At 40.2% G+C, this 72,089-nt stretch overlaps 1 protein-coding gene across 1 annotated transcript; it reads right to left on the bottom strand.

Annotated features, from left to right (window-relative positions):
* Nucleotides 1-2,626: 2,626 nt before the first annotated feature.
* On the bottom strand, nucleotides 2,627-55,967 carry CCDC7 (coiled-coil domain containing 7). Its single transcript, XM_055117880.1, has 7 exons — nucleotides 55,835-55,967; nucleotides 55,144-55,252; nucleotides 14,351-14,675; nucleotides 13,094-13,186; nucleotides 9,687-9,770; nucleotides 3,904-4,001; nucleotides 2,627-2,831 (listed from the first exon to the last, which is right to left on the bottom strand). The coding sequence occupies exons 3-7, from the start codon at nucleotides 14,624-14,626 to the stop codon at nucleotides 2,627-2,629; spliced, it is 756 nt and encodes a 251-aa protein (XP_054973855.1). The 5' UTR covers nucleotides 14,627-14,675; nucleotides 55,144-55,252; nucleotides 55,835-55,967.
* Nucleotides 55,968-72,089: the final 16,122 nt, after the last annotated feature.

Consider the following 72,089-nt stretch of genomic DNA (forward strand, 5'->3'; position numbering starts at 1 on the left):
AAATACAAATACAAACAACTTCACCCAGTGACCCTTTGATGAAAAAGTTCCAGGAAGCAGGTGTGCTTGTTTTTACTCTTTATGAGTCTTTATGAGTCTTCTTTTTCTAAAAAACATCTCCTATTAGATGGGGGGGTCATCTACAAATTACTCATTTTTATATTGTGGGTAGCTGTCTTTCCTGCAGGAAATGCTTATATTTCCTTGTATTCTTTATTTCTTTCATTATTGCAAATACCATCTCCCATATTTTTAATGGTTCAAATAAAAATTATTTGTAAATAAAAAATAACTTTTCATCAGATCTAAGAGTTTCAGCACAGCTAACAAAACTATCGTTAAAATAAAAAGACATCTTATTAAATGGTAGAAAATAGTCATATCTCTGACTAAGGGCTAATATTCAGGAAAGATAAGGAACTTACAAAACTCTACAAGAAAATAACACCACCAAAATCTGGAGAGGAAGAAAAATACAGATGGCTAACAACCATCTGAAAATGTTCTCTTTATTACTTTTTGTGAGAGAAATGTGAATCAAAGCACCAACGAGCTCTCATCCTACACTGAGATAATGGCCCATGTAAAAAGAAAAAAAAAGATTAAAAAAAGCAATTTCTGACAATAATGAGGAAAAAAACAACTCTTACATACTGCTAATGGGAATGTAAATTGGTCCAGCCTTTACAGGAAACAGTATGAAGAATTCTCAAAATATTAAAAATAGAAGGGTGGTGGAGTCACCCCTATTTTACCAGAGGGACGGTAAAAAAGGAACAGTTTTATGAGTATCCCCATGACCTCAACACAAAGAACTGTCACTGTTACTGTCATCCCGTTGCTCATCTATTTGTTCGAGCGGGCACCAGTAACGTCTCTCACTGTGAGACTTATTGTTACTGCTTTTTGCATATCAAATACACCATGAGTAGCTTGCCAGGCTCTGCTGTGCAGGTTCGAGATACTCTCAGTAGTTGCCGGGCTCTCTGAGAGGGGCAGAGGAATTGAACACTGGTCGGCTGCATGAAAGGCGAATGTCCTACTGCTGTGCTATCACTCCAACACAAAGAACATATTTTAAAAAAGGGACAAAGCTGAGACTGTCGTGCAGGATCTCACTGGAGAAAACCTCCACCACGTAAGCAAGATTCAACTGCTAAAGTCAGAACTACGGACATTCACAGCTAAGGAGCACTTCCTCTGACGGCAGGAGTTAGAAAACAAGGTATGAAAGAGAAAAGGGACTGATAGAAAACGCCAACCTGGGCAGCAAGGACTGGCACAAGAGACTTTCAGAACATCTGCTTTAGACAGGCACGTACCAATTTAGTTGAACACAGACTTGGGTCCTGGCCACACAAAACTGTGGGCTGCTAAGCCTGCTGCGTGCAGGGCATCATTCCTGAGGGGAGCCTGGCCCCAGAGTTACAGCCTCAACCCTGCTCCAATAGGCTCATCACCTCAGCAGACACAGCCCCTACCCACCTCCTACCAGACAGATGCCTGCTGAGCAATTAGACTTCACAGAATTCATTTTTGGTTTCGGATCTTCTGGGGGCATCTTAAGCCTCACAGAGGGTGGTATGGCAATATCTGGTCCAGGCTGGGAGGAGCCATCCTGGAGGGGAGCACCACCTGGCAGGGGCCTAGCCACAGCCCTTCCTCTAGAGGTTCAGTCTGACATGTTCGTGGCCCCATCTCTGCCCCAACAGGCCCCACCCTTCATGTTCCAGCAGTCAGACTATCCCTCAGGCTTACAGCAGCACCCAGCAAAGAACCAAAGAACATGCCCCCTCCACCCCCAAATTGGCATAACCAGCCTTCATTTCCAGCCTCAGACAGAAAATGGCTGGTGCAAAACCAGAAAAGACATCTACACTCCTATGTTCACTGCAGCACTGTATACAGAAGCCAAAATTCGGAAACAATCCAAATGCCCACAAACAGATGTCTGGATAAAAAAATCTAGGGTATATGTACACAATGGAATACAACACAGTCTCAAGAAAAGATAAAGCCAGGCAATTTGCTGCAACATGGATGCACTGGAGACTATCATGTTGAGTGAAATCAGTCAGAGGGAGAGGAGCACTCTCAATGATCTCTCTCATATGTGGGATAAAAAGAAATTTCAGAGGAAAATTATCAAATGTCCAAAGGCAATAGAAATGAAGAGAACTGGTCTTCACTAGGGAGCATGGCATTGGAGCAGGAGTGAGGAGGCTGGGTAGAGCTAGAGAAGGGAATACTAGGAAAACAGGGAGGGAAAAAGTGCCTAACACAAAGGCCGGCTATGGGGACAGGAGGGAAACTGGGGACATTGGTGGAGGGTAATGGGCACTGGTGCAGGGATCTGTGTCGAAACAATAAACACCTGAAACTCAGCCATAAATATCTTTGCAACTTTGTAATTCACTATTATTCGATTTTTTTTAATACATATACATACCTGACCCAAAGGATCCCAAACGGTTTAGATACCAAAAGGCATGTACACATCATGTCACAGAGACCGGGAAGTGGCAGCATAGAGGTGTCCCCAGGCCACAGCTGGGAGCAGCCACTCCTAAGAAAGCAGCAGGAGGCTACGAACCCTGGGTATGAGCCCTAGGGTGAGCCCTGCCCCTCAGACCATGGACTGGAGCTGCCATTCCAAAGCTGGCACTGGCAAACACAGCCCTATCCTAGATCGGTGGAGATCAGCGTGCTGGCCAGCAGGGTCTGGGTATACATGACCACAGTCCACAGCCACTGCCCAAGCCAATGGGACTGTGATGCCACATTCACACTGGTGACTGTGACCGTCCTGCTCTAGCAGCTGTAGATCCATTCTGTCACGGAAGCACAAATGAATCAGAGCCCACAGGTACCAGATTGGGCCTGCAAGCATTTAAAAGTATCCTCACAAGGCATCCACGTCTGCCAAAAATCACCACAGGGACTAGTCTGGTATTGTATTGTGAGCAGAAGCATCATGTGAGTGCTCAGAATGCCTTGAACTCAGACTCCACGCTTAGTTCCCCATATGGTCCACCAAATCCCACCAGGACTGGTCCCTGTGTGCAGAACTAAAAGGAAGCCTGAGCACTGCTGGGTGTGGCCCCAAAACAAAAGAGAACAGGAAAAGTAGAGTAAAAAGATAATACTTCAATTTTCCTTAATAAAATTTTAATAGGACAGGAAAAAAAAGAAGTGGAAGTAACCAAAACTTAAAGGCAACAGATAAAATTAGTAGGAAAAAAAAGTGATCCAGGTAAAAAATAATCCTGTCTAAGCAATCTCAGAAATGTAGAATCAAGCAAAGGTGTTGATGTTGCAAAGATTCTCACATGAAGAAAGACATACAGATATGTATAGTTGATTTAAACAAAATAAACCAAGAGGTGAGATGCTGGAATTGACATACCTGAGAACTCCAATCACCTGAGTATGTCCAATCATGTGTGCAATGCATTTGCACTTATATGTAATCATGACTATTATGTGTAACATATATGTACACATAATGTATATGTGTGAAAACTCGCATCCACTTCCTATCTGCTTGAAGGCCATAGAATCAAAAGACATCCCAGAGTCAAAGAGTACAAGTAACTCAGACCTTTGTCTCTAATAAAATTTCTCAAAAATAATGCTCTATCAGCAAATGGGAAGCCTGCAAGCCTTCTTGCTTCACAAAGAGAAGAATTTAAAATCAAACAAACCAAAGACCTAGGAGAAACCCAAAACCCTAAACAAATATTCCTGAACCCTTGACATGGACCAAGACTGCCACATCAAAGCCCAGCAGGAAATTTTTGATAAAAGTTTCACATTAACTTGCCAGTTTTCTCCCAATTTTGCTTTATTGTGGTAAGGTCATACCGCATTTCCCTCAGGGATGTAAAGGTGCAGAACACATACCTGGCAATCTGACATTTAGTAGGGGACTGCCCAAGGGACACGTTTCTCTCATCTCTATCCAAGTACTGATAAGTGCAGTCTGTAACCAACGTTACAGTCTGCAATACCAGATTGGACACTAGATGGCACTCCAGTACCGTGATTGACAATAGCACCAGCACTACCCCATAATCAGGGAAACCACAGGGGCCTGAACAAAAAACCACAAACTAGATTCTAACAGATTACTTACACACAAACTTCTAACATATTATTTACATAGGCTGAGAGGAAAATACAAGTCAAATGCAACATGTTTTTATGTTTATTATATATACCTGCCACTTTTCTCTATGGGGTCACTGTTTCCCCTACCGTTTATTTTAATTGTATTTAATGGAGTCTTTAGAATTCTGTTAATACTAATAGTTTTACTTCCTTTACAGTTTGAATCTTTTTATTTTCTTGCCTTGTTCATCTAGCTAGAATTTATCTGAAACTTATCCAATACTGCACTGAATAATGGTGGTAAAAGTAGATATCCATTTTTTGTGCTTGAACTAAGAGGAAAAGTTCTCAGTATTACATAATTGAACATGATGTTAACTGTGGATTTGTTGTATATTACCTTTACTATGTTTAAGGTAAGTTCCTTCTTAAACCCCATTTTGTTGATATTTTTTTAATCATAAATGGGTGTTAAATATTACCACAGCTTTATCTGCATCTATTGTTATAACTTTCACCTTTCCTTTTGTTGATGTTTTGTATCACATTAATTGATTTGTATAGTTATATCATCCTTACATCTCTGGGATAAATTCCACTCAGAGGGGTAGAAAGGGAAAGAACATCAAATTCAAAAGAGATCTCTCATACAAAGCCATATAAGCAAGAAAACAATGAATAATATATTCAAAATATTGCAGGATAAAAATCTTCAACCTTGGGTCTTCTGCAAGGCTTTTATTCAGATTTGATAAGGAATACAAACATCCTCACACAAGCAAGAGGACATCTGCCATATCTGGTCCAGACTGGCAATGAACACTAAAATATTTCCCAAAAAAACTATACATCAAGGGGGGAAATACCAAAATTGCCATAGAAAAATTATGAGAAACTATTTTATAGTGAAATTTTTATGAACATCAATAGACTACTATCATAAAAAAAGGTATAGAGTGACTGAATGAATCAGGAAACAAAATCTATTTGCTGCTTATGGATAGCACTACTAAATTCACAGAATGCATAGAGATTCAAAGTAGCACTGTCGTCCCGTTGTTCAACGATTTGCTCAAGCGGGGCACCAGTAACGTCTCCATTGTGAGACTTGTTGTTATGTTTTTGGCATATCAAATACGCCACGGGTAGCTTGCCAGTCTCTGAGAAATTCAAAGTAAAAGGATAAAATTATAATCATAAAAACCAATGGCAGACAAAATTAAAAGTCAGGAGAGCAATACTTAGACCAAAGAAAGAGCTATCAAGCTAAAGTAATTAGAGATAGGGGGACCCTCTGCGCCTAAAGACTCTGATTCCAGAGATGTAACACATTCGGGCATCCAGCGCAGCATCCGATAGCGATGCACTGGGACACCGAACTGGGCTACAACTCTGTGCTGCCGGGGGTGGATTTTTTTCCTCCCTACCCTGTCTTCCTGCACGGAAAGCAGCGGGCTGCCGGCACCCACGTGGCAGGCACCATCTTCTGTGACTCCAAACCCACAGGTATTCGGTTTTTACTTTTGGGGCTCCCAGGAACTCATGGGAAGGGGGCGTAACCAGCACGCCCTCGGCCCAGATAAATCCGGAGCCGCTGAGCGCGAATCGGACCCTCTGCGCCTAAAGACTTTGAATTCAGAGACTTCTTACAGCAATGCACTGGGACTGTGAGCTGGGCTATGTAATTTCTGGCAGAATTTTCCCTGGACTTTATACGGAAATCCAAAACCGCGCGGACTTAACATTTATAATTGTCAGCAATGTGAAACGGTTCCATTTGAACAGGTCTGACTTGGGGGGGAAACTCCAAATAATAACAGTAAGTTTTTGTTGAAATATTGAAGGTTTTTAATGTAGCAGCCACCTCTGGACTGTGAACTAAGCAAAAGCCCCATGCTGGCCGACGCGGCGTGGCATACACCATACTATGAGGCGCAGGAAGGGGGATGAGGGGGAAAAAGAAAAAAAAATGGGAAAAGGAAAAAGGAAAAAAAAAAAGAGAGAGAGAGAGTTATGTACTTGTAGCAGTGGGGCTACATATCTCTTCATTTCCAGCAATGAAAAACTAATTATCAAATGTAGTAGGTCTGTCTCTCTTGGTTTTCCAACAACTATAGTGAGTTTTGTGTTGAATTATGGAATGTAATCAAGGTAAAGAAAAAATGAAGTGAAATTCATTAGTTATACAGTAGGGGGTAGGGGGTGGGGGCGGGGGGTATACTGGGGTTTCTGGTGGTGGAATATGGGCACTGGTGAAGGGATGGGTGTTTGAATATTGTATAACTGACATATAAACCTGAGAACTTTGTAACTTTCCACATGGTGATTTAATAAAAAGTTTAAAAATAAAAAAAATAAAGTAATTAGAGATAGGGATGAACACTACTTATTGGTTAAAGGAACAATACTAACTCTTGGTGTTGGAAAGATCTATGCATGAAAAGTATAATTAACAGAACTGTAAATATCTGTACAATAAAAATGTTTAATAATTTTAGAAAGAAATACTAAGCCTTATTAACACATGCGCACAAAGTGAAGGGTCAGAAAAGGTTATAAAGCTTCTGCTCACAAACCTAGTGAAACACATTGCCAGAAGCACAATAATAATGGGAGACCTCAATGGGAGACTTCTGAAAACAGACAGATCAACCAAATAGAACATTAGAACATTAGTAAAGACATTAGCGCCTACAGTGAGAAGTTAAAAGAACTAGGATTAATGAGCATATACAGAGTGCAGGACACCCAAACAACCCAGTACACATTCTTCTCTAGAATGTGAATGGAACATTCTAGAGACATTCTAGTCCCAGTATGCATGAGACATAAGAGATCAGACCAAACATACTCTCAGACTGCAGTGGCATGGAGGTAGAAATAAACCATAAAGAGAAGATGGGGGGAAACCCCAACACCTGGAAGCTGGATAAAATGCTGCTAAATAGCAACAAGATCAAAGAGGAAGTCAAGGAATGAATAACAAGATTTCTTAAAACTAATGAGAATGACGAAACTAGTAGAATCTATGGGACACAACATAAGCTGTAATAAGAGGGAAATTCATTACAGTATATGTCTCTATTCAGAAAAAGGAAAAGTCTACATCAGCAAGCTAAACATACACCTGAATCACCAGGAGAAAGAAAAATTAATCCCAAAACTAGTAGAAAGAAGGAAATAATAAACAACTAAATCAGAAATCAATGGTGTGGGAAAAAAACAACAGGAAAGTGATACAGAGAGACAATGAGGAGCCAGAGCTCCTCTGGTTGGGTGTGTGGTAGGGTGCTTGCACGTGGCTGATCTCTGGTATCCCATAAGTTCCCCAGTTCTGCCAGGAGTAATTCCTGAGTGCAGAGCCTGCAGTAACCCTGAGCATCATCGGGTGTGACCCAAAAAAAAAAAAAATTGATGAAACCAGGGACTGGTTCTTCAAAAGAATAAACAAGACAACCCATGGCTAAACTCATTAAACTCATAAGATTTAAATTTTTTAAAAAAGGAAAATTCCCAAAAAAATCAATGACAAAAGGGGATAAATTATAATAGTTTCCTCATAAACTCAAGATATTGTGAGAGGTTACTATGAACAATTTTATGCTGTCAAGCTGAAGAACCTCAGAGAAATGCAAGAAATGAAATGAGTCTTAAAATCGTGGAACTTCCCAAAACTGAATGAGGAGGAAACAGAAAATCTTAACTGGCCAAAAACAAGCCAGAAAATCGAAACAGTAATTTAAAATCTCCCCAGTGACAAAAGCCCTGCTCCAGAGAGGGTCACCGGTGAGTTATATCAAACATTCAAAGAGACTTAGTACCTCTACTCCTGAACGCTTCCAAATAGAAGAAACAGGAATCCTTCGTAACAGCTTCTACAGAGTCAATATTATACTACAACCCAAAGCAGATAGAGATACTTCTAGAAAGGAAATTCTCACACCAATTTCCCTGACAAAAACTGACACAAAATCCTCAACAAAATCTTAGTAAACTGAATCCAGCAACATATCAAAAAATATATGCCCAGGGATGCAAAGATGGTTCGACATATGCAAATCAATTAACGTATTATGCCATATATCAATAAAAGATAAAAATCATGATTATATCAATTGATGCAGAGAAAACTTTTGACAAGATCCATCATCAATTTATGTTAAAAGAGAGAGAGAGAGAGAGAGAGAGAGAGAAACCCTCAACAAAACAGGTTTGGGGCTTGCTTTTCAAGTTGTATTCTCCACTGAACACACATCTCACATGATTGTCTGTCTCTGCTCTTTCCACTCTAACGAAACCCTTGTTCTCCCTTGAACACATATGTCCTCTCTCTCTTCTCACAACTATCTAGGCGAGTTTTGTTCAATAAAAACTACATTGCTTCAAAATGAAACAAAACAAAAAGGAAAAGAAGAAAACAAAACTGGAAGGAAACTTGCTCAAGATAGCAATGGCAAATCCATAACCAGTACCACCACAACAGAGAAAAAAAACTGAAAAACACTGAAAGAATTCCCTCTGAGGTAAGGCACACAAAGCAAGGCTGTCTCTGTCTCTATTTGTATTCAATATAATATTAGAAGTCATAGCAATAGCAATATCAATCATGCAACAAAAATATATTAAAGAGATTCAAATTAGATGTCCATTTATCCCTACTTATAAACTAGTTATAAACTAGTTATAAACTACTTGCAAATAATAATATACGTGACAATATACATAGAAGACCCTAAAGAGTCCTAGAAAATCAATACAGCAAAGTCGACAACACGGTAAGCATGAGACCCAAACTACAATAACCAAATTTAAAAGCATGACTACTAATGGAACCAGACAGAAAATACAGCTGGCAGGGCACTTGCCAGGCAAAATGTCCAACCGGGTCCAGTCCCAAGACTCCACGTATGGTCTGAATCCTGCCAGGATTGATCCCCGAGTGCAGAGCCAGGAGTAAGGCCCCAGCACAGCTACATGTGGCCCAAGAACAAAACAAAAACTACCTGGTAAGGCAGTAGGCTGGGGGAAAACCTGGGGATATTGGTGGAGGGATGCTGGCACAGGTGGTGGATTGGTGTTGAAACATTGTATGTCTGAAACATACAAAACATTGTATGTCTTAAATGCCCATCAATTAAGAATTCTGAAAAAAAAAAAAAAAAAAAAGGAAATGGGAGATGGCTCAAAGGGAAGAAGTACTTAACACCCATGCAGGACCCTGGGCTCAATACTCAGTACTGTATGGAGTTGGGAATGCCCTCCCCTAGCACCTCACTGGGCGTAGCTCCCAAGCACTGCTGGTATGAGCCCCCCAAAAAACAAAGAACAAAGAAAACCATAAAATGTGTTCTAATGCTCTACATACACTATTAAGTCAATTTAAATTAATATTGCTGACTAGGTAGGAATAATTCAGGTTCAAACAACAACTACGTCTAAATATCTTACTAACTAGTTTTAATTATCAACATTTATTACTTATAAATAATTGCATAGCTGATATTTACTAGTATTATTACTAATTACTAAATTATAGAGTAATGCTTTATAATTGACAATTTGCACATAATACATACAACGTGTTCTTCTCTAACTGCTTCTTCTAACTGAACTGAAAATTGTGAACAACACTGCAAGAATGAAGCCAGATCATTCCCAACCTTTTAAAAAGAATAAAAAAAAAGTTACTTTTACTTCAGCTATAGATGCACGTTCATCTATATTTTAGTATATTTAACTATTTTTAAAATATTATGTGTATAATTTCTCTTTAAACATGATATTAAAAAAAACTATGTTCCAAATGCTATATTATTCAATTTTCCCAGAAATTAAACTGGAAAGTACATTTTAGGGAGTGACATACTAATGTGATATACCCAGCAATTTCTCTTCTCAAATTCTCTACACAATTGTAGAAAAACAAGCAAGCCAGCCTTAAATTCCTAATATTTATGGATGGAAGATCAACACACAAAACTCAATTATACTTCTGTATAACCATAATGGCAGAGTCTCTTGCCCCCACACCTTGCTGTCTTCACCGGGGCCCCTTGGAGGGGGCAGGTTGTTTCCCTCCCTGCCCCAAGCAGAGCCCTGGCAGCCAAAGAGCTCCAGAACCCAGCCACAGCCATGCTCAAAGCCACTCTCCACAAGCTTGGACAAGCCTCATGCATGAAGGAACCGGCTGAGGAACCCAGGTGTGCAGGACCTGGGGCTGAGATCTCCAAGCTTGCTCAGAACAGGACTAGGCCTCTTCCATCCAGATCCTCCATTTTCCAGTAGCTAGGCAGTTTCACCCAGAAACTTCCCCCGGTGTCATGTAATCCCATCAATGGCCAACATCCAGACTATAAAACCAAGCTCCCGGAAGCGCATGGCTGATTCGAGGCCCAGTGACATCTTATAGCCTAATTCTCCCTCTCGGAGAACCTGGCAAGCTACCAAGAGTTTCCTGCCCGCATGGGAGAGCCTGGCAAGCTCCCCGTGGCATATTCATATGCCAAAAACAGTAACAATGATGGGTCCATTCCCCTGTCCTGAAGAGTCTCTGAAGCGGCACCACTGGGAAGGACAAGTAAAGAGAGGGTGCTAAAATCTCAGGGCTAGGATGAATGGAGACATTACTGGGCATGCTTGAGCAAATCAACAATCACGGGATGACAGTGACAGTGATAACCACAACAAGCATGGTGGAAACTGAAATTTAAAACATCATGTCATACATTTTGTGGGTCCGTTGAGAAGGTATGAACTTTTGGCGCGAGAAAAAAAAAAAATGTGTGCTTTGAACTTGAAACACCCGCGGGATACAGGGCCAGCCCCCGCCGGGGCCGGTGCTCCGCTCCGGCCGGCCGGGTTTTCGGCCCGGGTGCCCATGCCTCTGCAGAGCTGGTGGATGTGGAACGAGCGGGAACCAGAGACAGCTTTAGGAATTGGGGTTCCAGCATCTGGCAGAATTTTCCCTGGACTTTATACAGAAATCCAAAACCAGACTTAACATTTATAATTGTCAGCAATGTGAAACGGTTCCTTTTGAACAGGTCTGACTTGGGGAGGAAACTCCAAATAATAACAGTAAGTTTTTGTTGAAATATTGAAGGTTTTTAATGTAGCAGCCACCTCTCTGGACTGTGAACTAAGCAAAAGCCCCATTCTGGCCGACGCGGCATGGCGTACACCATACTATGAGGCGCTGGAAGGAGGATGAGGGGGAAAAAGGAAAAAAAAAAAAGGGAAAAGGAAAAAGGGAAAAAAAGAGAGAGAGAGAGAGAGAGAGAGAGAGAGAGAGAGAGAGTTATGTACTTGTAGCAGTGGGGCTACATATCTCTTCATTTCCAGCAATGAAAAACTAATTATCTAAATGTAGTAGGTCTGTCTCTCTTGGTTGGAAACTCTAACAACTATAGTGAGTTTTGTGTTGAATTATGGAATGTAATCAAGGTAAAGAAAAAATGAAGTGAAATTCATTAGTTATACAGTAGGGGGTAGGGGTTGGGGGCGGGGGGTATACTGGGGTTTCTGGTGGTGGAATATGGGCACTGGTGAAGGGATGGGTGTTTGAATATTGTATAACTGACATATAAACCTGCGAACTTTGTAACTTTCCACATGGTGATTTAATAAAAAGTTAAAAAAAAAAACATCATGTCATAAAACTGAAATTTAAAGCATCACGTCATAAAAGTGCAGGGGTTGGAGAGAGTACAGTGAGTAGGGTGCTTGCCTTACCCACAGCTAACCCAGGTTCAACCCCTGGCACATATATGGTTCCCTGAGCACTGCCAGGAGTGATTTCTGAGTGCAGAGCCAAGCAAGAGTAAGCCCTGAGCACTGCCAGGTATAGACCCCCACAATTTTTTTTAAGTATTTAGAAAAGAAAAAAGATCGATGTGGAATTATAACCAACCTGTACATGAGCCATATGCTATGAATTATTAAATGCTAATAAAAAAATTAAATAATATCAGATAAAATGGAGATACATATCATGCTCATGGATTAAAAGACCCAAAAGAATTGCTTTATTACATGGAGCTAAACTCAATCCCTATTAAAAAAACTATTTATGAAACAGAATAATAATACATAATGAATAAAATGCATCAAGTCTACTGGATAGGGCTGCAGAGAGAACTCAATAAGATGAGTGCATGCATTGTATACGAAAGGCTTAGGTTCTGATACCAGCACAGCTAGTAGGGCACTTCTGAGGACAGAGCTGGGAGTAGCCCCTGAATACTGCCAGGTCAAGTCACATCGCCCAAAAGAAATAAAGCACAGCTGAATATTAAGAAATATGAAAAATAATATTATCAATGTACTGAGGTGAAATGTGGTCAGATTAAATAGATCAGGGCTTTGGGTCACTGTCACTGTCATCCTGTTGCTCATCGATTTGTTCGAGCGGGCACCAGTAACGTCTCTCATTGAGAGACTTATTGTTACTGTTTTTGGCATATCCAATACGCCACGGGTAGCTTGCCAGGCTCTGCCGTGTGGGCTCCATACTCTCAGCAGCTTGCCGGGCTCTCCGAGAGGGGAGGAGGAATCGAACTAGGGTTGGCCGCGTGAAAGGCGAACGCCCAACCGCTGTGCTATCACTCCAGCATATATGTTGAAGGATAAAATTGTGTAATCACATTAATAATTATATTATTTCAATATACAACAAATGTCCATTAAAATTCATAAAATATTAAATAAGTTATGAGAAATTACCTTAACATAATAAATAACATACATCTCAAACCAAGAACCAACCACGTGCTTTAGATGGGACAATAGCATTATGTGTAGAGTCAAGATATAAATATATCTTAAAATTTATAGGCAGAAGATGCAAAAATTAGTCATTCCTGTCAAGTTTTCTAAAAAGATAATTTTCTTTGGCAGGTAACTGAGGACATATAGACTTCAAAAGAAATAAAATCATAAGTCTTAATAGTCTTAAAGTCTCTACAATAAGGCTATCTATACTTACAGAAAAACTTAATTCTTCCTGTCCAGGCTTTAAAACTTGTCTGCCATCCATTTTACTGGCAGATCCATAAGTTTCTTCTAAACTAGAAACAATCTATGAAAAAATAAAATTATTTTCATAATTTAAACTTAAGTGCAAAATATATATAATCAACTTTTTATCAGAAAAAAACTATTTCTTCCTAATATTCTTATTTAATAATCTTAAGCTTTCCACCTCCTATCTCCTTTCATGTCATCCATCACAAAGAAGTGATAGGCAATAGTCCTTGACCATATCTGTGATGTGAGTGAACTGAAAGCAAGTTTCTGCCTATGAATAGTTGAAGCTTCAACTCTACTTTCCCCCAAGTATTCCTTGATTCAACTTTGTTCTTTGAAAAAATAATATAAAGACATGGAGGCTTAAAAAAACAGTTTTAAAGATACCACTGAGCTAACCCCAACAAAGTAATTCCTTGTGTATTTCTGTTATCCCTGGTTGTTTTTATTTGGCATTGTGTACATTTTCTAATGAACTGGAGATCTCTATGCAAATACAGGTAAAGAAAGCTTCAGCCCCCACTCCTCACCCTCAATACGAAGCAAAAGTCTCTAAAATGCACTGACAAATTTAGATGAGACAGAAAGACCTAACCTTAGAAAAGATTACATTCACAATTGGTTTGTCACAGAACTTAAGATTTTGGGAAGGTTCCCATCATTCACCACTAACAGGGGTGCATTATCCCTAAATGGAACAACGTGATTCTGACTGAATACCTGTTACCTTTCAGATAGTCTGAATTCCTAAACATTTTAGACCAAGTATCTAGGAAATTAACTCCCTGCCACCACCACCACACCAGGGGGGAAAAACAACAATAGGGAAACAGGGCACTGAGTCTCTAATAAACTGTTCAGGTATTTCACATGAATTTGTTACTAGAAGAATTAAATTTGTCCTTTGTCCTTTGTGAATCTAGGAGAATAATATGGAAAGCCTGGACCTGCTATCTTGCAGACTTCATCCCATATGCCTTTTCTTTTTGCTTAATTTGCTTTATATACTTTCACTGTAATAATCTTCACATGTTGAGTTCAGTAAGTACTCCTGGAAAATCATTAAACCCAAGATATTCTCTCTCCTCTCTCCTCTCTCTCTCTCTCTCTCTCTCTCTCTCTCTCTCTCTCTCTCTCTCTCTCTCTCTCTCTCTCTCTCTCTCCCCCCCCCCCTTTCTTTGTCAAACACACACACAGAGACCAACACCTTCCTTACCATCTGCAGACGTTGGGTAATTCTCTTAATCGATTCACCTTCAGCAATTAGCTCCTTTGTCTTACTTGATGGAATTGGCAGAGCATATCTCACTATGGATTCCCCAGTTGGTGGAGATCTTAAGACCATTGATTCAGGTTTTTCAAGTGCTGCTTTTGCAGAAGGCTTTTCCTTTGGTTTAGATGATATCACTAAGTTGGGCTTTTTGTTGTATGGTGATGGTGGTACATTTTGAAACTTATTGGTAGAAGGCAACTGACGTTTTGATGGCTTCATATTGGTATTTACTTAGCTTCCAAATTATTCATTAAAACTTTATTCCTTCCTGTGAACAAAACATGAAGATTTCAGATTTAAATCACGGCAGTATTAACATTTTCCATAAAGATGGAAAGTTCACCAAGACTAGGTGCTAGAAGGACATAAAGTGACATGCCTAATACTTTATCAATAATAGTCACTGTCACTGTCACTGTCATCCCATTTTTCATCGATTTGCTCGAGCAGGTGCCAGTACCATCTCCATTCATCCCAGCCCTGAGATTTTTAGAGCCTCTCCTTACTTTCGTCTTTCCCAACGATTGGACGCTCTTCCAGGGTTAGGGGAATGAGACTTAACATTACTGTTTTTGGCATATTGAATACACCACGGGGAGCTTGCCAGGTTCTTCCAGGGATTTAATCAGTAATAGTATTGCTGATAAATACTATTGACATGACATGTTATAAATATGTGATATGACATGCCACAAATATGACATCATTTGAAAACACCATCTTCACAAGTGTACTAAATATGAGATTATTCTGTATTATGATGGATCTTGTATCCAGTGACAGTGTTGTTATTTAGAAAGCCAAATAAAAACACAGATACATAGGAAGACCACGCAATAAAGGCTGGGTGATACAGACAGAAGCCAAAATTAAGGACTGCCTGCATCCTCCAAAAGCTAGCATATAACCAGAGGGAAGTAATCTAGTCAAAAGAAATTTTTTTTCTGATGGAGATAAAGAGCATGGGTTAATGCAAGTATATGTTGGATTGTGCCCCCTCCCAATCACCATATTCAAGCCCCATAAACTGGGAAATAAGACCTTTGTAGGGGCTGGAGCAAGAGCACAGCGGGTAGGGCATTTGCCTTGCATGAGACCTACCCAGGTTCAATTCCCAGCATCCCATACAGTCCCCTGAACATCGCCAGGGGTAATTCCTGAGTGCAGAGCACAGTAACCCCTGTACATCGCCAGGTGTGACCCAAGAAGCAAGCAAAGAAGGAAGGAAGGAAGGAAGGAAGGAAGGAAGGAAGGAAGGAAGGAAGGAAGGAAGGAAGGAAGGAAGGAAGGAAGGAAGGAAGGAAGGAAGGAAGGAAGGAAGGAAGGAAGGAAGGAGAAAGAAAGAAAGAAAGAAAGAAAGAAAGAAAGAAAGAAAGAAAGAAAGAAAGAAAGAAAGAAAGAAAGAAAGAAAGAAAGAAAGAAAGATTTTTTAAAACAAAAACCTCTGTAGATGTAATCAAGTGAAGATGATCAAATGGGGTTAGGTAGGCCCAAATCCAATGTCTGGTGTCCTTACTGCAATTAGAAAGACACAAGACATGTAGGTAAGAACACAATGTGAAGACAGAAGCAGAGAATGGAGTGGCAGTCTCTGAGCCATGGAAGACCTAGAATTGCCAGCAAACACCTAAAGTCAAAAACAAAACTTAAAGGAGGAAAGATGTTCCCTTCCCAGCAACGAGGAGCAATCAGCACCTTCAACACTTCCATCCCACACTGCTAAGAGGAAAATCCGGGGTGGATACCAGGTAACCTAATGGTAATTAATATTTAATTTTGATAAGATTTAATTTAAATCTCACTGAAAAGTATCCAGTCAAAATAGGTAAGGGCATGGCTGGGGGTAGGAAATAAGTCATAAAAGGAAGCCCCTAGCAAAGCAACTCTTTGACCCCAGCGCACCATGGATGGAGGGCAGCATCTCTCTGCCCTCTGCCAAGCAAGACAGAAGAGGCTGTCACCCATGTACCTGATGCCATTGCGGGAGACACTAACCGAAGCCAGAGACGCTGCCTAGAAAGGCCAGAGACAGATTACAGAGCACCTAGGCCCTGTTAGGGGACCGCATAGGCTGCACCTACAGTGCCACGGGGCACAGACTAGGACATGGCACACTGGAGGCTGCCACAAATGCAGTCCAAAACCAGCCATCATCATCTGGACCAGGTACGAGGGACAAGGTGAGCGACATAGTTCACCGTTAAAGAGAGTGACTTGGATATTGGGGACCTAGAAACCCCTAACTTTAGTACAATAAACCAACTCCAGAATCAACTGGTATTTTGGACACAAAAACGAGCTGGGCGAGGCTGGGAGGTGGGGGGAAATCCACTTTTGCAGTAACTCAAGATCACTATCCTCTAGACATATTAAGAAATACTGTTCTTAGAAAACACATCTGTATGGCTTTGTTAGCAGACCTAGACTCAACATGTATGCTGATGGAAATCCAACAGGAAGCAAGCCACACGTATGCCTGGTAAACAAAGAAACTGCTCGGATGTTATGCTTGCGTGCAGAGAAGAAATGGCTCAACATGCCAAGAGGCCAAGGCACTGACATTGGAGGGTGGGCGGGGAGGCAGGGGTGCCAAACTTGCCTGTGCTCTGTACTCAAGGTTAGTACAATAGTCCTGGTGATGCTCAGGGGATCATATGTGTGCCAGAGTTAGAACCCGGGTCAGCCGCATGAAGGCAAGTGCCCGACCCACTGTATTACCACTCTGGCCCCATCCAAGGCACTCTGGAGAAGCACCACCAGGAAAGTTCATCTACGGTACCAGGCAGGAAGGCAGAGGTATGTGCTATTGCACTGTCACACTGTCGTCCTGTTCATTGATTTGCTCGATTGGGCACCAGTAACGTCTCCATTGTGAGACTTGTTACTGTGTTTGGCTTATCAAATACACCACAGGGAGCTTGCCAGGCTATGCCATGCAGGCGAGATACTCTTGGTAGCTTGCCGGGCTCTCCGAGAGGGAAGGAGGAATCGAACCCGGGTAAGCCACGTGCAAGGCAAACGCCCTACCCGCTGTGCTATTGCTCCACCAGATACGTGCTACTGTATTTAAAAAAAAAAAAAAAACACCATAATAGGGGCAGAGCGGTTGCGCGACGGCTTTGCACGCGGCAAACATGAGTTCGATCCCCAGCATCCCGCAGGCTTCCTTGGCCTCGCCAGCAGTGATGCCCCTGCACAGAGCCAGATGCCAGCCCTGAGCACTGCCAGGTGTGGTCCAAAACAAACAAAAAAGAAACACTGCCGCGGAGGCACCGTGTCCGCAGGCGGGCTAACGCCGGAGAGTCGGCTGGGCGTTCGGTCCTCCCTTTCCAGCCGCCCAACTTGGGGTACCTTGGGGGGGAGGCTTTTCGGGGGGCCGCGCTAAGGCGCGAGAGCGGGGGGTTCCGCGCCCCCCAGACTCCCCGCCACACGGAAGTCCGCAAGCCCCGCTGACTCCAGCTTTGCGAGTTTCCACACAGACGCTCGAACCGAACGGCAAAGGCGACGCGCGTCGGCGGCGCCCAGGGGCGGCAACCTCCCGACGGCCCCAACGGTCGGCCCGCAGCCAGCCGCCCCGACGCCACGTCAGCCGCGACGCCGCTACGTCACGACGCGCGCGCGCGGGGGCCGCTGGGCCGCCGCGCCCGCTGAGGCGCTTCCGGCTCTGTGGCGTCAGCGCCCTGACGGCGGCCGAGGCCGCGGCTGCCCGCGCCCGAGCCACACGGTGTCTTCCCGACCGCCGCCCGGAGACGCTCAGGCGACCCCCCGCCACCCGAAGAGATCAAACCCTTGCCTGGTCGGGCCTTTGGGAGCGTGGCTTCTTCTGACTGACTGTTCGTCTTTCCAACGCCGGGCGTTGTGGCGTCTCCCGTCAGCCCCTCAGCGCCCTCGGACTTGGCAGCCACTTTGGGGTTTTTGAAGTAAACTTGGAGGGCTGAAGAGATGGGACCGCGGGCAAGACGCTTGTCGTGCACGAGCCCCCCCCCCCCCCCCACGGGATTCGAGCCCCTGCACCCCACAAGGTCCCCTGAGCGTGCCAGGAGTGATCCCCGAGGACGCCCTGAGCAGAGCCGGGTGTGCCCCACCCCCTCGCATTAGTAAGAAAATGGACTCGGGACCGAGGGCTAGTCCAGCAGGGCAGCCGCTTGCCCAGTACACAGCCTGCCCGGGCTGTCCCCAGCTGGTTCCCTGAGCACAGTAAAGGCCGGGAGATGGGTCAGAGGGTGAGCCCCAGACTCCGTCCCGGCTCCGTCGTGATCCTCTGAGCCCCCAAGCAAAAATTAAATGAACTTTAAAATTAGTTGTGCCACACCCAGCATCAGGTTTCATGCTAGCAGATGCCATTTTCCCACGTAGAGTTTTCTCTCATTTGATTTCATTTTAGCTTGGGGGTGGGGAGGGGATATTTAAAACACTCTCACAAGTAAATTTTTTCAGTGACAGTAAATCGCTTTAGTATTTAAAGGCATGAATTTGATGTAATTTGTTAATAATGGCTCTGTTTCAAGAATCGTGAGATTTTAGCTCTCGAAAGCTGATGCAGAGCGCCTCTGGGATATCCTTACAGTTTGGAAGTGAGCAATCTAAAAGGGGTGTGAAGAAACCTTCTAGCATACCAGAAATGTATTATTTCATCTTTCTGGATGTGTTTCAAAAATCATGGAGGTTTACAGTTAATATTGTGTTTCAGTGTATATAACAAGAAAAATTATAGTTAGTGATCAAATTTATTTGTTACACTAACATAACCAATGTAAAGAAAAGGATAGGAAGAAGAACTAAAAATCAGAACATGTTATATTAACTTTAAACACATCTTCAAACTTTCTAGATTTGAATTCCTAGTTTCCTACAGTTTTCGACACCCCTGGAAACTGATTAAATCTAGTTTCTGCTTCTGCTAGTAAAATCTGAATGATCAGACTTGTTAAATTAGCATACAGGAGCAAACTATACAGCATTAATCTACCCATTGGCCTTCATAATTAACAGCATTTTAAAAAAGTTATTAGAACTAAATGAGCAAAAAAAATATGGAGTAAGGAAAGCTTCTTCAGTAAGTGGTGCTCGGAAATCACGTCAGCTACATGCTAAAAAATAAAACTCAGACCTCTTTCTAACTCCTCAAACAAAAAACAAATCAAAATGGATTAAAGTCCTTGATATCAGACTTGAATTCATAAGTTACATAGAGGAAAATGTAGGCAGAACTCTCCGTGACATTGAAACTAAAGTCAAATTCAGGGATGAAATAGTACTGACCAAGCAAATGGAAGCAAAGATAAATATGTGGGGCTACATTAAACTAAGTTAACTTTTGCACTTCAAAGGAAATAATGAGCAGAATACAAAGACCACCCAAAGATGGAAAAAATTATTTAGCATTTATCTGACAAGGGTTTAATACAAAGATATATAAGGTACTGGTAGAACTTTACAAGAAAAAAACATCCAACCACATCAAAAAATGGAGAAAAGAGATGAACAGAAACTTCCTCAAAGAAGAAAGACAAATAGCCAAAAGGCACAAGGAAAAAGTGCCCTCTCCCTCTAGTTATCAGAGAGATGCAAATCAAAAAAACAATGAGATAAATCTCACACCACAGAGATGGGCCCACATCAAAAAGAACTAGCGCTGGCCTGGATGCAGAGAGAAAGGGACTCATTCACTGCTGGTTGGAATGCCAATTGGTCCAGCCTTTCCGGAAAACTACATGAACTTCCTCTCAAAATTAGAAATTGAGCTTCTATTGGACCCAGAAATATTGCTCCTGGGAATATACCCTAGTGGCCCAAAAATACAATGCAGAAAAGCCATCTGCATTCCTATGTTCATTGCAGTCAGTTCACAATAGCCAGAATCTGAAAACAACCCAAGTGCCTGAGACCAAATGAGTGGATAAAGAAGCTATGGTATATCTAAGCAATGGAACACTATGCATCTGCTAGGAAAAATGAAGTTAAAAAATTTGCTTATAAATGGATGGACATGGAGAGTCTCATGCTGAATGAAGTCATAGGGAGAGGGACAAACAAAATGATTATACTCATTTGCGGGATATTTTTTAAAAATTGTATATGAATAATTTATTTGAAGTACTGTTGAAGTGATTTGAAGTACTGTTGGGTTGTTGTCTTTTAATTGAATCGCTGTGTGTGATCACCTAGCTACTGGAAAATGGGGGATCTGGGAGGAAGAGGCCCAGTCCTGATCCGAGCAGGCTTGTAAATCTCAACCCCGGGCACTGCACACCTGATTTCCTCTAGCGGTTCCTTCATGCGTGAGGCTCATCGGAACATGTGGAGAGGGGCCTTGAGCATGACTGTGGCTGGGCTCCGGAGGTCTTTGGCTGCGGAGGTCTGCTGGGAGCGGGGAGGGAAACAACTCACCCCCTCGAAGGGGCCCCTGTGAAGACAGCCAGGAATGGGGGCAAGAGACTCTGCCCCTGGCACTGTGTAATCCCATCAACGACCAACATCCAGAGACTATAAACCAAGCTCCTGGAAGGAGTTTATAGCCTAGTTCTCCCTCTCTGGGAACCTGGCAAAGCTACTGAGAGTTTCTTGCCCGCATGGGAGAGCCTGGCAAACTCCTCATGGCATATTCATATGCCAAAACCAGTAACAATGATGGGTTTCATTCCCCTGACCCTGAAAGAGCCTACAATGTTGGGAAGGACAAGTAAAGAGAGCCTTCTAAAATCTCAGGGCTAGGAAGAATGGAGACATTAATGAGACCGCTCGAGAAAATCGATGATCAACGGGATGATGATGATGATGATGATGATGATGATGATGATGATGATGATGATGATGATGATGAAGAATACCCAAAGACAGTAGAAACAAGGACCAGAGGACTGGTCCATGGTAGAATCATGCCAGCAAGGGAGATGGGGAGTACAGTTATGACAGAGAAGGGACCACTATGACAATGATAGTTGGAAATGATCACTCTGGACACAAACTGAGTGCTGAAAGGAGGTAAAGTGATATGTGTGATAACCTTTCAGTAACAGTATTTCAGATCATTGCATAAAAGGAAAATAAGAGAGAGGGGAGAAAAGTGTCTGCCATAGAGGCAGGCTGCAGGGGCAGGGCCAGGGACCAGACAAGAGGAAAACTCGGAACATTGGTGGCTTGGAAATGCATCATTAAAGGGATGGATGTTGAAACACTGTATGACTGAAAGTTAATCATGAACAGTTTTGTAACTATATCACAGGTTTTTAAAAATATTTTTAAGTTATTATGAAACTATAGTCATCAAAGCAGTATAGTTTTATAGAAGGCAGATTAAAGGAACACAGTGTAGAAACATACCAAATCACATACATTCAATTGATTTTTAATAGTGCTAATGTATTTCAATGGGAAAAGAAAAATCCAACGAATAAAAACAAATCAAATGATATTATTATAGAGATTTACTATATCCATGCCTCCCAGCTAATCCAAACTGGAAAAATTTTGAGTCAGTGCCCAGAATAATTGAGTTGACCATGGAGATATTAACTACTATAAAATCTTTTGAGTTGGTACCGTAGACATGTATCACTTATATAATTTTTCAAGGCATTATGTAAAGTTGTGTGCTTCCAGTACAGATGGAGTAATGCTAACTAGGCTTATTCTCCTATTTTGAATTTATTAAAAAATTCAAAAAAATGAACAACTAAAAAATTCAAACAAAATATATAAAAGTGTATTTCAGGACATTAGCCATCAGGCATCAAGTGATAATAGAACAGAAAATAAAGTGAGCCCTGAGATATCCTTTTCCCCCTGATTTTTTTTTTTTTGCCTCACTGGCTGTGTGTGAGGCTTACTTCTGGCTCTGCCTTCCAGAATCACTCCTGGAAAGGCTGGAAATCAGCCAGGGTAAGACAAGAGCCTTTCTTCAGTTTAGGAGATGTTCAGGAAGGCCACAAGGAAGCTACAGTTCAGAAGAAATAATATTGCAGAAGAGATAAAAGAACAGTCCAAAGAGCACTCCATAAATATTAGAGTACCCTTTTTAGGCCCATAGCTGATTAATGATCACTGTTCAGAAAGTTGGAAACTACCCAAGGCTAAGGAAAGAAACACTCAAAGTATGGTAAGGTATTATGCTTAGAGATCACAAACACCAAAAATAATCCCAGAGATGTTAGTCTCAGAAGAATCAAATCAGTAAACATTCCTCTGGACCTTGCACAAAATTTCAAGAGTAATATCTAAAAAGAATGGTTTGCTGCGATCTAAAACAACTTTCAAAATGTGTAGGGGATGCAGAGATAGTACAGTGGATAGGGCACTTGCTTTAACCCAGGTTTGATTGCCAGCACTCTGAACCCCACTGGGGGTAATTCCTGATCACAGATCCAGGAGTAAGCCCTGAGCAAGCCCTACACAAGCCAGGATGTGGCAAAAATAATAATAATAATAATAATAATAACAAAATGTATAGGGGTTTGAGAGAGTACAGAAGGTAGAGCACTTGCCTTGTGCATGGGCCTGGTCCCCAGCATTCCATATGGTCCCCTGAATCCCACCATGAGTGACTCCTGAATGCAAAACCAGACGTAAGCCTTGAGCACTGCCAGGTGTGGCGCAAAAGAAAACACTCAAGAATGTGTATGGACATAACAAAACAAAATCACAATGTCCAACAACCAATTAAAAAACATAAAAGACATGCAAAGAAATAGGAAAACAATATATAATGAAGTGGGGAAGTTTATGATGCTGCTCCCAGACATGACAGATTATAGCACTAGTGAACCAGAGCAATGAAAATTATCAGAACTATATTGTATGATCTACCCTAGCATTGGCAGACTCTTTTGCCCCCGCACCAGACTGTCTTCACCAGGGCCCCCACGGATGGGGGTGGGTTGAGTTTCCTTCCCTGCCTCATGCAGAACCCCAGCAGCTGAAAACCTCCAGAACCAGCACAGCCATGCTCGAGGTCACTCTCCACACACTCAGACGAGCTTCACACATGAAGGAACTGACAGAGGAACCCAGGTGTGCAAGACCTGTGGTTGAGATCTCCAGGCCTGCCTGGATAAGGACTGGGCCTCCTCCACCCAGATTCCCAGTTTTCCAGTAGCTTGGCAGTCACACCCACAAACTGCCCCCCATGCCATATAATCTTATCAATGGCCAAGATCCAGAGACCATAAAACAAAGCTCCCAGAAGAGCGAGATACAGAATTTTGCATGGCAGAGCCTGGTAAGCTACCTGTAGCGTATTCAATATACCAAAAATAGTAACAATAATGGGCCTCATTCCTCTGACCCTGAATGCGATAGAAACAAATGGAGACGTTACTGGCCCCCGCTCAAGCAAATCAATGAGTAACAGAATGACAGTGAAACAGTGATACAGTGATACCCTAGCATTGCCAGGTGTGGTCCTGGAAGATGCTCAGCAACCACCTGAGTATCACGTAATCATACCTTGGAATTGAGCCTTCCTCTAGTTGGTCGAGAGCAGTGTTTTCTAAAGTGGATAGTATCACAGCTTTTGAGGGTGCTGAAACAGTGCAGGGATGTGTAAAAGCTTGGGGTGCACTTGTGGAGGCACTTTCTGGTTTTCACCTAAGGTAGATTTCTGGTGAGTGGAGCTAATTTTTTATTTCCTGAAAAGGGTAAGTAGGTGAAATAAATTTGGGGACCTCTGATCTAGGGACAAAAAATGGTTAAACAAAACATGTACAGGCAAAGAATTGCTGAGTATTGCAACTCAGTGCTAGAGCACATATGTTGCATGTAGAAGACTCTGAGTTTGGTCAGCAAGAGAGAAAAGAGAAATTAGCAATTGCAGGACAGCTTCATGTGCATGTCATAGTGAAACAAACTATCCAGCTGTGGAGGGAAGCTGTCTCTCTGGTGAAGGAGGTGGTACTGGAATGATGCATGCATGAGAAGTATTATTAACAGTATTGTAAGTCCCCATACTGCAATAAAAATAGTATTAAAACAATTTCAAATTTTAATTTAACAGTTAAACTGTTAACAGTTCCACAACACAATTGACCACATCATATTCAAACAACAGTCTTGCCTGACCGATGTCGCTGTTGTCCCAAAATTTCAAATGGGATCAGACCACCAACTCCTTCATGCAGAATTTTATTTCATGGAGCAGGGAGAAAGGGCTTCAAAGTTTAAGAAGAGATCTCCCAGAACAACCACCAAATGGGAGCTCTTTGGCACTATTGCGGCATATGGGAAGATGCCATTGTTGACAATATCTACGAGGAATATAATAGACTGGTTTAGCATCTCCATGATTGTGCGAGGAACACTGAGAGAGAGAAAGCCACAAAAAGACGCCTGTCTTCAGAAACTCTCGAGCTCATTCCAAACGTGTTTTGGCGAGAGCCTCAGGCAATCACAAGCTAACATCTGAGCTTGCAAAGCAGAGAAGCAATAAAGGAAGAACTCAAAGAGAGAAGAGCAGCAATATTGGCCGATGCGGCAGAAGCTGGGAAAAGTATTTGCAACACCTGCCTGTCCTTCACCAACTATAAGACCAAACTGACTGCCCTCCGACATGCTGATGGATCTATTACATCTTCCAGAAGGGCAATGGAAAAAGTTATCCATGACTTCTACTCAGATCTCTTCAATAGCCAGGTCCACTTCCCACATACCAAATTCCACAGAATGGATATGTCATTCCCAACATTCTCCCTTCAAGCGCACAACACCTGGTCCAGACAAGGTCAGACCCGAACACCTGAAGAATCTGCCACCAGTACTCGTCAATACACTGGTCCAGCTTTTCACACGTTACCTGTCTGAATGCAAGGTTCCGTCCAGTAGAAAACCAGCAGGACTGTTCTGTTGCACAAGAAGGGAGACATCCACGACATCGGCAACTATCGCCTGATCTGCCTCTTGTCTGTTGTCTACAAGTTATTCACTCAAGTCATCCTGAATAGAATTGGCAGAACACTAGACTAAGGACAACCATGCGAGCAAACCAGGTTCCAAAAAGGATTCAGCACCATTGACCATATCCACATGTAGACCAAGCTCACTGAGGTTTCGCAAGAGTTCAAGATGCTGCTCTGTCTAACATTCATTGATTTAAAGAAGGCCTTTGATTCTCTTGAGACTGAAGTGGTCATCAAAGCCCTGGCCAAACAGGGTGTTCAAACTCAGTACATCAAGATCCTCCGAGAGCTGTATTACCGATTCACCACCAAGATTTCACCATTCTACAAGGAATTGATCATTGCCATAAAGAGAGGGGTTCGGCAGGGCGATACCGTTTCACCGAAACTCTTCAGTGCCATCCCCGAGAACACCATGCGATGACTGGAATGGGAAGGAATGGGAGTGAAAATAGACAGTCAGCAACTACACCACCTTCACTTCACTGATGACATCATTCTAATAACACCAAACATTAGCCAAATGGCACGAATGCTGGCCGACTTTGACCGTGAGTGTGGAAAGGTCAGACTGCAGCTGAATCTCACGAAGACAATGTTTATGAGAAATGGACTAGCTCCTGACTTTCCATTTGCTCCCAATGGAATGGACATCTCTGAACGCAGCAGTTATGTGTACCTAGGTTGAGAACTCAACATGACGAACGACCTGGCACCTGAGCTGCGCAGGAGGAAAGGAGCGGCGTGGAACACCTTCAAGAGTGTCAAAGAAGTTGTTAAGAGGACAAAGAACATCTGGCTCCAGGCATATATCTTCGACTCCACTGTTTTTCCTGCACTAGCACATACCTCAGAGACCTGGGCCCTACGAAAATGATAAGAACGCTATTCAGGTTTTCCAAAGAAGAATCGAAAGAGCTATGCTTGAATATCACATTTCACTCAAGTGAGAGAAGGAATCTGGAGTTCTGACCTCCATCAACAATCAAGGATCAGGGATGCTGTCTTGTTTGCTAAGGCATCAAAAATCAGATGAGCTGGACATGTAATGCAATTTGGAAACGACCTCTGGACTAGAGCTGTTACCGACTGGATTCCATGGGATGTCAAAAGAGCTTGTGGCTGCCCAACTATGAGATGGTCAGGCTTCTTTATTAAGACCCTGAACAAACAGTTTGAGGCTCTTTGTGTGTCTGGAGCAAGCAGACACCATTGGGCTACACTAGCACACAACAGGGACGAATAGAGATGTTACTGACACCTGCTCGAGCAAATCAATGAGCAATGGGATGACAAGTGATACAAAGTGATAAAATATATTATTTAAATATATTTTGAACATATATCTTTATATATTTACATATTTTATTTATATATAATATGTATTTATATATATTAAATATATATCTCAAGTGAGAGAAGGAATCTGGAGTTCCAACCTCCATCGATCAGGGTTGCTGCCTTGTTTGCCAAGGCATCAAAAATCAGATGGGATGGACACATAATGCAATTTGGAGATGAACGCTGGACTAGAGCCATTATCAATTGGATTCCATGGGATGTCAAAAGAACACCTAGCTGTCCACCTACAAGATGGTCAGACATCTTCATCAAGACCATGATGAATGAACGGTTTGAAGCTCTTTGTGTTCCTGGAGCGAGCAGACGCCATTGGGCTACACTAGCACTCGACAGAGATGAATGGAGACATTACTGGTGCCCGCTCGAGCAAATCAATGAGCAACGGGATGACAAGTGAATTTCTAAAAATATTTAAAAAATTGTTTATCAGGATTTTTTGAACTGGAATAGTTTCAAATGATTTTAAGTACATAATCCTTTAAATACATAGATTCCTAAATTTTTTTAATGTGAGAAAACATATGACCCCACAGATGCAAGAAATTCAAGGAACATCAAGCACAAAGAACTTGAAGGAAACAAGATACAGTATCACGTTGCTTCAAAGTAATTAAAAATTTAAAAATCCTAAAGGATAAAAAAATGCATATCTTGCAGAGAGGAAAAGTTGGAATGACAAGGATTTGGGGGACTCTACGGGGCCCCCGAGCAACACCGGGCCAACTAGAGGAAGACTCAATTCCAAGGTCTAGTTACGTGATGCTCAGGTGGTTGCTGAGCATCTTCCAGGACCACACCTGGCAATGCTAGGGTAGACCATGTGGTATGGGAGAATCGAATCAGGGTTGAGCACATGACCCCTGCCTGACAGCAGATATTTTGTCAAGAACAGTGCAAATCAAGAGAAAGAACAGCATAAAATATTAAAAGACAAGAAATAGCAGATCCTGAATATTTTTCCCAGAATAATGTTTTTTTAAAAAGTAAGTTGAGGGATTAGGGAAATAACATGAACCTATTTTGATGCTGAGGTTCTTGTGGCTCTTCATTCATCACTGCATGTGACCCTGGAGGCTCTAGCAAGGCAGGACTCAAGGATACAGCATCCCCATCCTCAGGTAAGAGCATTAAATCGGTGGGCTCAGATGGCTGAGAGTCACAAGGTACAGCCAGGCCCCAGCGCATCTGAGCACTCCTTGGGAGGTCTAATAATTGAGCAACTAAATAACAAAGTGAAATGCAAAATTCTTTAGAAACCCAATATCTGAAAGAATTCATCAACAGCTTCCCTGCACGGCAATAAATATGAAGGAAATCTTTCAACCATAAAGAGATAGAAGCCAGTTAAAGTCCAGATCTATAAAAGGATTGAAGAACACTAAAAATGGTCACTGTGTGGGAGCAGTTGGATATTTTTAAGCTTAAATTTAATTGATGGCTTAAAGAAAAATCAGTGTCAATGTGGTAAAGAATTTAGAACATACCTGAAAGTAAAATTATGATAATAGATAGCAGCACAAGACCAATTGTGGAAAAATAGAACCACATTATTATTTACTTTTTATTCAACCTGAAAAGTTTTATAATACTCTTGAGGTGGGGGGACATCTTTGTTTTTTAACCACACCCAACTGTGCTCAGGGCTTACTCCTGGTGTGCTTAGGGATCACTCCTGGCAGGGTTCTGGGGATCATATGAGGTGGTGAGAATCCAATACAGGCCAGCTGCCTGGAAAGCACGTGCCTTATTCACTCTACTATCTCTCTGACCTGTCATACTACCTTCGGAAAATAGGCTGTAATATAAACTGGATAATGGCTCCCAAAATGAGACAAAAAAGACAGCATATCCTGATGCCTGGAGCCTGGGAATATTACCTCACATGAAAAAAACTTTGTGGATGAGATTAAACGAAGGACTTTATTTTTTGTTGGGAGTCTAGGGCTATTCTCCAAGCTGTGCTGAGGAAGTTTGGAAGCTGACTGTGAGATCAGCCAACCAGGCCAAAGGCTCAGTACAGTGCCTGAGGATGCAGCCCTGAAGGCCGTGAACTACCCACACTCTGCGTGCAATGTTTAGGGGCCTCCAAAACCATAGCAGGAGGAATCTCCAGGGCTTCACCTGGCAATGCTCAGGGGACCATGTGGAACCAGGCTGGGGGCAGTGCCTTCACTCCTGAACTATCTAGCCCCAAATTAAGGATTTTAATATGAAGACCTTATCCTGTATTATCAACTTTTTCTAAAAGCCCTGAATGCAATCACAAGCATCTTTTTTTGCTTATTTTTTAATGATTAAAACAAAACAGACCTAAAACTGCAGCTTCTGAAAGAATCATTTGCTCTTGCCAGGTTTCTATCTCTCCTCAAACTTGATCTTAACCTCTCACAGAGCCTTACGTTTAAATCAGGTTCTCTGAAGACATCTTGTTGGTGGTGGTTTTGTCCAAGGAGATACCCACAGAGTACTTCATGGGCATGAGCTGTTTGTAGTTATAAACATCCACAAAGACTTGATCTTTGACCTAACTATATGGAACCACAAATTTGCACATAATTCTTGCATAGAGACCATGATAATCTCAGTACTGTTTCAATTTTTGTGTACATACTGCTGAAGTGAACACACAAGAATCCTTATAGGAGAGAGGCAGAGGAAGATTTAATACAGACGGAGAAGGAGAAAGCACTGTCAATAGAATGGCAAAGATTGGAGTGATGTTGTCAAAAGTCAAAAAAAAAAAAGTCTAAGGAGGGACCAGAGCAATAACATAGCAGGTAGGACACTTGCCTTGCACATGGTCAACACAGATTTATCTCCTGACACACCATATGGTTCCTCAAGCCCCACAAGGAGTGATCCCTGAGAAAGAACCATGAGCAATCCCTGCAAAAATTTATAGGACTCTAAATTTAGCACTCTATAACAGACATAAGATTAGAGTCATTGGTTTTTTTCTTGTCCCTTCTATTTCTATAAGTAATAAAATAAGTGATAGACAGAAAATCAATTTGAATATAACACTTCAGGGTTTTTTTCTACTACAGAGATTTATTTCTATTTTTTAGTATGATGGCAATATAGCAAATTTTCTATGCATGTTTAGCAATTTTTTTATTTGACTTAACATTGTGCATGTGTTTGGTTGTGGTCCTTATGCAATTTGCAAGATTACCCGGTGTCATAAATTTTATTTTGGCTTTTTTTGAGGGAAGAACTCATGGAGGGCTACACATTCCAGTTGTGATGTTCACCTGCCTATTTGTGGTGGGGCTTAGCAGCAGTTGCCCACTTTTAGCTTTACTCACGTATACATGGTTGTGGTGCTCTGGAGATCAGACTCTGTCATGAGACAGAGAATCTCAATTAGCCACTGGAAGCACATTCAAGCATGTGTCTCAGGGATCATATTTACAGCCTCACCAAGTACCTGCAAGGCAGGCACTCTACCACCATGTTAAACCAGATGCAGCCTCCTTTTACATTTTTTAAAAGAATCTCCCAAACACCTCCATACAATTTATTCCAGGATGCATTCCCACCAATAGTATACAAGTTCGTTTTAATCCACATCTGCACTAACACTTGTTTACAGTCTTTGGATGTAGGCCACTATAACAATTAGATTTGCATTTCCCTAATAATTAGTGATGTGGGGTATTTTTCCATGTGTCTATGAGTCATCTGTATGTGTTCTCTGAAGAGAGCGTATGTGAGTCTATAGCCCTTTTGTAGATAGTCTGGGGAGCATGTTGTTGCTTTTGTTGAGTTGTAAAAGTTCTTTACATATTTTAGATATTAACCCCTTGTGGATATATTTTCTCCCAAATTATAGGTTGTATTTTTTGCTTTGAGGTACTTTCTATCTATATGAAGAATCCTTTTAATTTTTAATGGTTCCATTTGTTTATTTTAGCTTTTATTTTTCAGGTCACTAAAACTGAGTTTCTAAATTAATGTTGTGATACTGGAGTGCATCACCAAAGTTGTCTTCTACTTATTTTATGGTTTTAGGTCTAATACTGAAGTTACTTTTTCTGTATGGTGTTAAATAACAATTAGGTCTCATTTTCTGCATGTTGTTACAGTTCAATTTTTCAAAAACTATTTGTTGAGGAAGTTTTCTTTTTCCAAAGTATAATCTTGATTCTTGTACCACAATGAGTGGGTTTGTTTATGGCTTTCTTTCTATTAAATTACATTTGTCTTTCTTTCTATTAAATTACATTACTAAACTTGAAGTCCGGAATTATGATAACTCCATTTTTCTCTTTTATCTCAGAATTATTTTGGCTGTTTGGGGTTTTATGTTTTTAATTGTCTGCTGTTCCCTTGAAAAGTGCCATTAGTATTTTGATAGGGGTTTTACTGAGTCTATAGATTGTTTTAATTAGAAGGACATATAATTAATGTTTATTCATTTAATCTGATCATTATATGTTTTTCTAATTTTTGGTATCTTCTATTTCTTTAATGTAATAGGATGGGTTTTTTTTGTCTTTAATGCATTTTATTTTTTTATACTCTTTTTTTATAAGAATTTTATTTTATTGAATCACCATGTGGAAAATTACAATGCTTTCAGGCTTAAGTCTCAGTTAAACGATTCTGAAACAACCATCCCTTCACCAGCGCCATATCCCACCACCAAAAAAAAAAAAACAACCCACACAGTACACCTCCCATCCTGCACCCTGCCCCCGCCTTGTAAATGATAAGTTTCACTTTACTTTCTGTTTACTTTGGTTACATTCAATATTTCAACACAAACCTCACTATTATTAGGAGTACCCCACTAGAGTCAGACCTGTTATGAAGAGAAAACTACTGCAGCCGCGCAGTTTTGGATTTCTGTACTTTAGCAACTAAGTCCAGGGAGATTTCTTCCAGATATTGGATCAATGCAAGCTTGTAAACCCCATCTGTGGTCGTCATAATATGGCGGTCACCACACCCTTCATCTCCGGAAAGAAAGAGGCAGAGAGAGAAATACCTTTCCACTCCTGGGCGGGCATGGGGCCGAGGTTTAGTTCTCAGGCTGGTGAGATTCTGCGAGGAGCTGCCCATCCCGAAAGTAGTTTAGCTGGGTCTGGATTCACGCTCATGCAGCTGCGGAGAGGCCGCACACGCGTGCGGCCCCCGGGGTCACATCTAGGCGGCCAATAGGATGGGTTTTGCTTTTGCTTATTCTCCAAAAGTTTTATAGAATTCACTAGTGGAGCCATATGGTTCTGGAGTTTTGTACTTAAGGAAACTTGATTTTGATTATTATTTCAATTTCTATATTTGTAATTAATCTGTTCAAATTTTTTAATTTTTCCTGGTTCTATTTTTTAAATTTCTGATAATTTGTTCAGTTCTTTTGGTTGTCCATTTTGTTTGCATATAATTGTTTATAGAAGAATCTTATGACCTTTTTTTTTTATTTCTGTAGTACCAGTAGTAACTTCGCATCTGTCACTTATGAGTCCTTTATCTCTTTTATGCCTGGAGGGAAATTTATTCAATCCAGCACCCACCCAGTCAGAGTCCTGGAACCGAAAACCTCCACACTCCACAATTCCCATCATGCTCCCAAACGGACTCCACTGGTGAAGACCAGCCTCATCCAGAAATTAATCTGTTGAAAAATTCAGGTATATGGGTTTTGTAACTGAAATCTCTAGGCTTTCAGGGATGGTCTTCCTCCCTCCCCCCATCTCCCTGTTCTTCCAGAAGCCCTGGCAGACACACACACACACACACAAATACACACACCCCAAGATGTCATGTTAAAATTTTAACTCCAGCTTTAACTCTTCACACCGTACAACATGATAAACCAGGAGTATCACATCATATTGGATGGGATGTAATGTAGAAGGCACCCAACCTCAAATAACAAAATGTCAACACAGAAGGTTTAACCTACTGTAATAACATTTTGGTAATTTCTTTTACAGGGCTTAATAGATCTATAGTGAGATACACAATCTTCACTAATTTTCTTCTGAGAAAAAATTTTTTGATTATTCTTTTAGAAAATTATAACAAGCGATAAAAACCAAATTATTGAGGGCCTGATATAGGAGCAGGCTTTATGGGTGGTTGGAATACTGGAGATGGGAAGGTGCAATGGTGATGGGATTTGTGTTGGTATATTGAATGTCTGTAACAAATCATCACAAACAATTTTGTAAACTACAGTGTTTATATAAGGTGTTTATGTAAGGGGAAAATAATTTTTTAAAAAAATTTAGGCCTCTTTCCTGCAAAGCAAATTCAGCCTGTTGAGCTATTGCTCAGACCCCAACTTAAACATTTAGAGATTAAACAACTTGCCTTGAATGTATGAGGCCTTGAATTTGATCCCTGGCACCAAAGGATAAAAAAGCCTTCCTCTAGTCTATGACGGATCTTGGTACTAGTAGTTATAGTAGGATAGGTATAAGTCTGACCATTAGATTATCCTTCAACTCCCATTCAAGAAGAGTTAATAACAATCAGTCATCACTCAGACAACTACCTTTGAACCTCCTTGCCAGTGTTCAGTCTTCAGTCATCTCTTTAATTTTGCTTCAGCAACAGAGAACAGAGTGGAAGACTATTTATTGCTTCATTGAGTGATATGTTTGAGTAATATGGCTGTTGCTAATCCCAAGGACTTTCCTCAAATCATGTCAGATAGGCTACAGGGAGGCTTTTGTCATTTCTATTTCAGAAAGCCATAGCTTATCGATATCTTTGTGATTGAAACTGTCAAGGACTGTGAAGGGTCATATTTTCTTTATTTATTTGAAAACAAGTCAGCCAACATAATATCATAGACATTGGCAGAAAATATGAGACTCCTGGGTCATACACAGAACAGTTATTAATCACATCAATGGCGGCAGTCTGACTAACATTAGTGCCTGCTCCCCAAGTCTTAATCCCCACCAGGCAAAGCAACAATGGCCTGGTTACACAGCACTTTCAGTGAACTGAGTTCCCCTGGGAATATCCCTATTTAGAAAATCCTAATGTTTCCTTCAAATGTTACTTGCAAGGGCTAAAGAGATATTACAAGGGTTAAGGCACTTGCCTTGCACATGACTAACTCTGGTTCACTCCTCGGCACTACAAATGATCTCCCAAGCACTGCTAGGAGTGATCCCTAAGCACAGAACCAGGAGTAAACCTTGACACCATATATCACTGGTACATTCCCCCACCCCACCCCCAATATTGCTATCAAACCTCCTAACCTTTTTTTTCCAGTGTGGAAATGATCATATTTCTATCATAAATAGCAAACAACTTGGCCCTGAGCTCCAGAAAGAGATGTTATATTTTCCAAAGATAATTGTTATAAGACAACTTGAAAAGATAGTCCCAAACAGGAGATATCAAAAGCTATGCAGAAGCTGACTAAAGAAAATTGCCTCCCAACAGTTCTACAAACACATAATCTATGAAAAGGGATCATAGATGCAAATATAAAATCTAAACCTATAAAGCTGATGAAAGAAAACAGAAATAATCCTAGTACTGAGACATCTAACAATGTCAGGGGAGCTTTATCCGTGGGGAGAGGGACAGGAGAGGATTCTGATGATCCCTCTGTGTTTGAAGTAAGAAAACACTCATTCTCAAGTGCTGAGTCTACCTATAACTTGCACAATTCTGATTTTGGATTATCCCATTTAGGATTATTACAGTCTCTGCTGTGCATCTTTTTCCATCATTGGAACTTCTAAAACATAGAACCTGACAGCTTGTATTGTTCAAGCAGTAGTATTGCTTACTTCACAGCCTGGACCTGTTATCAAACCTTTTCCTACTTTAGTCCCTGCTCAAATGTGGCAGCCTTTCACACCACATGCTTCATGTGCTGGAACGTAGCTTGGAACTGTGGAATGTGTTGCTGTAGGAACTAAAAGGAGATTCACCAGATATTATATTTCATTCTTTGGCAAAGTGCATGCTTTCTTAATGGACATAGTATCATCTGCCATGGGGCAAACACTGGTTCTTGGGAGGCCAAAAACCAATCTGATACATTGCAACAATTTGTGGTTCTTCAAAGTCCATAGTACCTAAACAAACATACAAAATATCAATATGTTAACATCCCATAATTTAGAATTAATTTTTTAAAATTTAATTATTTTATTTTAATGAAAACTATGAGATACAGTTACAGACCTACAAACTTGCATGATTATGTTTCAGTCATTAGGAAAAAATTTTAGAGATTTCTTAGCCAAGCATTAATGACAAGAAGTTGAGGAACACAAATCAAGCATCTTTATTTTTGGAAACCAACAATACTCATGATTTTATTATAAATCTAAGTTTTAAAATATTTAATACAATTAACAATTATTAATATTTTAAAACCAGTTAATACCAAATTGTACCTGTTTCTACTAATTTTTTATAAAATTAAAAATAACTCCATTTTAAACTTCAACAACCACTTAAAATATTGAAATGATTTTTGAGCCCTACAAGTGTTGATGGATAAGCTGTTCATTCTGATTATATAACAGGTCTCAATTTGCTGTAAAGTGAACATAAATCACAGTAAGAGTTTGGTCTTACTGCAAAATAAATTAATGTGGAACAAAGGTATCAAGTCTAACAAGACTGTTAGTTATAATTTACATAGTTATTTTTTGAAGAGGTTATTATGCCAAGTATACTTGAAAAATATTTTTAAATGAGGTGGGGGTATGGTGCTGCCAGCAGATGAACCTGTACCTGTGGGGCAAGTGCATCAGCAGCTTGATGATGTCTTCAGACTTCCAAATACCCCCAAATTGCTGCTGTGCCTTTGGCCAGACCAAAACAACTTGGGGCCAAGTTTACCAAGAATTAAACAGCCACAAACCACCTCCAGCTCAGCTATATAAGCTCATTTATTGGTCTTATTTCAGAGACCCATAAATCTCAAAAGAGATCTAAAGGTGCAGTTAGGGCCTGTAGCAGCACAGAGGTAGGTGGAAACCTGTGACTGAGAGCCCCAGGCTTGCTTGGATCAGGACTCCACCTCCTTCCCCCAGATCCACAGTTTTCCAGTAGCTTGGCAGTCACACCCACAAACTGTCCCTGGTGTCATGTAATCTCATCAATGGTCAAGACCCAGAGACTATAAACTAAAGCTCCCGAAAGAGAATGACACAGAATTTCCTGGACATTATATTCTATCCATAACAAGCAATACAAAACAAGTTGTTTAGCATTGCCTTTTCGGCAGGTTTAAGTGGTGGTGAGACTGGTGTTGAAATATGGAATGTAACCAAAGTAGAGAGAGAGTATGGGGGAAATTGTCTGCCACACAAGCAGGGAAAGGGTTGGAACAAGGGGAGAGGGGAGAATACTGGGGATTTTGGTGGTGAAAAATGTGCACTGGTGAAGGGATGGGTGTTTGATGATTATATGACCGAAGCCCAAACATAGCTCATAGCTTTGTACCTATATCTCACGGTGATTTTAAAAAATGGGGGAAAATAATAATAAAATAACAAAATAAACATTCAGAATAGAATAAAAAAAAGTAATGTGAAGTTCATGACCAATTCAATCAGCTTAATTAATGGCTGAATAAATAGCAGTACTCCTACATTACTAAAAAAATTTTTTTAATGAGATTGAAGAACAAGGTAGTAGAATATAAAACAAAGAAATAACATCCTTTGAAGAGGATGACCAAATTCTGTTGTTTGTAAATAATTTCCTGAAAAGGTAGATCTCAGAATCTTTGAAGAGTGTATCTCCAGGGACAGAAAATAAAGGACAGCAGGCAGCTGTTGTCTTGCATGCAGTCAACCTGGGTTTGATATACTGCACTTCAGATGGTCCCCTGAGTTCCACCAGGACTGATTCCTGAGTGCAGAGCTATGAATAAGCCCTGAGCTCAACTGGGTGAACCCCCCAACACCCCCCCCCACAATAAAAACGACTGTATATTTCCCACCCTCTTAGAATACATGTGTCAAAAATTGTGCATTGCAGACCTGGTGATAGTACAGGAATAAGTCACTTGCCTTGGACTAATTAGGTACCCATCCCTGTTTGATCCCCAGAACATCATACAGTCCTCCGAGCTCTACGATCAGGAGTGATTCTTGAGCATAGAACCAGTGTAAGGTCTGAGCACTGCCAGAGGTGGCCCAAGCTTCCGATAAACACCCCCCACCCACCCATTTGTTCATTGTGAACTAGGTTCTTCCATATCCATCAAGTTAAAAAAAAGGTAAGCATCTTACAGATAAGCAGTAGCCCATGAAAGAAGAGTAGTCTACATTAGGAGGCTGAGTGTAGCCCCCTTTACTCACCACACTTGTACCAATGGTTCTCTCTCCCAGAGAGCTACATCAGAGACTTTATGTGAGGCCTGTACTCACAGCTGAATGAGATAGAAAACCTAGAGGTGAGTTTTCAGATGAGTTGTCTACAAATATATGGGTGAAAAAATATACACATATTTTGTGAATATACATATGCATATGTATATATGCATACAAAAAAGTGATGGTTGCACAACAGTGTCTTAATTAGGGATGATCTTTTTTTTTAATTTGTGCATTGTCTTATTTATTTATTTTTTACTGAATAACTGTGAAATACACAGAAAGTTGTTCGTGGTTGGGTTTCAGTTGTATAATGTTCCATCACCCGTCCCTTCACCAGTGTACATTTCCTACCACCAGAGTCCCCAGTGCAGTTATCTTCCTGGTCCCCTCCCCCAAGTCTGCCTCTACCTCTCTGGCAGGCACTTTTCTTCTCCCTCACTTCTCTCTCCCCACCCCCAAACTCTCTCTCTCTCTAGAGTGATCACGTCTTACTAGTATTGTCAAATTGCCCATTCTCTGTCCTGACTGCCCTTTGCCCCTACACACACTGTGGCGAGCATGCAACCACTGCCCAGTCCTCCTGGCCCTGTTTTTCTGGTCTTGAGTATTCGTCTCATACTATTTTTTTTAAATACCCAACAAATGAGTGCAGCCATTCTATATCTGCCCCTCTCCTTCTGACTCATTTCACTCAGCATGATACTCTCTATGTTCACCCATTTATAAGCAAATTTCATGACTCAATTCTTCCCAACAGCTGCGTAGTATTCCATTGTGTACATGTACCACAATTTACTTTATCCACTCAGCTGTCCTAGAGCACACAGGTTGTTTCCAGATTCTGGCTACAGTGAATAGTGCTGCAATAAACATCGAAGAGCAAATGGCATGTCAGCTGTGTTTTTTTTTGGTTCCCAGAGTTATTCTCTGAGGTGGTATTGCTGGGTCATATGGAAATCAATTTCTATTTTTTTTGTTTTGTTTTGTTTTTCTTTTTGGGTCACACCCAGCATTGCACAGGGATTACTCCTGGCTCATGCACTCAGGAATTACTCCTGGAAGTGCTCAGGGGACCATATGGGATGCTGGGAATCAAACCCGGGTCGGCCGCATGCAAGGCAAATGCCCTACCCACTGTGCTATAGCCCCAGCCCCATTTTTTTTTTGAGAAATGCCCATATTGTTTTCTAAAATGGCTGGATCAGTGGGCATTCCCATCAACAATGGATGAGAGTCTCTTTCCCTGCATCCATGCCACAACTGATTATTCTGTTCTTTTTGATGTGTGCCAGTTTCAGTGGCATGAGATGATACTTCATTGTTGTTTTATTTTGCATCTCCCTAGTGATTAACAATGTAGAGCACTTTTTCATGTGACTTTTGGCTATTTGTATTTCTTCTTTGAGGAAGTTTGTTCACTTCTTTTCCCCATTTTTGATGGAGCTGGATTTTTTTCTTGTAGAGTTTTACCAGTGTTCTATATATCTTTGATATTAACCCCTCATCAGCTGATTATTGGGTAAATAATTTTCCCATTTATTGGGCTGTCTTTGTATTTTGTTTTTTGTTTTATTTTTGGTTTTTGGGTCACACCGGCAATGCACAGGGGTTACTCCTGGCTCTTCACTCAGGAATTACCCCTGGCGGTGCTCAGGGGACCATATGGGATGTTGGGATTAGAACCCGGGTCAGCCGCGTGCAAGGCAAACGCCCTACCCACTGTGCTATCGCTCCAGCCCCTGTCTTTGTATTTTGGTCACCATTTCTTTTGAGATTCAGAAGCTTCTTAGTTTAATATATTCCCATTTGTTTGTTTTTGCTTTCACTTACTTGGTCAGTGGCGTTTAATCGTTGAAGATGCCTTTAGTTTCAGTGTCATGGAGGGTTTTTCCCTGTATTTTCCTCCATGTACCTTATGGATTCAGGTCTAATGTTAAGGTCTAAATCCATTTTGATTTAACTTTTTTGCATGATGTTAGATAGAGATCTGAGTTCATTTTTTTACATGTATCTGCCCAGTTTTCTAAGCACCACTGTTTGAAGAGGCTCTCCTTGCTCCACTTCATATTTATTGCTAAATGCAAGTGATTTTGACTAACAGAGTTGAAGGAAACTTTTCCTAGTGAAAGAAGAGATGAAGTGTGTCTGCCTTCACTTTTATGTGTCTGAATTCAGTATTGAATCACCTCAATGTTCAAGTGACTTCAATATTATTGTAAACTATGATATCGTAATAAAAGAATCACTATATCACTGTATCACTGTCACCCCATTGATCATCGATTTGCTTGAGTGGGTGCCAGTAACATCTCCATCTGTCCTAGCCCTGAGATTTTAGCAGCTCTCTCTTTACTCGTTCTTCCCAGCGGTGTGGCATTGGAGACTCTTTCAGGGTAAGGGGGATGAGACCCATCATTGTTACTGTATTTGGCATATCGAATATGCCATGAAGAGAGAGCCAGACTCTGCTGTGTGGGCAGGATACTTTCGGTACCTAAATCAGAAAAAAATAAATCAAGACTAGAGAGAGTACAAGGGTTAAAGCACTTTGCCTGTTTGATGTTTACCCTAGTTAAATCCTGAGCACCACATAAGATACCAAAAACACTGCCATGAGTGACCTTCATGTACCTAAGCCTTGAACACTGCTAATATGGCCCCAGTTCAAAAATAAATATATTTAAAAGGTTTTAAAGGAAATATTGAATTTTCAGTGGGGAGCAATAGTACAATGGCAAGGCATTTGCCTTGCAGACAAATGACCTGGGTTTGGCCCCGAAGCACAGCATATGGCCTCTGAGCCTTGAGCACAGCTGGGTATGTCCACAAGACAAACAAAAAGAATAGCAAATTTCCCTATAAAATGCAGAGCATTGAACAACAAAGTGGACAACATTATTTAGTCCGTTTGTTTTAGCTATTCTTTGTCTTCAACTTACCCAGACCTGGCACTCTGAGAGAAGTGATTGTAGCAGCAGAAGTGGTTGAAGCAGCAAAATATGAGTCCATAATCAAGGAATCCTCACCAAAACCAGTCTAACCACTCTTGCATCTGAATATCTCCCGTGACAGCAATGGAGGTCAATACACTAATTAGTATGACACAATTCCTGGAGGACATCACCTGACCATTTTATGGCAAAATTATCCCCTTCGATTCTTTAAGAACCAGTTAAATACTTAAGCCTGGAAATCAAGAAATGAAAGCAGGAGATGATGCAGTTAGCATATTCCCAATAATCACTAAGGAATTTTGTGTTTGTCTTTCTGCAGCTCAGTAATCTGAAAGCTTAAAAGTGTGATGACTTCAAGTAATCTCGGGCTTGGCTCCTACTGAGTCAATTATATACACCTAATGCCACCTAAAGATTGTGAGTTTCCTGCATGCAGGAATAGCTCCAGCTTACAATCCTGACAGGCATAAATGACATTGATTAGCATGGCAAAATAAAATTACTATTACACAATGATAGTAAGGAGGGTTCTGTAAATTCAGGAAATTCACCTGAGAGCCTCCTGATTCTCTCCTGCCCATTTTTAACTATAAAGGAATAAAAGCAGCAAATCTGCCTAAAAATCTGACAGAGTCGGAAAACTCAGGAGTTTTGTCATGCCAACAGGTAAGCAGTCATGAATAGCAGAGTGTATGCTAGCAGAGGGAATGGAAATTTTTAAAAATTTATTATTTTATAAAGTTGTTCAGGATGATTTATTACATTCAATACTCCAACACCAATCTCACCACCATTGCACCTTCCCACCACCATTATTATGGGGGAAGGAAACTTTGACTGGGTGGTGAAGGAAAGATAATAAGTTTCAACCAAAAACCAATTGTAAATAGTAGTTTGGCCCACTACCCTTCTTTAAAGTGTGTTCTTTTAGAGTTACAGGTAGGAAAGGATGTGACTATAAAGGATAGTTCAGGCAGTGTTTCAACCTTATGAGACTATTCTGTATTTGTGGTAGTTATATCCACAAGTGTGTTAAAATTCACAGAAATGTATACCAAGAAGTCAACTTTACTATGTATTTTTACTAATTTTTTTTAAAAACCCGCATATTGTTGCACTGCTTGTTTAAAAACAATTCAGCGGGGGGAAAAATTCAGTGGGCAAATACATAGGACTGAAGTCACTGAGACATGTGGAAATCTGTAACTGATTTTGTCCAAAGCTTCCAGGCTTTCTTAAAGGACACTTAGTCTATATTGTAACTTTAGTAGTAGTTACATAGGTATACACATTAGTCTAAACCCAATGTAAGACTTAAAATGAGCATAATTCATTCTATATAAGTAGATAAATCTTATTAAAAATATTTAAGGCCAGAGTACCAAAAGTGGACTATATACTGAACATGATGGCCACTCAATACCTCTATTGCAAACTACAGCATCCAGCAGGAGAGAGAACAAAAGGGAATGCCCTGCCACAGAGGCAGGGTGGGGTGGGGGTGGAGGGTGGGAGGGATACTGAGAACATTGGTGGAGGAGAATGGGCACTGGTGGAGGGATGTAAACTAAATACAAACATGAAAGTTCATAAGTTTGTAACTGTACCCCACAGTGATTTACTAATAAAAATTTAAAAAATAAATAAATAAAATGACAAGTACATCACTGGAACATAAGTGAAGAGAAGCAGGCACTCTGATGGAGAGTGTGGTGCTGGAATGTTGAAACTCTACCATTAGCAGTGTTTAAATCATAGTGTCTAAAAAATTTCTAAGAAAAACAAATACATATATAATTGCATTTTTAGATTTTTAGTGGGAATTTTAGTGGGATCTTTATTATAACAGTCATTACTAGTATAAGAGGACTATGAACTTTGTATGTTAATTTCATCAGCAGCAAATGAACTACATTCCCTTATTAGACTGATGAAATTTTTTGTGTTAGTAAATAACATTATCACCTACAAATAAAGACATTTTAGTCAAAAAATAAAACAAAATAAAATAAAATAAAAATATTTTAGGCCAGAGGGATAGCTCAATGGGTTGGTGCATATGTTTTGCATGCAGAAGACCTAGGTTTGAGCCCCAGCACCCCCACCACCCTTTGCATAACCAAGAGTGACTTCTGAGCACTGAACCAAGCACTGGATGTCCTCCCCGCAAAAGGAAAGGAAATTTAAAAGTTTCAAATGACTCTGACATATCAATAATAAAAATTTAAAAATCACAATGGGCATTTCACAAATGAAAACACAAAAATGATCAATAATGTCTTATCATTAAGGTATGCAAATTGCATACAATAAGATGCCACTACATAGGCAACAGAAAGAATAATTTCTGAATAGGGGCCCGGGTGACAGCATAAGTAGCAGATCTCATGCCTAGTATGCAGGAGACTCTGAGTTCAGTCCCTAGAGCACCGCATGGGCCCCAGGGTTCTCAGGACCACCCTGCAACTCTAAACCTACACAGCCAGGCACATCCACCACTGGGTGAAGAAATGGGACAGGAGGGATTATTAAATAAAATCACTAAATATTGATTGTTGACAGGAAATTGAACAACAGGAAATTTTATATGCATGAGAAATGGTACAACAATTTAGAAAATATTGTGGTTGTTCCTTATGAAGTTAGGTATAGTCTACCACCTAACAACTCAACAATTCTATTCCTAAGTGATGAAACAACTGCACAAACAAAAATGGGTAATGGAATGTTCATATAGTTCATATTAAAGTCTACTTTAATAGTAATATCAAACTTAAATCATATAAATGTCCATTCACAGAACTATGAATAACCAGACTTATTATTTTCAAATAACAAAATACTACTCAGACATAAAAACAAATGGTAGATAGACATAATGGCATTAATCTTACAGGTAAATAAAAGAAGCCAGATACAAGTCTATACTGTATGATTCCATTTATATAAATTTTGATAAAGTAAAACTAATCATGTACATATATATTACATCTATGTTAGTCTCTAAGATGCTCTCAATGATCTTTATCTACTGGTTTTTAAATTCATTTATGTAGTCCCCTTCTACACCAAATAATGACTGGTCTGTGTGACTGTCTTGAATGATATATTTCATATCACAGTTAATTATAATTAAGACTTGACACACTTAAGATTTGTGTATTTTCACTGTGTCTGTTCACAAGAAGTACCTCAATTAAGTGTAGGGCACTAGTTTCTACTTCTTGGAGATGCCTAGCTTCCCAAGGATTGAGAACACATTTGCAGCTACTATTAAGATAGAGTCTTTATGAAAATTAAGTAGTTCACAGTCAACATCACGGGCATAACTAAAACGGAGGGTTCTTTTGAAGTAGTGCACACAAAAATTAACTTTGCATTCCTAAGTAAAATAATAATCAACTTGAATAATAAAATATTAAAGATTACTCAGACTTTCACTTACTTCACCAGGTGAAAGATAAAAAAGGCTTAAGTTAAAGATAAAGAGTAATCAGTTCCGCAGAGATGTCTAGTGTCCACAAAGCTGACCACAGTGACACTGTGAAACACTGACCAGTCACAACACAAGCTGCAGTATTATCTCAAACAACAGGATGGAGGAGCAGAAAGACGAGGTAAGCTGTCAGTCTGAAGCAGTGCCGGGGGCTGCTCTGAGCTGAGCACAGAGGTCTTAGTGAGGTTCATTTTAATATTTCTCAACCAGGTTTTTAAGTCTTTTGCCCCATTGATCACTTGCTATTTTTACCGTGTCATCTCAGCTATTTATGTCTTCCTACTGAGTCATCATTCAAGAAAACCTCATGTCTTTTCACTTGACCACCTGTTCTTTATCAGCTATTTTATATTTTACAAAAAGAAAACTTTGGGGTTCAAAATATGCTTCCTGTTACATCATCTTCAAAGCAGCATTAAGGGAATAAAAATGATTTCTCTGTGAGTCTGGCTTGACACAAGTTCAGCCACTTTGTGAATGGCAGTCATTTTATAAGTTTATTTTTTATGTTGAACCCAAAGAGCTATGTCTGTTCAATACAGTAACCAGAACAGTACTAATGGAAGTGACAGTGTGTGACAATATGCAAAATCGATGCATTATATAGTTTCTGCCTCTGTCTTACTTGGATTGTTCATTCTGGGAAGCCAGCCACATCATGGAGACATTTAAACTCATGTGAAGAGGAACTTGCCAGCCTTGTAAATGAACTGCTTTAATCTAATTCCTGCCACCAATCAAGCACTAAGATGACCATAGGCCAGTATCTAGCTGTCATGTGACTCAGCAAAGGCTCAAGCAAAAAAAAAAAACATTTCAGAAAATACTGTCCCAAATTCCTAACCCACAATGACTGTAAGAAAAAATTAAGTATGTCTTGCTTTTTTTAAGCTACAAAGTTTTGGATAACCTTCTATGCAGGAATAGATATCTAGTATATGATATAAACAATAGAGTATTTGCCACCATGGTGGGGGGAAGAAGATATTGACTGAAAAGAAGCACAAAGTAACTCTTAGGGGCTGTATGAATGTTGTATCATAATTTTTATATTTGTATGACTTATCCATTTTTTAACTTTTTGAGTCAAATATTTAATATAAGCTTGAATACATCTCCATTTAATCAAGAAAATTTATTCTTGAGCAATAAAAAGACTCCATTCCCAATACTAACCACCCTGTAACCACACAATGCTGACATAAAGATTTAAAAGTAAACATTTTTTACCAAAAAGAATCCCTTCCAATAGAATGTCAAAGGGTAAAAAAGACTCAAAAAAAAACACAAGGACATTTCACAAAGAAACACTCTGGAATTTCCTACATCCCAACTTGGAGTATGACATTTTTTTTCCCTTTTCCTTCATGGGGTTCTCTTATCTCTTTCGAGAAGCCATGTTCTCTCCTGAGCACATTTTCTGTTCTCTCTCTTTAAATAAGACCGCTTTATTTATTTTTTAATGAGGGTGCAAAGGTAAGCACTTGCCTTGAGAATGGTTGACCCCAGTTCTCTCCCTGGCATTGCATAGGGTCTCTGAGCACTGTCAGAAGTGATCCCTGAGCACAGAGACAGGAAACAGCCCTGGGCACTGGAAGATTTTTGGAGTTTTTTATGTAGCAGGCTCTGGTTCAGCACTGTACATACATTACATTGTAATTCCTATAATAATCTATGACTTAATTATTAATTCTATTTATAGACCAAAAAATGGTGGTTAAATTAAATTAAATGCCAACATATCGGGCTGGAGTGATAGTACATCCAGCATGGTACTTGCCTTGTAGTGAGGCTGACTCAGATTAGATTCTTGACATCTCATATGTTTCCCAGAGCACCACCAGGAGTGATTCCTGAGCACAGAGTTTGGAATAACCCCTGAGTGATCATTTCAACTATCTTTGGCATAGTGGTCCCTTATGTATCCTAGCTGCCCTCCCCTCCACACACTACTTGTGGCAAGTTTCCAACTGTGGACCATTCATCCTGGCCCTTGTTTCTACTATTCTTGCGTATTAGTTTATTATTTTTTTAGACCCCACAAATGAGCTGTGGCCCAAAAACAAAACCAAGAAGCCCAATGTTTATTTTGTAGAAATATGGTCTCCTGTGCATCGTTTTATGCAGTGACTGTATAGATTGTTTGGAATATTCATAGAATGTTTGGAATATTCATAGAATGTTTATGTAGATTTTAACCCTTTATAAAGGGTAAAACTAGATAGAAGAGATAATACAATGGGTAGGGCCCTTGCCTCAAAGGCTGCTGGCTGGGGCTCCTCCCCATCAATCCATACCGGTCCCTTGAGCACTGTGAGGAGTAATTCCTGAGTGCAGATCCTGGAGTAACCCCTGAAGATTGCTGGTATGGTTCCCCACCCCCCCAAAAAAAGAAAAAATTTCAATACCATTTTTATGAAACCTGAAAGACCAATTCTAAAATATATAACTAAGAAAGAGCAGTGATAGGGAAATTTTCTGGCTCAGATATAAAAGTATAGAAAACATAATGATTTCAAAGGGAAAATTTGTCAAAAACATTGATAAATACAAAGTCAAATAAAAATCCCAGAAACATATCTTTAAACTATTACATTTTAAATTATTGTTGTGTTTCTTTAAGGAATTTCTTACCTTAACATGCCTTTTCTTTTCCAACTTCATTTTTTCCTCACAAAATATTATCTTTTTTTTAATTATTATATAGTTTTTATTGAATCACCATGAGATACAAAGTTACAAAGTTGTTCATGATTGGGTTTTAGTCATACAATGTTCCATTACCAGTGTACATTTCCCACCACCAATGTCCCCAGTTTCTCGCCCGCCCCCTTCCCCCAGGCACTTTTCTTCTCCTCTCTCTCTCTCTCTCTCTCTCTCTCTCTCTCTCTCTCTCTCTCTCTCTCTTCTCTCTCTCTCTCTCTCCCTGTTGCCTTTTTGGGCATTATGGTTTGCAATACAGATATTGAATAGTTATTACATTTGTCCTTTTACCTACTTTCAGCATTCAGTTCTTGTCCCGAGTGATCATTTCAACTATCTTTGGCATAGTGGTCCCTTATGTATCCTAGCTGCCCTCCCCTCCACACACTACTTGTGGCAAGTTTCCAACTGTGGACCATTCATCCTGGCCCTTGTTTCTACTATTCTTGCATATTAGTTTATTATTTTTTTATACCCCACAAATGAGTCCAATCGTTCTGTCTATCTCTCTCTTTCTGACTCATTTCACTCACCACGATACTCTCCATGTCCATCCACTTGTAAGCAAATTTCATAGCCTCATTTTTCCTAACAACTGCATAGTATTCCACTGTATAGATGTACCACAGTTTCTTTAACCAGTCATCTGTTCTCAGGCACTCCAATTTTTCCCAGAGTCTGGCTATTATGAATATGTTGCAATGAACATAAAAGTATAGATGGCATTTCTGTTGTGTGCTTTGTGGCCCAGGGTTTATTCCCAGAAGTGGTGTTGCTGGGTTGTATGGAAGCTCAATTTCTAGCTTTTTGAGGAATTCTCCTATTGTCTTCCAAAATGGCTAGACCAGTCGGCTTTCCTGACAACAGTGAAGAGTCTCTTTCTCTCCACATTGACACCGAACTGGTTGTTCTTGTTCTTTCCCATGTGCACCAGTCTCTGTGGTGTGAAGATGATACTTCACTATTGTTTTGATTTGCATCTTTCTGATGATTAACAATGTAGAGCATTTTTTATGTGCTTTTTGGCCATGTGTATTTCTTCTTTAAGGAAGTTTCTGTTCATGTCTTCTCCCCATTTTTTGATGGGGTTGGGTGTTTTATTCTTGTAAAGTTCATTCAGTGTCTTATATATCTTGGATATTAATCCCTTATCAGAGGGTATGAATAAAAAGTTTTTCCCAGTGTATGGCTGTCTTTGTATCTTGGTCACCATTTCTTTTGAGGAGCAGAAGTTTCTTAGTTTAATGTAGTCCCAATTGCTAATATTTTCTTTCATTTGCTTGGTCAGTGGTGAAGATACCTTTAGCTTCAAGTCATGAAAGGTTTTGCCTATGTTTTCCTCCATGTGCCTTAATGGATTCAGGTCTGATGTTGAAGTCTTTATTTCATTTTAATCTGAATTTTGTGCATGGTGTTAGATAGAGGTCTGAGTTCATTTTTAATTACATGTAGCTGCCCAGTTTTCTCAGCACCACCTGCTGTAGAGGCTTTCCTGGCTCCACTTCATATTTCTTGCTCCTTGATCAAAGATTAAATGATCATATAGTTGAGGGTCTGTGTCAGGATACTAAACTCATTTCCATTGATCTGCAGGATAATATGCACTTACTATCTCATTTCTTATTTTCCATTTGCTTTTCTTTCTCTTCCTTTTACTGTTGTTGCAATCACCTGACTGCAGTGCTCACTGAAGTACCATGTTTGATGATGGTTAGATCACGGTACTGTGGTGCCAGGGATCCTAAAGGAGTGCCAGGGGTCCCACTCAAAGTCGAGCTGCATTAGCAATAGAACTTGCTCTCTTTTCATTAAATGTGGAAAGGTGTATGCTCTATCACTGAGACATACCCCCAATCTGCTTCTTATTTTCCTTTAATTTATTATATTTAGTTTCTTTTGCTGTCTAGTTTTATTTTGGGGCCACACCTGAAAGTGTTCATGATTTACTACTGGCTCTACATTCAGGAATCACTTGGAGGGTTTGGAAGGACCATATGGGGGTGTTGGGGATTTAAAAAGGGTCAGCCACAAACAAGGTCAACACCCTATACACTGGACTATTGCTCCAGCTCTATAATTTACTATAATTTAGTTTCTATCTTCACCATTTCACTATGATTCTTACATAAATATCCCCAATAACATTCAATTGACAAAATCAAATGATTTGTCTGATTGTTTATTTGTTTTTGTTTTAAGGTGCAGGGGATTGAACCAGGGCCCTACACATGTAAGAAAAGTTACTTTACCACTGGTGCATCCCCAGCCTCTCAAACAAATGCTTTTTATTCATCACACTTAAACTATATGAATTATACATGAACCACTCCTTCCTACCTGTATTTTTCTGTTATTACTAAAATATAATTCTTCCTTCCTCATTCTTTCTTTTCTAAGTCTGTCGCAACTTTTTATAATTCTCATTTATTTTTCCTACCACATCACCCCACTCTTTAAATATCAATGAAATAAATCATTTCTTCAAACTTTTTCTCACTTAACTCATTTCCTCAGGATTATCTCATTCTTGCATTTCCTATAGCATAAACCAAACTTACATTAACAAATTCTTATCTCTATCCTAGTCATGTATCATGGATTCAGATCTAAAAATAAAATTGCCTGTGGACTCTCCATTTAGATACACTTCCTCCAATTTAGCTCTTCTAAATTTAAATTTAAACATGCTTTTCCTTCTGGTTAATCCATTTAGTCAATCAAGTCAAACCCCAGAAACAATACTTGAATATTTCCATTTTCTCATTTTTTACATCAAATCTTTGCTAAGTTCTTTTGTTTCTACATTTCATTCTCTATTCTTCAACACTACTGGTATTTTTAGCCTCAGATTAGCACCATATCTGATATCCTTAGTCATCAAAATCTTCAAATTGTTGTAGTAATGTTTCACACACATTCATACTTACAGTTTATCCATCCCACATAATTAACTTATCTTGTGTGCTTTTTCTAAAATGAAAATAAAATCGCATTACTTCTATTATTTAAAATCATACTTCTCCTAATGTACAAGTGATCAAGTCCAAATGTCTTGCATAGAAAACAGTTGTCTACATTATATTTTTTAACTTCTAGGTCCTCTGCCTTAAAGTGATATTTGACTCATTCTGAACTTTTTGTAGATTTTGAATTATAAAATTTTGATTTTGTTTCTGATTTTGAATTTCATATTTTATATGTGTTATTGTTTTCTTTCCTGTATTTCACCATTCTTACAAAAACAAGAAACGATAAAAAGAAAAACAGATAAGTTGACAATCCTGACAAATCAAAATGTTACATGACTTGACATACCGATCTTTGAAGATGAAAAATGAAAGGCTGCTGAGGTAGAGCTGCACTGATGCAAAGGTCAGGCAATAAAGAGAGTGACTCATGTATCAATCAATAGCGACCACTTGTTTGCTATAGAGGCTGAGAAGCAGACCTGTGAATAGCAAGAACAGATGATAACCGGGTTTCATCTGGGAAAGGCCTCATATATACTAACATTAACAGATGTTCCTGATAGACACTTTTGGAAAATGGTATACATTTGGACATCTAGTAAAGCCAGGAGAATTTCAGTCTCTCCTGGCTCAACTTGATGTCCAGATTTGATGTCAGATTTGACTTCTGGATTTGACTCCTGGACTTTATACCCATGAGCCTCGAGGCTTCTCCAGGGAAGACCTATAGACCCATGCTCTAGAGAATTACCTTCTCTCTCCTTGTAAATAGACAGCTGTGAGGGAATTCCCAAATTTCCATGGATCTTTGTCAGCTAGTCTTTTAAAGCTCTACTTTAAACAATTTGCATCCCTCCTTCCTCCATGTCACTGACAATTGCATCATATGACTAAATTTTGTGATGTTCATGTACCAAATAAAATCATATGTGAAAAATAAGACAGTTATTTTCATCTCCTCCCCTAAGAACTTAATGCATCTCTCCTTAATCTAAAGTTTATTATCTTCTATTTTTTACTTAATATACTTTGTTTTACTTATCATACATTCTTTTACCTCTTTCACTCAGAAGTATACTTATTCATGTTTTGTTTCTAAATATGATTAAATATTTGGTTATTTGTTACTGTGTTTAATCTCTTGTAACTTGTGTGACTTCCTCAATAGGCCTCATGCTTGAATTCCCAGGTCTTGACACCACATGTAGAAAAAACACACAAACACTTTAATATACTAGTCAAGTGAGTATGCTATTCAATCAGTAACAGAGTAATGGGATCAAAGAAGTGAGCTAGTGTGCAAATGACTCTGTGTTAATGAATGACAAATTACAGGAAATGTTCTCAGAAATAAACCCTCTAGTCGTTTGAAGACTTCTGATGATCTACATTTGCATTTCCAGACTTACATTTTCTTCTGAAAAATATTGAAGAAAATATTTAAATGTTGACCCTCAGGCAACAGTGGTGGACCTTGAGAAACTAAAGAGATGTGCCCTATCATTGCCCCAGCATGAAACTGCCCTAGGATTGCCCCAAATTACCTGAAGATTGCAAGCTGCAAGCAAGAAGGGGAAACAAAGACAGAAACCATGAGTCTCATGTGTGAGATAAATGAGGCAACAGAGAAAGCCCAGGTGATGAGAATTGCAGTGCAGAATACTAGAGAGGAGACACCCACAGGAAGGCAAATGCCAGAGGCCACACAGAGACTGCCACAAGTAGTGGCCTAAATAAAGAGTAACATGAAAGTAAAGCAGTTATTCTCCAGTCACACAGTGCAGAGATGACTTGTTTTGTTTCGTTTTGTTTGTTTGTTTGTTTGTTTGTTTGTTTGTTTTGCTTTGGGGGTCATACCCAACAATGCACAGGGGTTACTCCTGACTCTGCACTCAGGAATTACTCCTGGTGGTGCTCAAGGGACCATATGGGATGCTGGGAATTAAACCCGGGTCGGCCGCGTGCAAGGCAAACACCCTAGCCGTTGTGCTATTGCTGCAGCCCAAGTTTTGTTTTGTTTTTATCCCCCAGTGGAAGAGAGTCTAAAGAATACATCTAGTTTGCCAGCACTGGGGGATCCTAGGGGTACAGGGATAGGGGCTTATTTAAGTCTTGACTGCTTCATGGGGATCATTGAATCTGTAGGGCTTGAGCAGCGGGATTAGGTAGAGATGGAGGCTGGGAGTAGGTGCTAAGGTCTTGACATGACATTCATACTGCCTGATCTGCAGGGCTGAGTGGGTGAGCCTATGTGTCCAGGGAGCAGGGGGTGCAGTTCTGCCTGATTTGAATTTACAATCAATGAGTCAAACTGGTTACCGAGCCTGTCCCACAGCTCCATCTAGGCAGAGAAGCAAATTGACAGCCCCACCCAAACACTGGGTAGCGCCTCCATTCACCCCTGGTGAGAAACTTGGAGTACATCCTGTCGTCCTTTTTCACATAAGGAGCCAAGAGAGCAGGTTGCACAACTATTAATTATAGAATCCGACATCACAAAACCAGGAGCCTGTGCAGTGATCCTGGAGAGCTCAGAGTTCAGCCGACAAGACTGCTCAGCCATAGATCCCAGGCCGTAGCCCTGCCCCCAGACAAAACCTGTCTACAGTGCTGCCTGATATCTGAACAGGAGCCAAGACATGTCCCAGGCAGGAGCTCATGAGACAACTGTCCAAATATAAGACCACATTTTGAATTTCCCAGAAACCAGCAGTGAGGTGGAAGTATTGCCCTGAGTCACAGAGACCAAGAAGGATCACAGTAAAAGAATAAAAGGATTTACAGTCATCTGGGGGACTGACCAACCACAGAGAGTCTAAGACCTCACCAAAGAAGTGTAAACAGACAGGAACCCCACCTAACCACAGATGGAACTTCTAGCCCCGCCCAGCTGTGAGATTTTAAAACAAAACAAAAAAATCTGAATAAAACAAAATAAAGTCTGTAAACAAAATGAAAGAATGAAATGATGTTGTCTACAGAGTTGATTTTTATTTGTTTTATGAGCCACATCAGGTCTCAGGGCTTACTCCTCGCTCTGTACTCAGAGATCACTCCTTGGAGGCACGGCTCAGGGATGCAAGGGATGAACCTGGATCCCTTGGGGTGCAAGGGATTGAAGCTGAATCAAGGTATGCAAGGCAAACACCTTACCCTCTGTACTATCTCTCTAGGTTCAGAGTTATTTTTTTGTGGGATTTTTACACAGCTTTTGTCTGGTGAAGATCATATACCTTAACATTTTTTTAGCCTGCATACTCATTTAAAAAGCTCAATAAGACTTTATAATGAAATAAGGCTGCAGGTTAATATTACCATGGATACACACACATACACACACACACATACACATACACACACAGACATATGTCTCTCTGTGTGTAAGAGTTCTTAACAAAATTGTAGCAAAAACTGAACCAGAAAAACAGGGGGTAAGGTATTTCCCTTATGTGCAGTCAACCCTGCTTTAGTTCCTGGCACTGCATATGATCCCCTGAGCACCACTAAGAGTGTCCCCTGAGCACATAGCCAGGAGTAAGCCCTGAGTATTTCCAGGAGCAAGCCAATCATTCTCCCCACCCCACCCCCAAAATTATAGCAAAATTGAATTCAGCAATATAGCAAAAGTATGTTTCCTCATGAAATAGGGTTTCCCCCCCCCCAGTAATGCATTGTTGATATAACATGGAAAAGAATCAATGCAATGTACTATATTTGAAAAAGACAAATTATATTATTATAATATCAATTAATGTAGAAAACAATTGGCTAAGATGTAAGTCAGTGGTAGAACATCCTTTTCCCACGTGTAAAGCCCTGAGTTTAATCATAGGCATAAAAAACAAAAGATAAAATCCAACATTTACTCCTGATATTTTAAAAATTCTTAAAATTTTTAATAGAATGTTTGTAACTTTCATTAGTTACAGGAATGAAATGCGACTTTCTAAGCCTAACAAAGGGATTTGTGGTAAATAGATGCTTAATTATGAAAATGCCACTTATGAGTATAAAAAGATTAACACGAAGGGATAAAGCTGACAGTGTATGTAATAGCGCACATGAAAGCTATAAACCATTGCTAATGAAGGGACTCAGACGGCCTCCCTCGATGCTCAGAACAGACGTCTAAGGCTCTCAGAACTTGCCTCTTCAGAACATCACTCCACACGCAGTTTCTCTTGAGTTAAGATCAAAAGAGGCCAAGAAAAATCTCTCCCTTACTTGAAAGAGAGCAATGATTATTATTCTCTAATTACCTAGAATGAATGTTTGGAGGTATTATCCAAATATAGAATTAGAAATGACATATACATACATTCATCCATAAAAAATAAAAATCAGGACCAGAAAGACTATAAAGCAGGTAGGGTATTTGATCATGGTTGAACCCCGTTCAAATTCTAGCATCACTATGGTGCTCTGAACACCCTGCCAGGAGTGATCCCTGAGCACAGAGCTAGGACTAAGTCCTAAGCACCAAGTAAGTGTGACCCAAAAAATGAAAAGAAGAAGGGAAGGGAAGGAGAGAGGGAGGGAGGGAGGGAAAAAGAGAGGGAGAGAGGGAGGGTTCCTGAGCCCAGGGATGGGGCTCAGTGATAGTGCACCTGTCTCTCATGTGTTGGATATAAGTTTGATTCCTCTTACCCAAGCCCCAAACCATACCTTGTCACTGAGTGCAATCCCCAGCAACACCGTCATTGAGATGGTCTGTACCACAATAAGTGTGTGATCACAGGCTCACTGCAACCAACCTCCTGATTATCACATTAAAGTAAAAGGAGACGGGGGAGGAAATCCTGCTGTTGTGACAACATGCATGGACCTTGAGGGTATTCTGCTAAGTGAAATAAGTCAGGGCCAACAGTCAAATACAGTATGATCTCACACTACCTGTGGAATAAAATATAGAAGCAGAAAATGGATTGTGGTCAGAGGCACACAAGGTGGTGGAACTGTGGTAGAGTTAAAGTGCTCAAAAGAAGCAAACTCTAAAAGTGGGTAAAGGACCAAACATGATGGCCTCTCAGCATCTGTATTGCAAACCATAATGCCCAAAAGGAGATAGACAGAGAGAGAGAGAGAGAGAGGCAAAGAGGCGAAATGGCTGGAGGAGGGTTGGCAGCAGGGATATGGGGATATTGGTGGTGGGAAATGTACACTACTGGAGGCACAGGTGTTGGAACACTGGATGACTGAAACTGGATGATAAAAGTTTTGTAACTTGGAGCTGGAGCTATAGCACAGCAGGGTAGGGTGTTTGCCTTGCACGCGGCCGAACTGGGTTTGATTGCCAGCATCCCACATGGTCCCCTGAACACCGCCAGGAGTAATTCCTGAGTGCATGAGCCAGGAGTAACCCCCGCGCATCGCTGAATGTGACCCAAAAAGAAAAAAAATTTTTCATAGCTATCTCACAGTGATTCAGCAATAATAATAATAACAATAAAATAATAATAATAAAAGGAGCAAACTCTCTGTTACAAGATAAGTAATATCAGATTCTATACATTGGCTACTATATTCAACAACACTCATATCCCTGTTTTTTGAATGTTCGTGTCACTTCCCTTTTTAAAAAGACCTATGTTAACATATGTTTCCACTTATGAGAAGAAATCCAAAATTCAAAATTTTCTCAAATACAGAAACAGTGAAAATAGCATTCAGTGTTTGTGCTCGTGTCTGCAGCAGCGAGCTGGGCCGTGTGTCCTCAGGGGCAGGAGAGTGACACAAGGGTCCCCTGTTAGAAGGAATGATATTTCCAATATATCATTTCTATTCTCTATTTCTATAACATCGTTCCTCTGAACTATTTCATCCTTATATCCTGTAACATAGTAGTTCTGCTTTTACTATACCCAATGGCTACTTGAAGTTTTATGGGTTATTTGGTATGATTTGATGGGTCATATTTTGGATGTGGAAGTATTTTTTTTATAAAAATCAATGGTCGTTGCTTTATGCCATTTTGGCTTATGAAAGATTTAATAGGAACACTCTGCTGTGGGATAGTGGGGAAAAGTCTGTACCTTATTGTTTACCTTAATTTGAGGAGGGGGGTCTTTATCCGCACTCCTGACCGTGCTCAGAGTTCACTCTGGGTGCTGTTTGGGAGACCATATGCAGTGTTGGGGACTGAACTGAGGTCACCTGTGTGCAAGGCAAGGAAAGTCCTGTCATAGCTGTACCAGCTCTCCAGCCCTTTCATTGCATATTTTAAAGTTGGTAAGAAGACACATCTTAAAAGCTCTCATCCCAAGAAAAGAAAAGATTTTGTAATTAGGTGAGGTGACCACTGTTAGCTAGGCATGTTGTGGTAATCATATCACTATTGCAAAAGTATATATTTCAGGGACCAGAGCAATAGTGCAGTGGATGGGGGGTGCTTGCCTAACACACAGCAGACCCTGGTTTGATCCCTGACACCCCATGTGGTCCTAAGAACACTGCTAGGAGTGATTCCTGAGCACAGGGCCAGGAGTAAATCCTGAGCACCACTGGGTGTGGACCCCCAAACTGAACCCCAACACAAACGGAATTGCCCCAAAAGTACCATATTTTCTATGGATCGTCTTAAACTAATGCTTGTTATCAATTCACCTCTCAGACTGGAGGAGAAAAACACTGACCCCATTTGCAGAAGTCTCCCCAACAGAATCAGCCTCCTTCAGGACCTCCTCCTCCTCCCAACACCGTCAGTGCTCCCTCCCTTCTCCACCACCACAGACACACCTTCCTCAGGAAACTGGAGCAGAGAGGAAACGGTTCCAACATAGACAAAGAATGAACAGCTTCAAAGTTGCTCTGGAATGACTGAGAGTGTTTTCTCCTCACCGCCAGCGAGGCCTTCTCCCTGCTTTCAAGGGCCAGCACAGTGAAAGCTAGCAGTGCATCAGCATTCAGTGAAGGTCTTGGAGACGATCCAGATCCCCACATTCACGAGAGTTCCAGAAACTGAGGGAGACTGTATGTTCCAAACAGAGAGAAAGAGCACAGGAAACAAAGCTTGAATTGGCGCCCAGAAGGGATTCTAGTCAACAAGAAGTATGACCGCGGAAAGGAGTATTTTAAATTCAAGTTGCTCGTACATTCTCTGGATCAATTGAGAGCCTACAGAATATTCAAAATATGCTTCTTTTACAAAAGAACAATGAGCATTCCTTTTTGTGCACTAAATTTCTTAATACACTTCTGAACAAAAGAGCTGACAGAAACCAGCCTGTGGAAGAGAACACTGACTGATTCATGATGATAAATATTCCCATGTGGGGTATCTTAAATGGGATGTTTATAAGGAGTATATTCGTGATAAGAGATTGTTTTCTAAGCATACAGCCCACATTCAACAGATATATAATAATATACAGTGTAAGGGGCATCACCAAGCTAGAGGGAAATGTGGTATTAAAAGAAATTTAAGAATTTTATCATCTTAGAAATGCTGACAGTTTAAACAGACTGCAACAAGATAAACCTTGAGGATATTAAGGCAAGTACAATAAACTAGTGATAAAAAGGAAACACTGTCATTTCATTTATGTAAAGCTATCATTTTTACTTATGTAAGAGTCAAATTTATAGGGACAGAGTGCTAGTACAGTGGATAGGGCATTTGCCTTACACATAACTGACCTGGGTTCGATCCTCTGCATCCCATATGGTCCCCTGAGCACCATCAGGAGTAATTCCTGAATAAAGAGCCAGGAGCAATCCCTGAGCATCACCGAGTGTGACCCAAACAAACAAACAAACAAACAAATGGTCAAAATCATAGAAACGAATGGTAGTTGTCGACACTGGGGGCAGGAGTATGAAGGATTGTTTTTTAGTGGGTAGAGAATTCTAGTCTTATAAGATGAAAAATCTCTGGAGATTGGTTACAGAAGTATATGAGAATCTACTTTACAGTACTGAGGCACACATTGAAAAATTTTGACATGGCAAATTGGATGGATATAGCATTCACACCAAAGTATTTTGAGAAAGAAAACAAGTCTACCAAATAACTAGATTTTCTGAAGAATTGAGTAATGAGATGTAACATTGAAAGTATGCATTTAAAAAAATTTTTATTTTCATTAAGTTGTTTACAATAATTTATTACATTCAATATTTCAATACCAGTCCCACCACCGATATACCTGCCCACCACCATTAATTTGAATTTTCCCACAACCACTCAAGCCTGCCCCACAGGCAGATGCTAAACAATTTATTATGTGTTGCTTGTATAAATAGCAAAAGATGTCACATGACCATGAAAGTGGGCATGCAGTCCTGGAATTCTAAAATTTTAAATATTTGAGGTAGGGAGGCATCTTTGCGGTGTGCAGCTTTCTTCTGAAATTCATTTGTGAGTCTCTGGATCACGGCTGTTAAGGCACTTAAATGGTACCCAGAGGCAGCTCATGGGTGTGACTGCCAAGGACCAGGAAGAGTGGGGAGATGGGAGAAGGAGCCCATTCCCGACTCCGTGAAGCCTTGGGGTTTCAGTCACAAGTCCCGCCTACCTGGACTTTTCAATGGATTCATTGTCATGCATGGAAGGTCAGGATGAGCCTGTGAAGGTCATTTGTGAGCATGATGGCGATTGGGTTCTGAATGTTTGCAGTTGCTGGGGTTCATCTGCGACAAGCGGAGGGACACACTTGCCACCCCTCCTCCAAGGTCCCAGGTGAAATCAGCCTGGCACAGAGTGGAGAAGCATCTCTGCAGCATGCTGCTCTCTTCCGAGATTCATTTGTGAGTCTGAAAAGAATCCATTCTAAAGAAGTCATGGACGTTACTGCGGTACATCACTACAAGATACTTTGCCATGCAGTCTATTAAATCCTCACCATAAACCTGAAAGTAGATCCTTTAGTCCAAAAGTAGATATTCTAGCTCAAATTTTTATAAGCTGGTCCTGAATAAAAGGAGAAGCATAAAGGATAAAATGTCTAAGTCTCGCAGCTGACAGGAAGCCTAGTTGGGAAGGTTCATCTCACGCTAGAAAGTGAAAGGACCCTTGCAGTGAAATTTAGAAAACTGTGGGAGAGCTATTCCTTTACCTTCCCCCACTCATTTACACTTTTCTTTCTCATATTACAAACCTTGAGAAGAAATTTTGAAATAGAATTCGTCTTATGCAGGACAAAGTTTTGAGAAAATTTTATCCTAAAATTTTATCCTGGAGCTGGAGCGATAGCACAGCAGGTAGGGCATTTGCTTTGCACGCGGCCGACCCGAGTTCAATTCCCAGCATCCCATATTGTATCCTGAGCACCGCCAGGAGTAATTCCTGAGTGAATGAGCCAGGAGTAACCCCTGTGCATCGCCGGGTGTGATGCAAAAAAAAAAAAATTTATCCTAACATGGGGGGAGGTGGAGGAGGAAGGAATCTCAAATTACCTGCCAGAAAGCAGGGCCCTTGAAGAAAGTCTCACCCCTTTGAGCATTTACAAACTGAGACATAAAGCTGGGGGGCGGGGGGTGGGGTGAATGGGATGGGACAGAGAGAAGTAGAGCCATTTCCATGTTTCACACATGCATGTTTAAGTTTCCTTTTCTACATATGAGCTAAAACACAAGATGAAATTGAATGCTCTCATTTTGTAAATGCTTCTTCAAAAATGTAACCAAGCTCACCACCATCTAAAACAGACAGCACGCCCTAAAAGAATCATTTGAAGCAAGTTTAATAAGGGGTTGTTTATGAAGGTGCAGACAGGCGAGAACCACAGGGGACAGTGTCGTGCTTGACTAGTGACTTCAGGGTTCAACCACCCCAGGATCGGCTTGAAAAAAGGGAGAAATGGTTTGTTCCCAAGTGGAGGCGTGCTGGGTTACTGCAGGTCAGCTACCTCTTGTGACCAAGAGATGCATATCATACAAAGAACTGCTGGCTTTAGATTAGCTTTCCAAGTTCATCGGTAAAACAGATTAATGTTATTTACTATATTAATGGGTGATTCTAAATATTCTATGTTCACTTTTTTTTGCTGCAAAAATATACTTACCATGTTTTCCATATTAGTTCTGTTAGGATATAATAAACATAGAACATTGTGCAAGTTTAAGTTGTACAACCTCTTTATTTGAGACACACTTATTACAATATAATTACAATTGTTTCCTTAGCTAATACCTCCATCAATCCTATAATTAGCATTTATTTTTCATGGTAGGAACAGTTTTCTAAGATTTGTATTCTTAGAAACATTGAAATGTCCAAGTATCTAACTATAATCATAGTGTTGTGCATTTTTACAGAACTTATTCATATTTTAATTTAAAGTTTGTACTCTTCCTACAGGGCTGGAGCAATAGCACAGCGGGTAGAGCATTTGCCTTGCACGAAGTCGACCCAGGTTTGATTTCTCTGTCCCTCTCAGAGAGCCCGGCAAGCTACCAAGAGTATCTCGCCTGCACGGCAGAGCCTGGCAAGCTATCTGTGGCATATTCAATATGCCAAAAACAGTAACAACAAGTCTCACAATGGAGATGTTACTGGTAGCAGCTCCAGAAAATCGATGAGCAACGAGATGACAGTGACAGACAGTGACCCTTCCTACAACTTCCTATTTCTCTCATCCCCCTAATAACCACGTTCTACACTGTTTCTACAAATCTGTACTTTTACCCTTCAGATTCCATATATGAATGAGCATAATACTGCTGAAAATCACAGTTCACAAAGTAAAGCAGCAAGAGAAAGAGAAAGGAATAGGAAAATATCCTAAAAGCCATAAAACAGTTAAGAAAAATTGTCTTGGTAAATCTTCACATATCACTAATTATTCTAAATGTAATGGATTGAGATCTTCAGTTGAAAGGACAAATGATGGAATGGATTTAAAAATAAAAACAAGGTCTGGAGGTATAGGACAGTTAGTATGGCATTTGCCTTGCATGCAGATAACCTGGGTTTCAACCTTGGCACCATAGGATCCCCCAATGCATCAGGAGTGATCCCTGAGCACAGCACTACGAGTAAGTTCTGAATACTGCAGAAGGTGGCAAAAATAAATAAATAAATAAATAAATAAATTCAAACAAATACATACATACATACATACATACATACATACATACATACATACATAAAACCAAGAACTTGGGACTACTGAGATTGTACAATGGGAAGGGCGCTTGCCTTGCAGACAACTGACCTGGGTTCAATCCCCAGTACCGCATATGGTCCCCCAAAACCAGCCAGGAGTGATTCTGAGCACAGAGCCAAAAATCAGCTCTGAGCACCCCTAAGTGTGTCTCTCCCCCATTCCCACACAAAAAATAAATAAAAATAAATAAATAATAAATAAAAGTTAAAATACTTCAAAACAGAGGCCCAAGATCTAGCTCAAAGGTCTTGAGTACATGCCTTGTAGATTTTAACTTGAATCCCCAGCACTGCACAGCCTCCAGAGCATCTCTGCATGCAGTCCTACAGGTCCCTAGCACTGCTAGGCCAAGCAGGCAAAATAAGGCAGTTACAGTGTGCCTAGTAAGAGCAAAGTACTATTTTAAATTTTGGTATTGTTTTGTTTTGTTTTGCTTTGCATCGGAAGAATTTCAATTTAAAAGTTGCTAGACATTTTCTGCCACAACCAGTAGCAAAATCAATTATCCCTTGGAACAGATTTCCTTTGTTTTGGAAAATTACATGAAGGAGCCCTTTAGCTATATTTCCCCCAATTGTTCTGTGATTGTTCTGCGGCAGCCTGGAACAAGAGCTTTGCCTTGTTTTGTTTGTGCTTCTTACAAGGGCAGAATGAGTGAAATTAGTCAATGTTAAGAGATTTCCAGGCAGCATTATTTAATGAGAAAAATAATATAAACAGATGTTTTGTACAATAGTTTCATTTATGTAAAAGAAATGAAATAAAAAACATGTATAAATGTATAAACATGTATAAATATCTTTCTAAAGAATATCTAAACAAAGAAAATACCTTCAATGATAACAGATTCTGATCATGGTGTAGTCTTGTGGTGTATTATAAAGCAGGTGGTGCAGCAATAGTATAGACGATGGGGTGCTTCCTGGCACCCCATTAGTGCCCCCAACCACCACAAGGAGTAACCGCTGAGCATTGCTGGGTGTGACCCCCCCAAAGAAAATGAAAAAGGAAATTTTTTAAAAAGTTAAAAGGAAGGAAAATATGGAAAAGATATTTTAAAAAGAACACTAAAGACTAATACTATTAGTAATAATACTAGTCACGTGATACTGGATTTTGCTAAACCTGTCAGGGACCCAAAGTTGTTATATTTAAAATGTACAAAGAGACACTCACAAATAAATCTCAGAAGAGAGCAACACATTGCAGAGACTACTTCATCCTCGCCCCACGTCAGGCTGACTTCACCGGGGAGCTTCAGAGGGGAGCAGGTGTGTCCCTCCACCTACCCCAAAAGAACCACGGCAGCCACAAACCTCCAGAACCCAATTGCCACTTTGCTCACAGCTGACCTTCACAAGCTCATTCCAAGCCCCCCATGCGTGAGAATAAATGTGCTGAAAAACCCAGGTATGTGAGACTTGTGACTGAAATCTCCTGGCTCAATGGAGTCGGGAAGGGGCCCCCTCCTTCCACCTTCCTGTGCAGTCATGCCCATGAACTGCCTCTGGTGCCATGTAAGCGCACTAATGGCCATAATCCAGTGACTCACAAATCTTGGAAGAGAGCGGCATGCTGTAGAGATGCCTCTGGACCCCAAAATCATGATTCAGTTAAAAAGTTAACTACAGCTCTAGCACCCTAGTTAAAATTTTAAAATTTCTGGAGCGCCTGGCCTCATAAGCAGCTGCTCAACATCTCATACTTTATGTCACTGATTACCAAGAGATTAGTACATTTGCTGGGGTGTCAGGTAGAAGACAACTGATCTTGATCAAAATCTTTATAACAAGCAATACAAAATAAATTATTTAGCACCTATCTTTGTGGCAGACTTGGGTAGTGGTGGGAAAATTCGAAATAATAATGGTGGGAAGGTATGATGGTGATAGGCTTGGTGTGGAAAGAGTAAATGTAATAAAAGACTGTGAACAACTTTCACGAATCATGAAATCACATAATCACGTTAATCACCGATTTCTTGGGCAGGCTTAGTAACCTCTCATTTCGTCCTTTCCCTGAGATCTGAGAAGTCTATATCAACTGGGCCCTCCCAACGATGTCGCACTGGGGGCTCTTTCAGGGTCAGGGGAATGAGATCCAGCTTGTTACTGGATTTAGCATATGAATACACCATGGGAAGCTTGCAAGGCTGTCCCATGTGGGCAGGAAAGTCTCAGAAGATTGCCAATTTCTCCCAGAGGGAGAAGTAGGCTACAAAATATCGCTTCTGGGAGCTTGCTTTTAAGTCTCTGGATGTTGGCCGTTGATGGGATTACACACACCTGGGTTCCTCTGCCGGTACCTTCATGCATGAGGCCTTTCCAAACGTGTGGAGAGGGGCCTTGAGCATGGCTGTAGCTAAGTTCCGGTGGTCTTCGGCTGCTGGGAGCTCTGCTCGGGGTGGGGAGGGAAGCTGGAGCCCATCCCCTCCGAGGGGCCCCAGGGAAGACAGCCAGGCGTGCAGGCAAGAGACTCTTGTAATAAAAGATTGTGAACAACTTTACAAAAATAAAACTAAAAAAAAAATAAAACGTACAAGGAATGAGATCCTCTTTGATAGAAACCTATGAGGTGTGAACATCTGTCCTGTAACATGCATATACAAATTTATTAAAATTATATGTAAACTAGAATAAAGATGATCACTAAACCTTCTATGACAAATCAAGTGTAAATTAACTGAAGAATTTCTGTACATTTTAAAAGTACATTCCGAGATGTTGCTCAAGCAGACTCTCCTCAAGAACAAAGAAAAGAAATACTAACCAAATCATATTGGAATCCAGATTGTGGAATAATGCAGTCTATAAAAGATCCTCTCAGTTCTGGCTTAAAGCTTCATTATGGGTTTTAGTATAATCATTCTACAGATGATGAAACTGAGCCTTGAAAACTTTCTACAGCATTCCTGAGATTACTCTGTTTAAATATGTGTCTATGTACTTCTCCCTATTGAATGATACATCTGTACCATTCAGAATCCACTTGGAAATGTGACATCCATATCCTGCATTTCTCTGAAAGTCTGTGTTATACCCCATAGCAGTCTGACCTAGTTTCTTTATCCTGTTGCATTATTCCAATTGGTTTTTGGTCTCCACGCCCTGATTTACAGATTATTAATTAAATCTTTTCAAGCTCTGTGAACTCACATAAATCACATACACTTCCATCTCTCTGAGCCTTTTTCATTCCTGTCATTCTTGCCTCCTCCTATAAATTAAATAAGATGTCCCTGCCCTAGGACATAAGTAATTGGTATTCTCTCTCTCTCTCTCTCTCTCTCTCTCTCTCTCTCTCTCTCTCTCTCTGGAATATTCTTCTCTCAGTTATCCTCTAGTCTTCTTCTCCAACTCAGTGAATCCTTTCTAAAACTACTTACTTAAAATTTATTCACCGTGGGACCAGAGTACTACAGAATTCAGGCACTTTGCCTTGCATGCTGCTGACTCCAGTAGGATCCCTGCCCTACAAAGACTGACTCTTGAGCATTTTCTCTTGTTGGATGTAGTCAAAGCCCTCCCCCACCCCAATAGTAACTGCAATCACTGTGGACTATCTGAATCTTCTTAACCTTATATCCTGCTTTACTTTTTCCACCACACTCATAATCATCTAATAAGTTTTATATTTATTTTCTTATTTTGTTTTACTCCAACCATAAGAGTATAAGCTTCTTAGGACAGGAATTTCCTCTTGTTCACTGATACATCCTAAATATCTGAAATAGTAGCTAGAACAATATGTAGAGCAAATGAATAAACATATTACTATAATTCTTTCCAATATTCAGATCTGATAAGAAAGAATTCATAAGGCATGTCTTTTAATTACCACATTTTCGAACCTATATTGTATCACACCATTTCTATGATTTCTAAAAGTAAAAGCAATAGGGAGTTACTATAGGGAAATATAGTCAATTGTTAAAGAAATTATAGTCATCTTATTTGAAATGTATACATATTTCTACTTTACCCTAAAATGAATCTAAGTATTAGATATATTTTTAATAATGTAAAGCAAAAAATAGATTTCTATCTTGTTGCTAGAATAACAACAATGTCTACATTACAAAAAAGGTATTAAACAGATTTATCAGAAAAAAAGCAAGAGTTTGTTAAACAAATGGATAGGTGACAATAGGAAATCTGCATAATAGATGCACAATTTGTGTTAATCTATACACAAACATTCAATGGGTCAATAAAATGCAAATGAAAATGACATAGTGTCATTGTCTTGACAGTATACAGAAATATAGTAAAATATATATGACAAAGTTGAATGAGAAAGTCAGAATTCAAAATCTGATTTGTCTTACGTTGGTTAATCATATGACATGGACATGAAGGAAACCCAGAATTGAGTGTCATTTGGTCTACTACACACATAATAGAATTTAAGGTCATTCTATACCTACACTATTTTAACCCTACACTATTTGTGCTTAAACATCTAAGATCAATTCTCATTGACCAACTTTGTTTTTTGTTGGGAAACTGTAAACAGAGAAATAATAATTTTTCTGTCTGTGTTACACAATATTCTTTTCTGGAGCATTAAGCTCTGCAGTTTTGAAAGGTAGATTAGCACAGAGGCTATAAATATAGACTCCACAGTTAGAATGTCCCAGTTTGAAGCACAACTCAGCATATTACTTGACCTTCGACAAGTTACTCAAATGACTAAACTTATTCCTCTTTAAAATGGGCATAATAGGGGCCAGAGAGATAGTACAGAGGTACTCTACTTGCCTTGCTTTGCAGATGATGTGGATTTGATCTCTGGTATCTCATATGGTTCCTTGAGTACTGCCAGGAGTGATTCCTGAGCACTTCTGGGTAAGGCAAAAAACTGAAAATTAAAATTAATCAATAAAAAAGAAAATTCTTCATCAAATTGAATCTCTTACCAAACACTCTTCAATATCAATTGGTATGACAAGGTTGATTGCAAGGAGTTCATTGTTTTGAAATGATCATCATGGTTTAGGTAATCAAAATCTAATTTCCAGTGCCATCTTTATGCTATTCAACCATAGAATACAGCCAAGCAAGTCACAATTTCTCTGGGTGGCAGAATGTACTGCAGAGGGTTGAGATATGGAACTAAACTACCAACTATTTGGGACTAACAATGGAAGAAAGACACTTCCTTAGGTGTTCAGAAATTCACTAAATCATGTATTGGATGTCTGTCACTTTTTTAGGTATGTGCTCAGATTGAAACCAGAGAAATAAAAAAGAAAGACATAATGCTTTCACAGAGCTTTAAAGACAAAGGCAGATGTTAAGTAATCACAATGGGATAATAAAACAAGAGTTCCAGAGTTCCCTGGGAGATCATACTCTGATGATAAAATTAGAAGATTCATAGCAATTGCATTGTCAGAGTCAACAGCACATGGCATAAGCTATTGAGATGGGTGGCAGCAGGAACAGAGAGAAAGTATCGGTAAAAAGTGCAGTCATTCACAGACTATTTATTCAGGAAGTTGCTGCCACCTATTAGGGTCAAAAGAATTTTAGGTACTAAACGGGTAAGGCCAAGTGCCATATCTTAAAGGAGGTGTCAAGGATGATCCATATTTGAACATTGCATGTGATTCAACAAGAGCCTTGAATGGATTTCAGAAAAAAGGGTACAGAGTACAGAGGCAGCACTCAAGGACCAGAACTTGGACATTTCACAAACCAAGAGGTGGAAATTTACCAGATCACATAAGCTTCCTAGAAAAGGAGTACTAGCATCTACATCCATGTGTCACTCAGAATCCAGAGTCATTTGATGCCGTTAGTGCAGCTTTGGCTGAATCTCAGGTATGGAAAGGATCTCAGAAATATACTCTGGGGCTGACTATCACCAGGCTTCCCTGTGTGGACTTCTCTTGTTTGAATGGTGTGATCAGAACTTTCTAGTCACATCCTTGCAGGTCTCGGAACACATTCCTGTCACATTAAGACTTGAAAGATTAAGTTTGTGAGAGATTGTAAGTGGGTAGGGTGCTTGCATTGCCTAGAACAGATTTGTTGATTCCCCAAGCACCAAGCCCACCACACCCTGTCAGAAGTGAGCCCTGAGCACAACGAGGTGTGGCCCAAAAATATAAAGAAAAAGAAAGAAGGAGGGAGAAAGGGACAGAGAGAGGGGGAGGAAGAGAGGAAGGAAGGAAGGAAGGAAGGAAGGAAGGAAGGAAGGAAGGAAGGAAGGAAGGAAGGAAGGAAGGAAGGAAGGAAGGAAGGAAGGAAGGAAGGAAGGAAGGGAAGGAGGGAGGGAGGGAGGGAGGGAGGGAGGGAGGAAGCGAGGAAAGGAGGGAGGGAGGAAGCGAGGAAAGGAGGGAGGGAGGGAGAGAGGGAGGGAGGAAAGGAGGTAGGGAGGGAGGGGAAGGCCATTAGACTCAGCTCTTTTTTTAAAAAACAATTTTTTATTAATGAATCACTGTGAGGTACAGTTACAGACTCACAAACTTTTATGCTTGCTTTTCAGTCATACAATGATCGAGTACCCATCCCTCTACCAGTGCCCATTCTCTACCACCAATGGTCCCAGCATCCCTCCCACCACCCCCACCCCAGTACTCCCACCCCTCCCTGACTCTGTGGCAGGGCATTCCCTTTTGCTCTCTCTCTCCCTTTGGGTGTTGTGGGTTTGGGTGTTGAGGTATTAAGTGGCAATCATGTTCAGTCTATAGTCTACTTTCAGCACGCATCTCTCATCCCGAGCAGGCCTTCCTAGCTCCGTTTACCTGGTGGTCTCTTCTCTATCAGATCAGCTCTTTTCTTGACTTACCCACATACTCAATGCAATGAAGTGAACCAGACTACTGAGAGAATTTTCTATCAATTAATCCATGTGGTCCAAATCCATACCCAGAAGAATGTAGACTAGTTCAACATGTATGTTTGTACCTTAGGACACACAGGTGGCTCAATGCTTATATAATATTACCTTCCCCTCATATTCTAAAAGGAGTAGTATATCTCAAATATCTCATAATTTTTCTTGCTGGAATGATTTTTACTAAAGTTGGATTCTCATCTTAGTGGAAAGAATTTATCTCACAGAAAGAATTACTCTTAGAAATTCTGAGTCCAAAGAGAAAAAAAGACAACCCCCCCGCCCCCCCATCTCCACCATTTTAGCCAGGCCACTTAAAAAAAATAATAATGATTTCAATGTTATGGAAAATTTAGACCCCTGGTATAATGAAGACTTTTTTTCCTCCCTAGCTCTGCATGAACATAAGGGTTACTATTTCATTTAATGCATTGTAATCTGTTACTATCTTTACGTAGCTGTGTTGCGCATGAAACCTCATCGTTAATGGTTTGTAAACCATAATGCTTAAGATAAAAAAATAAAATAAAATAAATTCTGAAGAAAAAATGATCCAGATTTGGTTAGGGGGTATCCTTCAAACTTGTTTTGGATATCTGTTGGCATGTACCCATAATTCTGAGTATTTTCTTATATTCTTGAGAAATAATTCATTCAAAATAATCATTTTTTTCTGCCTCAACCCAGGAATCAACTATTTCCAACAAGTGCTAGTTCCATTTAGTGGATATATATATATATATACATATATATGTATATGTGTACATATATATGTGGAAGTAGAGGATTATTATTCAGGACGTTTTTTGTTGTTTGAGGAAACTGAAATATTTTTCTTTATCCTTTCTGTCACCACCAGAATTGTTTTAAATATTAATTACATCTCAGTTTTTGAATGCTCATTTAGCTTTTATGAAGCAATTTAATATTAAGGAACATATACTTAACTATTCCTTAGATACAAACTTAATGGATGTAACTGCTGAATATATTCAAAACAGTTTTCCTGTGTAATAAAGAATTTAAGATTGATGTCTTATTCCACTTACTCATACTGTTCTCATTATTATTCATATCCATATCCCATTATTACCCAACTGATGTAAAGAAAATTTCTAAGTGTTTATAGATACTTGTTTTGCAATCTTTCCTTTTATAATCATGTGCAATGTCCTTATTCTCCAACCAATTCATAGAGTTGTCATAGTATCTAATTATTCTAATTTTTCTCCATATGTATATATCTTCCAACATAAATCATACTTGCCTTACCACTAAGCCAAATTATACTTTCATTCTTGGCAAAAAAAATGTTTCTGGTAGTCACTCTCAGTGGCATCTTAGAATTATAATTTAAAAATACTCTTAATATTCAGGGAAATTTCTTTCTTTATTGGGGGGGAGTGGGTGACACCTGTCGATGCTCAGGGGTTACTCCTGACTCTATACTCAGGAATTATTCCTGGCAGTGTCCAGGCATTATGTGGGATGTCGGGCACCAAACCCTGGATCAGCTGCATGCAAAACAAGTACCCTACCCACTGTACTATCGCTCTGGCCCTCAGGGAAATTTCTTGAAGTATAGTATTATCTAGTAAATTATCTTTAGAATGATTTCATGATCTATCCACTTTGGCTAAAGAACATCATCTGAACTTTTCTCATCCAGTTGCCACAATGTAGCTAATATCCAAACATAATATTACCTAAGCAACCCATGCTTTTTCTTTGCTTTGTGGTATTCCGAATTGAACACAGCGCATCAGACATACAAGGCCTAGGAGGGCTGGAGAGCCCATATATTGCATGTTATAAACCCATTGAAAAAGTCAAAGAACCCTTTAGAATGTGTGGCATGTATATTTCTGAAGTTTGTAGGGACCATGTGAAATAATGTTGTTAGTAAGAAAGTGGATTTCCTCTTGTGCTTGGTTGTTCTTGAGAACCGTGGAAGATTTGCATGCTACACTCAGATAAAAAAGAGGTTAAAGTTTGCTGCACAGTTCAAGTAGATGGATCTCGTTCCCGCCACATTGTCCAGGCCTCTCCTTTTACCCATATATGACGTCCTTCGTCCTGCCCCTTGACGCCCAGTCCAGTATACAATGGTCTAAGCCCTGACCCTTGCCATTACTCTCCTCCAGTAGGTGATGGCCTGGTCTTGTTCCTGTGCTGTGCTCTATCCAGTGTCATGTTCCTACTCTGAAATTTGCTGCTCAACCCTGTTACCTGTGTCCCCTTTCTGGGGCCGGCTGCTCTGTAACCTTGCCACTGCCCTTCTCTGTGACTGTGCCCCATCAGCTCCCTATCTGCTTGGCTTTCCTTAGTTCTGTCCATGGCTACAAGCACGTGGGTGACATCTCTGCTGTAATGTCATCTCTCTGGGCATAGGTGAGGGGGCAGAAAAAGAGAGGGTGGGGGGGGGAGAGAGAGAGAGAGAGAGAGAGAGAGAGAGAGAGAGAGAGAGGAAGAGAGAGAGAGAATTGCCTCACAAGGGGCTTCTCTTTATCTTCTGCTATCTCCCACCCCAGCCATCCCATTATCTATTTGGACTGGAGTTCCTGCGGGTGAGATTTTAAATGACCAACTAACTAATTCACCTGGTGTTCCTCCCTTCCACTCCACTGTATTGTCAGGAGATGAGTCTTACTTAGAAATCAGAACTTGCTCTGAGCATATTTATTATTCTTTTTGTTCCCACTCTTAACATCTCCACCGTTGCAATTTTTCCCCTCAGTTGAACAGTTTCTACACCTTTTATTATTAGATCTTAGCATACTTTTTGCTGATCATTACCTGTCTGTCTTCTTGAAATCTGCAAGGAGAGCTACCAAACTTCACAGGAGAAAAATTTTATTAAATGTGGTACCCTCTAATTTGAGTTCTGCTGCATTCTGCTGCTTCTCTTCACGTGTACTTTCTTGCTTTCACTAGTATCTTCTCTCCATAACTTAATGTCAGATGTTCTTCAGTTATTTTCTGCAATTGGCACAGGAAATCTCTCCTCTATTCCTCACAGATAATAGCCTGTTATGATAAATGGGTTTGAAAGCTTTTTCAAATGGAGAGAGAATGATGGCACAGAAAATGATATTGCATATGCATACTGTTCTGTAGTTTATATAATAATTTATGTAATTGTTAGAAATGAACTACTGTCTTGCTAATTCCCAATCTTGTATCTGGAAAAAAATTTAAGTGTTATCATGCAGTCATTTATATTTAGTTTTCATGTTATATTCTATTAGTGTAAATGAAACTGCTATCCAATTAATGTAGCAATACAAAGCCTCCCTTAAATATCAAGCACATATATTAAAACATGCATTTAAATAATAATTTAGGCAACAATGTTTTCAAAGAAAATTAAGTAGATAATAGTAATAGTAGCATAAAGGATATGACGAAAATTGTGATAATCAAATGCCTGATGCCTAGAATGTACCACTCTTTGGGAAATACTATAAAACTTGTTGGGCTGGAAATACAGCTCAAAGGACTGAGCAAATGCTTTACATGTAGAAGATCCATATTTGATCCCTGGCACCATGTGATCCCCTGAAACCTGCCATGTGTGACCCAAACAACAGGAATAAATGATAATAACAAAAAATTGTTGTAATATGACAGCAAGGTCTTTGAGACTCATATACTTCAGTCTCTGGATAGTACATAATAGTAATTCCTGTGTATTCTTATGACATCAACCTAGATCATAATGGCAAGAGCCAATGTCAGAATCTCTTTGTTGCTTTAATTCATTCTGTAGCTTATGTCACCACCCTTCCCACTAACAGGCAGTTAGGAAAGTAATCCTGTCACAGGTGTGGAACAGCCAGGGAATACACTTATAATGGCCAATCTGACCAACAGTTTTCAAGATCTGTTAACAAAACGTAAATGTGACACAGTAGAAGCCAAGAAGCCAAGTTGGCCAAGACCAGGGAGTATAGATTTCTGTGCTGCCTCACCCTAGAGCACCGGTCTCTGTATGTACATCTATGTACATCGTCATTTCTTTTTCTTTTTCTTTTTATTGCCTGCCTTCCTTCCTTCCTTCCTTCCTTCCTTCCTTCCTTCCTTCCTTCCTTCCTTCCTTCCTTCCTTCCTTCCTTCCTTCTATCCTTTTTTATTTTTGGTTTTGTTTTTATTTGGGGACACACCCAGTGATGCTCAGGTGTTGTTCCTGGCTCGGCACTCAGGAATCACTCCTAGCATGGCTTGGGGGACCATATGGGATATCAGAGATTGAACCTGGGTTGGCTGCTTGCAAGGCAAATGCCCTACCTACTGTCCTATCACTCTGACCCCAATCTTTCTTTCTTCCCTGTCTCTTTCTCTCCCTCCTCCCTCCACGGTCCCTCCCTCCTTCCCTCCCTTCCTCCCTCCCTTTTTCCTTCCTCCCTTTTCTCTTTCTTTCTCTCCCTCTTTCCTTCTCTCTCTCTCTCCCTCTTTCTCTCTCTTTCTTCCTTTCCTCTTAGAAGACAGGTGTGGATTGCTGGGCAAGTGTACAATAGTGACAAAGCCCGGTGAACTGGAAATCCTGAAAATCTACCAAGAGCCCTGTAAGTTGAGAACCATATTTTCTATGATATTTAAGGTACTTGTGTTACAACAAGTAGTTTTAGCTAAAAGATATGTTATTTTAAGTGGCAGGTAGTTGGAATGATGACTTTGTTCTTTGCAAAGTCCTAAGAGGAAAAAGACACATGGATGGGATGTGATAGGGAAGCAGAGAAAGGAAAGGGTGGAAGATAGATGTAAAGATCTGGACCTAAATCCTACCAACAGAGAAGAATTTAAGAGGAAACTCATGTCTTTAAGGACAATTATATAGCCAGAAATTGTAACAACATTATTGACATCATCAAGTTCTATAACTTTTGTTGATCTCAATTGCTTCTTCAACTAAAAATAGCAGCAGTAACAACTGACCTTCCTCATACCAATTAGTGTGTAGATATCATGAGATAATCATATATAGTACACTGGGTCATACTAGATTTGTACATAAATGTGTCCTTCCCATGAAGCCAAGAGAA

The sequence above is a fragment of the Sorex araneus genome, chromosome 9 (genome assembly GCF_027595985.1).
Source record: "Sorex araneus isolate mSorAra2 chromosome 9, mSorAra2.pri, whole genome shotgun sequence".
Taxonomy (NCBI): Eukaryota; Metazoa; Chordata; class Mammalia; order Eulipotyphla; family Soricidae; genus Sorex; species Sorex araneus.

Coding starts and splice junctions, on each gene's coding strand:
- CCDC7 (XM_055117880.1), bottom strand. CDS start 14,626: ATGAAGCCATCAAAACGTCAGTTGCCTTCTACCAATAAGTTTCAAAAT. Junction 13,187..14,350: donor TTACCCAACGTCTGCAGATG/GTAAGGAAGGTG, acceptor ATTTTTTCATAG/ATTGTTTCTAGTTTAGAAGA. Junction 9,771..13,093: donor AGGAAGAATTAAGTTTTTCT/GTAAGTATAGAT, acceptor TCTTTTTAAAAG/GTTGGGAATGATCTGGCTTC.